This window comes from Henckelia pumila, chromosome 2 (assembly GCF_033568475.1).
Source record: "Henckelia pumila isolate YLH828 chromosome 2, ASM3356847v2, whole genome shotgun sequence".
Lineage (NCBI taxonomy): Eukaryota > Viridiplantae > Streptophyta > Magnoliopsida > Lamiales > Gesneriaceae > Henckelia > Henckelia pumila.
The window spans coordinates 149,595,901-149,667,989 of NC_133121.1; the positions used below are offsets into that span (position 1 = coordinate 149,595,901).

Sequence of the window (72,089 nt, forward strand, 5' to 3'; positions counted from 1 at the left end):
CAATAGCATAACAATCAAGGAATCATCAGTCAATAGTTCAGCAACTCCGGAATCCAAAAACAATAGCAAATCACTTCAAATCAAGAGTTCGACGGCATATCGGTATTACTTCGGCGATTCCGAACATATCAATAACAATTCTCACATATATATCAGCTGTTGAAGCTTCAAAACCAACATATCAGCAGGTATAAAGATCAAATCAAAGCTGGAACATCACAAGAATATGATATATCAACCAATCCTCAACCCAACTTTGAGAAAACATAAGATAGAAGCTTAACAACCACACTTTCATATCAAAATCTGATCTCTGTCAAATTCAAATTCTCAAACCTTGATGAACAAAGAATAAACTTACATCAAATCGAAGTTCGTCTCGCGAGGATTCCAGAACATCTTTCGGAATCGAAAACGGATCACCGTAGCAAAAGATATCGCAATTGAAAGATGAAGAAAAGCTTGGAAGAATTCTCTGTTCTTGCCTCACGGTTTCTTCCTTTTCCAATTCTGATAAATCTGATAAAAATATGGATTGTACACGTGAGGAAACAAAACAATAACAAGTGTCCTGCCAAATTTCAGGATTTTGCACTTTGGCCCCTCAACTATGCAATAATTGCAATTCAGTCCTCAAATTCTCAATTTATTCAATTTCAATCCTAAATAATTTAAGAATATTAGAATTTAAATCAAAACTCTAAATATTCCCAAATTAAATATTCTCGGATCAAAATTAAATAATTCTGGGCGTTACAGTTTGAAAATCAAAATCGATATAATCTTTCGGTGCTCGGTTTATTTTTTAACATTTAAAGAACGAGCTATTGTAGCTCCAAAATATTTTTAAGTGTGTAGTCAACCCTTTTGTACACACGTTTTTTGATCCTAACAATTATAATGTCTAATATAAATATGGAAGCTACGAGAGTTGTAAAGATGGGGAAAAACTACTCTCTCTAATAATTCAAATATTCTATTTGAATATATTTGAGTCGGATCATCTATCATAGAAAACCCATTTAACTCATTTTATATTATTTCTTACTCCTACCCAATAAAATGGCGAACAAATTGGGCTTGATTTGTCTGCTTTATGTTGGACTATAGTGTTTAATATTGTGTTTTTTCCATTAATGAATGAAAATTGAGCTTGTCATATGTGTTGGACTATATTGTTTGATATTATGTTTTTTCCATGAATGAATGAAAATTGAACTTGTCACATGTGAGGCACGCGTGAGTGTCCCACATTGAAAATAAAAGAGAAAAAAGATGAACTTATATTGTGTTATACTTTATGAAAGTGTAAGAATGTTTGTTCAAGAGGCTTTCTCTTGTGTGCCCTTGCGCAAGGGTGCAAATCAAAAGGGCCCGATTTTAACTAAAAAGGCCAGACTTGTATACGAGTGTGACCTAAGGGCGTTGGATTCCGAATGTTGGACTGATCAAGGCATATATTTTTTTTTTAATTTTCGGATGAGAAATGACCTTCCACATGCCCTGGCAGAAGTACCAAGAGATTCAAGCCAAGGATAGTGGCAAAGGGGTTCACACAACTTGAGGGAATTGATTTTAATGAATTTTACTCCCCGGTTGTTAAAAATAGTTCGATTAGACCAATGTTAGCTGATAAGTGCAATTTATTTCATTTTGCGTTCACATATTTTATCATCAATTTTGTTGTTACTCGAGCGATATTATGTGTTTTGTGGTTGTTTTTGCTGATTGTATGGAGCGAGGCAATCAGGAGATTTTTATAGCTTTTATGGAGTGGAAATAGCCCAAAATGGTGTAGAAAAAGGAAAGCTAAAGAACCAAAACAAAAAATACAGCACACCCGCTCCATTTTCCAGTGCCCCAACGCTGCACAATAGAGATACTTGACTTGAGTATTTCGGAAGGTCCGAACATGAACCATAGGGAGATCGGAAGGTCCGAAGAGTTCGGATCGATGCAGTTCGGAAGCTGAGGGTGTAGATCGGAACCACCAAACGTGAGATCAAAGCTTCCGAAGAGTTAGGCCATGTGCACTAGTGACGTGTCAGAATTCGCAATCACATGCATGATATCGTAACTCCCAAAGATGGGATTGGAGCTTCCAATAAGGGTAGTTCGGAACGTGGCAATCATGCAGAGATTGGAGCTTCCGAACCAGGGATCAGAGCTTTAGATCGAGGTCTAGAAATAAGGACAGAAATCCTCACAATTTGTGTGTGGTTGGAGGTTTTTGAGAGTGTATCAGTATATATTCTTAGGGTTTTAGCCTTATACTCGAGGGTCGGCCAATAGCATGTTTTGTTTTTATCTAAGGACTACATATCCTTATTCATTGCAGTTAACCATTCAACTTTGTGCTTGCCGTTTATAGCTTCCTTCAATGCTGATGGTTCAGAAAACTCAACCTGTTCTGTTGTTGTGAGGGCAAAGGCTATCATATCATCTTGTGCATAGCTTTCTGGTGGTATTATGTCCCTTTTTTTCTCTGTCCCTTGTTAACTTGTATTGTCATTCAGAGGCTGAGATATTGTTTCCCCAATATATCGATCACCAGGTCCAGTGTATTTTGATTCAAGAGTTGCTTCCTCAATATCTCTTGTGTTCTCCACCTCAACGTGTGAGTCTGTTTGAGAATGATCAATATATGGTTACCAACTTTGACCAATTGGTATCCCATCTTGGATTTATCAAAGGTGACATCTCTCGAGTTAAAACATCTTGGACCATTTCGCTCGAGGTTCCATACCTTATACACATTTACCTCAGTTGAATAGCCTCTGAAGATACACTTGAGAGCCCTGGCTTCTAGCTTGTCTTGTTTATAATGAGCATATTTCATACATTCAAACACCTTCAAGTTTAAATAATATGCAGGTTTTCCGCTACAAATTTCTATGGGTGTTTTCAAATTTATTGCACTTGAAGGACATCTGTTTATCAAATAACAAGTTGTGTTTACAGCTTATCCCCAAAGAGACTTTGGAAGTCCAACACTCGGTATCATAGCTCTCACCCTTTACAATATGGTCATATAAACATGTTATGCTAATCCATTTTGTTGTGGGTTCCTAGGGCAAGTTTTATGTCTCACAATGCCTTTTAGTTTGCAGAACTCATTGAATTTTTCTGAAAAATACTCAAGACCATTGTCTATCCTAAGGTGTTTTAGATTTCTTTCTAGCTGGTTCTTGGTCAACAATACCCATTCTTTAAACCTAATGAAAGATTCATCCTTGGTTTCCAAAACATACAACCAAAGTCTCCTAGAAAAGTCATATACAATGGTCATAAAGTGTAACGCCCCGATTTTATCTTAATTGACTTTATTTGAGATAATCGGAGATTACAGAGTTCAAGAGCCGACTTGATTTTGATCAGGATTCTTTTTAAAAATTTCGGATTTTTCAGGGACTAAAACGCAATTTTGGATTTAAATAAATATTTAAGCATGGTTGACTTCTTCTCCTCCATTCTTCATCCCTTCCAACGTCTCCCTCCTCCATTGAAGATGCCCCAAACCCCTTCCAAGCTTTGGGATTTCAGTCCGAGCTCGATCCGTCCGTTAGAAATTATTTCTGAAGGCAGATTAGCGATCACGGCTGCGAGAGCTTCGTTCTATAGTAAGTTTTCCTTTGATCGGACACCTTCTATTTTTCGGATGTTGTTAGAATCAATTAAGTTACGAGTATATTGTTCTTGGCAGAGTTCTTATCGTTTATTCTCTGTCGGTTTTGAAATAGAGCGTCGTTCGAAATTGTTATGATTTTTGGAATGATTTTCAAAAAAGTGAGTTTTGTGATTTGTTGGAATCTTATTGTTATGGTTGAAAGTTGGTTGATTTGAGTTTATTGGATTGATATTATGCTGTCTGCGATTTCGCATTGATCAGAATATAGCCGTTATGCCTCCGGTTTGAGTTTTGGGAATTTTGATTCGTTTGATTGTTGAATCGTTATCAGTTGAGTTTGTTTGTTAATTCCGAGCCTTTATTACTTGTTTCTAGATTTGGTGAAGGCCGTGGAGTTTGGAGTTGACATAATTCGCATCTTTGAAGATCGTTGCCGGTTTGGAGCATCGACATTTGAGAAGAGATATAAGACGACTTAGACTGGAATAGAACGAGTGACTCGAATCCGACTTGATTCGAGTGTTCCGGAAAAATCACATACTTGCATGTTAATTGATTTACTTGAATTTATTGAATGAGTTATGATTTGTATTGCATTCATATTGAGCCAATGGATTTTATTTCATCTTGAGTTAGACGTTCTGAGAACTATAGTAGGGGGCATTGACAGGCGATTTACTGCAATGACCGACTTAACTCTATATATTGCTTCAGAGTCTAGAGGATTGGAATATGCACTATCCACCTCGAGGGGAGAGTCGGTGTGATTTGTGTGATATTTCATCCTCGGGATCCCAATAGAGGAAAAGAGCAGAGAACATTTACCTTGTGATTATCCAGACTTGATAATCCCAGATTTTAAAGACATACATTGCAGTTTATGCATTTGAATTGAGTTTAGACATGATTTTGTAATTTCTTGTTTTGTATATATATATATCATGTTTTGATATATTAATTGATATGCATGTTTTGTCTCTTTTACTGGGAATGTTATTCTCACCGGATTATCCAGCTGTTTCTTTGTTTTGGTATGTGTACTTGGCAACATGTGGGGCAGGATCAAGTCAGAAGAGGCTTGGTTAGCTTCGGGATCAAGGGATAGAAGTGAGACTCGGTTTAGAAGTCGAATCAGCATGTAAATCTAGTTTATATTTGAAGCATGTTTAGAATTCGAACTTCTTATGCTTTGTATTCGGATTGTAATAGCTAGAACCGATACATGTTCTATCCTTTTGAGCAGTTGTTTCAACTCTAAAACTTCATGTATTATTTGGAGAGATTGTTATTTTAATGCATGACTATGTTTTGATTGGATTTGTATTGGAGAATGGATTTTTGGAGAGCAGCCCAGAATGTTTGGATCAGAGTGTTGCTCGCTCGAGCGAGTGGTCATTCTCGCTCGAGCGAGTGCTTTTCAGGGTGCCGGGCAAAACCTTGCTCGCTCGAGCGGGCTTGTCTTGCCGCTCGAGCGAGGCACTGTTCACAGGAATAAATATTTTTTTTATCATTGCTTTTAGTCTTGAATCTTGTATGCTTAATTAATTGTTAAGATCCGAGGTCTCACATAAAGTACCTTTCTCCACCATGAGTTTTAGTCTTGAGGTCCTCATAAATCTGAATGAACATACTCAAAGGTCCTTGTAGTGGTGTGCTTCCCAGCTTTAAACTTAACTCTTCTTGCTTTGCCAAGTATGCAAGATTCACAAGTTTCCAGTTCCTGTAGCTTATCATTACACAGCAGCCCTTATTTAGATAACTCTTGCTGACCTTTCTCACTTACATTAGCCGAGTCTAAGATTCCAAAGATTAGACTTATTTAATCAGCTTTCAATGTTGGAAGTTCCTCCTAACAGTGTGCTTCCAGTAAGAATGTATAGTGAGTTTCTTCTGATGGCTTTCAGCACTACCAATGACCCTTTTCATAGATCCATTTTCATATTTGAATGAATATCCATTTGATTCCAGTGTGACTAAGGAAATTAGATTGCATTTAAGTTTTGAAACACTTTTGTCACGCCTCGCTCCCGGGTTCGGGTGACATCGGCGTTTCTTTCAAATAAAATTCGAAAACAACCAGCCTCTTAGTATAAAATTTAACTAAAACCAGTCTATTTCATTAATAAATTCCACAATAAATATTTTGTACAACTCAAAATTCCCAAATAAAGAATAAACTTTGCGGAAACGTCTTACAACTTAAAAATCAGTATAATAACTATAAAATCTAAAAAAAAGACTATCTTCATCACCATTTCCAAAGCATATCTTGTTCTTGGTTCTCTAACTCATCTTCTGTATCATCTGGGTGGAAAATTAAGGGGTGAACATTTTGGGAAACACTTAGCAAGTGGGGGCCGCTCGAGACATGTAACAAATATATGCATAACCATAGAAACACAACACATCATGAACATAAACATAAACATAACTTAATACTTGGGCCATCATGGCCGAAACATCATCATGAAACATAGACTTTCGACAGATATACATAAGCACTTAAATTCATCTCATTTCCATAATTTACTGTCTCCTATATGTTAATCCTCTAAGGAGCGAGGCCATGTCCAATATGTTAATTCTCTATAGAGTGAGGCCGTACAACGGTTCCATCCCACCGTATAAGGGTCATATCATTATCATATTCATTCGAATCATAACAGTGCTCGACAACATGCATGACACAACATGACACGATCAAAAAACACATGCTCGAACGAATTTCAAAAACAAATACCATGACTCATCAATGAATATTTTTAAAACAACATCAAGGAATATACATACAAAAGCCCACTTACAGTATATGTTCGCGTGAGAATTAAATACTTGAATTGGTGAAGCTTTGGTTCGAGAATTCAAAAGAAAAACTCAAAAATTCAGACTTGAGTTTCTCGAATAAAATAGGCAGATTGTTAGGACTTTTCCTTGAGCACTATTCTTCCCAATTCCTAGGCCAATTTCTCGAAAGGTTGAAGGCAAAGGCTGAAAAAATTTCAAAATCCACTTTGCTGCTCTATTCCACGTGAGAAATGGAGAGAAAGTGATAAAATCTTTGACTTTAATTGCTAGAAGGTTTCGAACATGGAGAGAAAAATAAAAATATTTTTGCATGATTTTTCATAAGTTTTGCTCCTCTATTTATAGGCACCAAAAAGAAATTTAAGATTGATTAAGATACTGATAATCAAAGTTTGAATGGAAATTATATCTCTCGAGATTTTACTCCATTTATATCTTGATTACTTATCTTATTTTTGTAAACTAAATATCCCACAAAATTAATAAATAAATGGATGAAAAGATTCTCACCAAATCTTAGAAAATTAAGATTTTTATATCTTTTAGTCTTTCAAAAATACGGGTTTTCACATACCTTACATGTTGTAGTAATCTGTCATTCCCATCATGCATCCTCAATATGATGTTGCTGATTTCTTTTACTCTACATGACTTGTTATTGCCTAACACAACCAATCCCAAATCAGATTCTTGTAGAGTCTCAAACCATGACCTTGAGGTACACATGTGGAATGTACATCCAGAATCCATAATCCATTCATTCAACATTTCTTGATCTGTCACATTCAATACTTCAGCAGACTCATAACCATCTGATGCAACAGATGCTTCAACATCATCCCTTGGTTTGTTCTAGCCATTGTTCACTTGCCCCTTGTTCTTTGTGTCAAGGCAATCATGTTTAAAATGACCTTGTGGCATATAAAACATCCGAATTTGATACGACTCTTTGATCGTGATCGATTTCTAGGGCCTTTGCATTGTCTTTTTTCAAGTCGAACCATGGTGTTAAACTCTTTGTAACGCCCCAGATTCGACTAATGTTCCCACTGTATCAAGACGGGTCTTTCCAGCGTGCTTATGTCATCACTCACACGCATCCTATAATTGCCCCAAGTCAAGCACGCTTAACTTCGGAGTTCTTATGTGATGAGCTCCCGAAAAGAAAATGCATGATAACTGCATTTTGTGTGCATATTTTGGTGTCATTTTTTTTATTTATTTTGCATACATTCATATTGTTTTATAAGTTGTATTTATGATTTATTGCATTTGTGTGCATTTGGTAGTCTAGTTTTTATTTCATTATATGTTGTGTTGTGTTGCATTATTGTAATCGTTTAGTTTGCTTGCATAGAGTTCTTGTCGTGTTTGTTGTGTCTTGTTGGTTTTATAATTGTTTGCATGTTTGTTAAGTAGGATGATGAATGAAAGTCGATGATGATGTGAAGTTTTGAATTTTGTGAAAATTTTTTTACCTTGACTTGACATGAGAAACCTTAGGTTGAACCGTGAATTTTTTTTAAGCACTTATGTTAGACGAGTAAATTGTAGCGAAAAATTTTATGAAATTTCTGTCTGTTTGACCATTGCACGATAATAATGTTCTGTGGATCTTAAATGTGTTTTGTGAATTTTGATGAGTCTCTAACATGATCAATATGATTTTGGGCGCACTTAATTTTGAAAAATAATAATAATAATGTACTAAATTATTATTATTATTGTTATTATTTTAAATTTGCTGAAAATAAAACTAGAGCTTTATACGAAACATAACTGGTAGTTATACAATGGTTGTCTGCAGTTGAAATGAGGCTGTGAATGCGCAAAAATTTCCCTCAACAAAGAATTAATTCTTCACAAACAATCCGTCGAACAACTTGCGTCCTATGAATCTGTACGGTATCAATTACTCACTCTTCGACCTTGGCTTCATCGATCCCGCTTTGATCGAATCCATTTCAACCCCTCATCAGACCACCAGTGATGGGGAAAACCAGCAAAAGGAAGGAGAATTTTTAATTGGGAAAAACAAGATTACCCTTTCTCTGCACCGGCACGATGGCACTTCGCCGCTGCCACTTGGGATGGATTGGAGCCCTCCTCCCCGTTTGTGGGTTAGATTCTCCCTGGGTTTTTTTTTTTTCTGGAAAAAATCGAAAATTTATTTTATCCATTTGTGATTCCGTGCTCAGACCTGAGGAGTTTGGAGTTTGGTTTAATTTCACGATTGTTTGTGGACTTCTGTTGTCTTATTGCGATGTAGTTTTGATTGCATGGGCTATTGAGAAATCCAGGCAACTCTAGTAACTTATGGTTTTAGAACATTAAAGTGTAAATTTTGAAACGATTCCATTTGACTTAATATCTTCCTGTTATTGACTTAATAACTAATTTCCTGTGTGACCACTGATAACCACAACTGTCATTTGACTTAATATATTCCTGATATACGTTGTTGTGAAGTTTTAAGATGTGTTTGTTTATGCTTGTGTAACTTTGTAGATTATTTCGTGCACTTTTCCATTGCAGGATGGGCCAAATACAGTCTGGCCGCTTGATTTTCACACTGGCTGGAGTTATTGTGTTACTGTTCCTTCTTGGACTGTCTTATCTGAACCAGGAGGTTCAGAGCCTGTTGTGGTATTGACTTTGTTAATTTTTTCCACATTCCTTTTTTCTGGCTTTTTTTTTATTGCCTGAAACTAATCCATTAGGTATGATTCCATGTTTTAGAGGATGTATATATATAGTTCTAAAAGGTGCTTAAATAAAGATATTCTCTCTAGTTTCAGTTCGGGTTTCTCTTGCATTTTTCTCATAATCTTAGGCTTTTACTTCCCCAGTCATGCAACCTCCACTCCATAAACCTCAAAAATAAAAATATAATTTAATTAATTAAAGATTAAAAATAAAAAAAACCCAAAACAATGGAAAATGGTACAACCAACCAAAACAAGTAGTAGCACAGAAACTAGTGTGATGCAATTGTATGTTGCTTGAATCAGGATATGTTTCGGGCAGAATAATTTATTTGTGTAAGGTGGATGGGATGTTAGTGACTTTAAGATAGATCATATTGCAGAATGAATCCCTCGGACGGGCTGAAATTATGAGAAAAAATCTTTGAAATATAAGAAGAAGATCATGCATGTACTACGGCTTAAAATTTGAGATCCATTGTTTTAACATCCTTTTGTGACAGTTTTACAGGGTTCAAGTAGGTTTGCAGTCACCGGAAGGGGTTACCACCACACGAGGAGTGCAAAGAAGATTCAGGGATTTCTTGAAGCTTGGCTCTGCTGTAATTTAGCATCTTCTATAAGACTATTTACTATCTCCTATCATATCTGGATATGGAATTCTTTTATGATTTGCTATCTTCTATAATATTGATAGTAGTGGTGGGTGAAGTTTTTGTTTCTGTGATTTGTCAATTAAAATGCTTCATACTATAACACTAGTCATGTTTCTATTTTGCAGCTCAAAAGGTCTTTTCACAATAAAAAATTGCCCACGGCTCCTTCAAAGAGGCTCTTGAAAATTAAAGGCAGGGAAATTTTGGAGGAAGTTAGTACATTCTTCTTTTTTAACCCTTTCTTCGCTCGTATACTGTTATAGTTTATCTCTTGCTTGCCAAAGTTTTAGAGTATTGCTTGCCGTTTCATAGAGGAATGCTCTTATTGCCGTTTTACATATCCAAACAAACTTGCAAGTGCGTAAAACTCTCGAATGCATGTGCTAGTCTAGTTATTATTGTATGTACAAATAAATTTTTACTTCCTTGATTGTTTTCTATGTATACATTGTAAATTTGTTACATCAAGCTATGTACCTTTGTTTTTGGAAGTGTTCTTCACTGAGTTCTAAGAAAATGATTATCTAGCCCTTTGAGGAGCTACTGGGGGCCCATAATGAGAGATATCCTTTCATTAGTTAAAAATGCCGTTGGACAAAAATTTGACATCAAGTTTCATAGATGTAGGAACTTCATTTATCTCAATTTTCCTCCCTGTAAAGTTCAGTTTCATTATTGTAGTAGTGAGAAATGAACTCATAAATTTATAATGCATCAGAGTGTTCAACCTATTTATGTTGAGTCTGTAAGGTGCAAGATTTCGTATTTTGATCTAAAGGATCCGAGATTATGAACAGGAATACAGAAGCGAAACTGCTTGATATCTGTTTGTCTTTCATTTAGCATCTTAAATCATTGACCTTCTTGGGTGGGTATTTGAGAAATAATATCATGTAATTTCTATCAGAGAACTTTGGCATGTGGACATTTTTTCCTTGATTCCTTAATCTTATGGTCATCTTATGCCAAACTTTTGCATCCAATCATCGTGGAAAGAAGTTGGGATGATTTGATTATCTATTGTGGTGTTGTCATTTTCTTTGGGGTGATAGCTCCCACAGCACAAATACTTGGTTGTGGGTTTTTTGTGGTGTTACTCATCTCACAGTGTGGTTGTAAACGATTTATTATTGTTCAATTGAAACTCGTGGTTTATAATGCGGCCTAAATTTGTTGGCTGTGAGTTCAATTAGGAATAATGATATTGTGATAAGGGAAATCTAAAAGCACGAGTCATAGATATTTACCAAGACATCTATTCTATCCATTCTATATTATTAAAGTTGAGGCATGAATAGTAACCACTTTTGGTATCTATCATACCAGTTTTTTTCCTTCAAAATAGCCTTAACTCGTAACTACCATTATTTTTAAAAATAAAACAAAGAGTAATAAATTAGTTATTAAAAAACATAAAATTAAATAGAAATTACTCTAATCTTATTATATTTCATATATAAATTCATTATGTACAAATTAAGCTATATTTTAGATAAAAATTGAGTTTATGTGCTCTCATCGTGTGCATATGTTGACTAGTTGTGCTAATTTTATTTGCTATTCTATATTATTAAGGTTGAGGCATGAATAGTAACCACTTTTGGTATGTCTATCATACCAGTTTTTTTCCTCCAAAATAGCCTTAACTCATAACTATCATTATTTTTAAAAATAAAACAAAGAGTAATAAATTAGTGATTAAAAAAACATAACATTAAATAGAAATTACTCTAATCTTATTATATTTCATATATAAATTTATTATGTGCAAATTAAGCTATATTTTAGATAAAAATTGAGTTTATGTGCTCTCATCGTGTGCATATGTTTACTAGTTGTGCTAATTTTATTTGCTAACAAGGCAAGTATATGTTTTCTTCATAAGATCTTGTAACTGGATTTAACTGTTTGTATACCCATTACTGTTTCTACGTTAATGATGCCTCATATTGTTTTTATAATGGAAAAGGAATCTGTACTTATTAATGTCAATATTTTTTATACAATACCATCATTAAGCTAGCAAGATTCACAGCGTAGGTGCTCTTTGGAGGAATGGATGACAAAGGTACTCTCTGATATTGATATCTCAAGAAGCGCTCCTTCAGCATGCTTTCTTGAGTTAGAAGCGGCTGCAAGGTCAGGTATGCATCTGCCTTGCCAGATAATAGGATGTCTCATTGTTCAAATGACATACATATTTATTCTTTTGGTGAACTTGCATGCTGCTAAACGTAAAATTCACATCTGCAAGCTCATTTTCCTCAAACTTGCTTTTCAGCGTTCAGTGAGTCAAGTCATCAGGTGCTGGACATGAAGTCGAGTTGCATTATTGGCACTTCATCAGATCCATCAGATGCTTCAGTGATTGCAGTCAACTCACAACTGACATCAAATTTTGGTGATGATTCTATTAATGAGACACCTGAGGCTCTGTCGCCCAGGTATGTGAAGGCTAACTAATTTGGTTTCAACTAGGAATATCCAATTTCTAATTATGATTTGTCCAGACTGACAGAAACAACTGTAAATGAATCCTTGTGGTCACGCGAAGGTAATCAGAGAATTAATAATGCCGTAGCAATGGATGAGATTTGTCTAGGTGATTCACCAAGTGATGTTTCAAGTTTGTGGGATATCCACCGGCAGTGTAGTTCTTCATCTCAAATTTCTGGAAGCTCTGAACCAACAGAATTCAGGAACACACTTTCCATATCAGGTTCACAATTGTCACACGATACGCTGGTAATTCTTCCAGCAGAAGAGCAGCAGAAGATGAACAAACTTCTAGTTGCCATGCAACAGCGGTTAGTCACATCAAAAACAGATATGGAAGATCTCATAGCTAGATTAAATCAAGAAATTGCTGTAAGACAGTATCTAATTACAAAGGTAAGTTTCCAATCCTCATCCACTTTTTTCTGTTTTCTTAAAACAAGTACTGCTTCAAAGCTCACATGCCTGTTTTACGTTTTTGTTGCATATTACGTTGCATGGAAGAAATATGATTTAATTTAGTATCCTTCAAATTTCTATTGGAACTACTTGAATGAGTAACAACCTCTAACAAACCTTTGCTAATTTACTAAAGCAGAGAGGGAAATGAAGGCATACTTGTCAGCCACCACCACCCTAGACCTGAACCATTAGGTGGAACACCCTAGACCTGAACCATTAGTTCGCAAATGTAAATCATTTTATGTTTTCAGTTGTGAATTTACATAATTTATAGAACTCAATTTCCAATATATGAAATAAAAATTCAGGATCAGGCAAGCACAGAACACTGTCGATATCAGATTGGTGTTCCATTATATGTTTTATTATATTGTAGGCCAAAGATTTGGAAATTGAACTTGAGTCTACAAAGAAGAGTGGGAAAGAAAATCTGGAGAAGGCTATAATTGATGAAAGGGAAAGATTTACTCAAGCTCAGTGGGATATGGAGGACATCAGTAGAAAATGCTTGGAGATGGAGTTGAGGTTGAAAGCTGAACAGGTCTTAATTTTGTATTTCGTGGCCATTTCAATTCTCCTTGTTTTGCAACGTGAATAATAATAATGGGGAAATAAATGAAAATGAAGGATGAAAAAATTGTCGCTGAAGCAACAAAGTCTTCAATCGTTCAAGAGAATGAAGAATTACGGAAAGAGTTGGATTCTGCAAGAGAGCAACTAAAGAACTTGAAGAAAAGTCAAGAAGATTCAGACTTGAAATCAAAGTCAGATGTTAAACTTCTTGTAAAAGAGGTTAAGACTCTTCGGAGTTCTCAATCGGAACTGAGGCAGGAGCTTGACAGAATGGTAAAAGAAAAAACAGAATTGGAGGTAATGACTGCTCTTAAATCAACTACACTCGACCATTTATCAAGTTTCATTAAATTCTAACGCATAATGTGTATTGCAGACAAAAGACAGACATTGAGAAAATTTCAAGTTTCATTCTATTCATAGAATCAAGCTCAATGTTCATTTTTTAATTTCGTCTATGGCTACTAGAGCACAGTATATATGAATCCTACATTAGCAGTTAAATGGTTTTTTTCTGCATATTTTTGCGCTTTCAAATTGCACAACACAAGTTAATATTAAATTCTGTGCTCATGCTCTTCACTCTAGAGGAGACTACAAATGGAAAAGCAGAAAACTGAACACACTAAAGCTGCCGATGCAAATTTGCTACATGAGTGCGAAATTCTTCGCGGTCGGCTTGAAGAATGCAGTGTTCATTTTCTCATCGAGGAAGAAAACAAACTAAAGATGGATACTTCATATCCCTCTGATGCTGTCGATATATTGACTACTTCGGACAATCGCATCGGTCTTCTTCTTGCAGAGGTATTTTCACGACAAACTGTAATCTATCAACCTGCATATAGAAAAAAAAAATTTAAATTACCACTAAACAAATACAGAGGAAAGTGTTTTTGGTTGAAAAGATCATCCGACTATATATGAGTCCAGAGAGTTCACATTTTTTTTAATAACGGCGTAAAGTTATCTGGCTTGCATATTTATTTGAGACGTGATTGACTCCATATATGTACCCAAAAATTTCAATAATGGGAGCGCTGACTTAAGCTAACCCCTGCAGGATCCACCGTGAATTACCACTTTGTTCTCATGATTAATATATTTCAATCTTTGTTCTTAATTCTGTTTGCGTGTGTAGTGTTGCCAATGTTGTCATTTTGACTTTTCTCCACGAGATGACCTGAATTCATAGTAGTTTATGCTGGTAATTGTCATCTCTCTGTGACAATGTGCAACAGGCACAGCTTCTTGCTCAAGAAGTTGAATCGTCATCCGTAACAAGTCGCGAAGGTGGAAGTTCAAGTGACCTTGAGCTGAGGAAGATGCTATGTAGTGTTTTTATGGACAATGCCATTTTAAGGAAACGGGTCAATTCTATAGTCCGGTGCACACTCGGTACAAACAATAATATGTCTGAAGCAGGACAAGAAGAGCCCCCTTCACGTAAAGCTATTCTCGGCAAATTCTTGGAGAAGTAATGTAACAAATAGCAATTTCTTTGAATAATTTGTATCACTTTATGTATGTAACTTCATGTGCCACCTAGTAATTCCAGAAGCAACAACGATTTCGAAAATATATGCCCTAGTCATAACCAAAGTCTCTTTTTTATATAGAAATAGATAATTATTGATTACTAAATCAAGAGAAACGAGGACAAAACCGACAAAATCGTAAATTCATGGCCAAACTGTTGGGAGGACAAAATTCATAACCAAAGTGTCACTTTTATATAATTTTTCAACCTGAATTTACTTTTTGATTACAAATCTTGCTACAATTAAAGCCATCTCAATCAATATACAAGCATAGCCAATGGTCGACCTTTGTATCTGAAAATGATGAGAAAAAGGCTGAAGTATCCAACCATTTCAGCTATGCAACAGAACTATCATCAACTAATCTACAAGAACAACACTCCATTTCCTTCCACTCAACCAACTAAACTCCAAGCTCCTTGATACGAACTGGACCCTTACTCGCTTTCAAAGCGACTTCATGGATCACATCCTGGATTCCGACGAATGCAACGAGGAACTCAGCTGCGTCGGTCTGGCATAAAACCTTCTTAACCAGTAACTCCACTGCTTTTAGCCTGTTAATACGCACATTGCATGCATTAACAAAGATAACAAAGTTCTAAGCATTTGATCAAATAAAAGAATGCAACATGGACCTGAGGCTTTGTGCCTTGGCTACGACTCGATAAATTTTCTTGAACTCAGACTTGACACAAGCCAAATCTGTCCTACTTCCCTTGACTGGGCCGAATGGGAGGTGAAGGACACAAGTGGCTTGAATCTCAGCCATTTCCTCGTCGATCACTGCCTCCTCGATGCGTATCTCATTGATCAGCTGTGACAGGGCGCGTTCTACTCCAACAGGGTTGGATAAGGAGTTGATCAATGACCGTACCAGCTCCAGGACGGTGGACGGCCGCCAGTCGCCGAGCCATGAGACCGCGGCCAGTTCGAGGGCAGGAGACCACTTGGGCATGATAAATTGAGCCATATCTGATAGTTTAGTTGGGCTCATAGCCGTAATGTAATGTGCCTGAAATCGGGTGAGCTGTTCATCAATCAGTTTCTGAATAGTCCATCTTGATTTAAGCTGTTTCTTTAGCCTCGCTGCTCCAGTCCTCTGCTCTTGCCTCCATGCTCCTCCTCCATATTTTTCCAAAGAACACAACTCCTCGTCTGAAACAATACCAAATTTTCAAGAAAATCCAAGATTATTTCGAAGGCAATGATTTGAAAGAATTGCTATAAAATGCTCCTCGGTAATCTATCCTATATTGTTGTTCAATCTTCCCAGAAATTTACCAATCAATCCACAAATTCGTTAGAATGCCAATATCCTCCGACATGTTGGCAAGAAACAGTAACCTTCCGGATAAAAAAAACCAAAATCCATATAAAAGAGTGGGGGAAAAAAAAGTTTTAAAATGTTTACGTGATTTCTTGGATTCTTTCTTGTGTATTGTCATGCAGGAGACTTGCTTGGCGATGGAGTCGATATCTCTCAGCGATTTCCCTTTGTTTAAGCCACTTTGTTCTTCTTCTTCTTCTTCTGCATCTTGCTTTTGAAAATATCTCCTGCATAATAATCGTTTTCAGATTAAGGAAAAACATATCTGCACAAGATTTGCAGAAGCAGGGGTTTATCATGAGAAGGATTTATGAATATTTACAGAAGGGGTTGAGACGCAGCTCTCTTCATTTCTTGATCTTTTGCTTTCCTACCCTTTTGCGCTGTGTGAAAAAAAAAGAGGGAATTGTAGTAGAATTTGCACTATGAATTAATATTTCTCCACATTGTTATCAATTAAATACATGGTATCTATACAACTCAAGAGAAAGTATGGTTAAGCTGATTGTTGAGATGGTCTGTCTATAACCGTATACAGGTGGACTCGATCACATTTAATAATAATTTTTTATATAAAAATAATAATATTTTTCATGATGGGTCGAATTGAAAATGCATCTCATAAAATTCAATTGTGAGACGGTTTCATAATAGATTTGTGTTATTTATTTTATTGATTTATATATTTGTAATATTTTAAATTTATCAAGATATCGAATTCAACAAAATCTGGATCCTAATGAATTATAATTAGAAGTGATATCTAACAAACATTTTGGGAGGAGATAAGGGTAAGAAGTAAAATAAATAGTTAATTATCGTTGACAAATTTAAATTTGGACCTTAATGACCAATTTAAAGTTTTTTTATTTTACGAAGTATTCCTTGAAAGCAAAATGAGAGTTCAGCTCTTGAAAAAAACTTGACAAAAAATGGCCAAAAAAAAAAAACATTAGTAATAATTGGCATATCAATTCAAGAAATCCCACGAATGTCTTAAAAAAGACTCAACAAATGTACAACACGAGCAAAATCATGAAAAGTTTAATCAACAGGCAAACATTGGGCAATACCAACCTCAAACCTCCCACCAATTTAATTTACCATTCCTCCATTTCACTGACATTCAATTCTGTTCTGTAAAAAGAGAACAAGTAACCAAAAAGATAACAATCATCTCTACAAGCAGCAGCTTAATCGACTCTATTTCACACTTTCGATCTCTTGTTTAGGCTCATTCTCGTCTGAGACGAATTCCAAGCTGTCTTCAGCACTCGAATCTACAACTGTAGTGCTCTTGAACATTTCATCATTTTCAAGAGCTGCAAACTTTTCCTTTTCCCCTTTCAGCAGTTCAACCACCTCAAGCATCGTTGGTCTCTTCACGGGTCGACTTTGGGCACATATCAGTCCAACAAAAACGACCCTTTTTAATTCTTCCTCCACGTATTTCCCATCAAGCCTTGAATCTGCAATTTCACTGAACTTTCTTTCACACGCCAAAGGAAGAGCCCAATCTGTGATAGGTCTCTTCATGGTGGAATTCACCTTCTCTAGGGGTTTCTTGCCACTAGCAATCTCGAGCAGAAGAATGCCAAAGCTGTAAACATCACAGCTTTCCGACGCTTTTCCTAACATTGCATATTCAGGGGCTAGATAGCCAAGCGTACCCTTAACTCTGGTTGTTACATGTGTCAAACCATCAGGTATGAACTTTGCAAATCCAAAGTCCGCAACTTTTGCTTTGAAATCTCCATCTAGCAACACATTGCTAGCTTTAACGTCTCTGTGGATTATGTGTGGGTTTGTGCAGTGATGTAGATAGCTGGAACAGATTACATGTTAACTTAATTCTGGTGTAAATTTCCAAGAATAGATGATATATAGTAGTATTTCAGAACTTACGAAATGCCTTCAGCAGCCCCAACAACAATGGTCATTCTCCTATTCCAGTCAAGAAGGCATTCTGCAGAATGTTGCCCATGAAGATGGGAGAGTAAGCTGAGATTCGTCATGTAATCATAGACAATCAAGCGTTCTTGCCCTTCTGCACTATAGCCACGTAAACTCAGCAAATTCTTGTGCTGTACTCGAGCTAGAGTCTCAACCTCAACAGAAAACTCCATCTCTGCTTTGTTACTCCATGACTTTAACCTTTTCACAGCTATCTGTAAAAGTATGTATGAGTGAAACTAGTAGACTTTGAAAAGATCGTGGTACAGAAAAGGTTTAAACTCTCAAATAGGTGAACATCTTTTAGTGATTCCAATTTCCAGCGAAAACCTTAGCTAATAGCTATGGATCTGTTGGCCAAAAGTGTTTCTAATTTGTGAATTTGCAAGAAATAATGCTTTGGGAGATTATTCAGTTAGTGACTCATCCAATGGTTGAATGCGTGAATCAAAAGTATCGGCTAGAAGTTATGCTTTTGCATCTGAACGCAGGAAGTTAGTCTTTGGTTTTTCAATACCTCACTTTTTACAGTCATTAATCAAACTATATTTCCAGAAAAGGCATCCTAAGACAGTTCAAACAATAAAAACATAAAGATTTCTGAGTGTCCATTTCTATAACTCGAGATGACAAAGCGAGTTGAAGGGTTTCAGTCACGAATTAAAGCAACTACAACGAAAAGAAGGCAATAAGAGTCGACTAAATTCTTCATGTTACATCTTTTATGTTATTTATAACCAAGTTCAGGGTCATTTATGCACCAAGGGTATTTTATCATTTCAAATTTCCTGCCATACATGATATGCTATAATATCTTCTATGGATGCTCACCACGTGAACAATTCAATGATTGTGCGAAACATGTCTGTTTAAAGCACAACTGGCGAACATTTATGCAGTGCAGCATATGACGTAGCAGCACCACGTGCAAAAGAAGACGTATAGCGACATTATTAGAATAGGACAATCACATAACGAACGATAATTTAATTCACAACGCACAACCAACATTTTGTAAGCAAAGACGCCAAAAAAACCATTAGACATTAACTCGTAACAACATGAACTCTAATAATGTCGCTATACGAATAGGACAATCAAACAACGAACGGTCATTTTCTTCACAGCACACAACCAACATTTTGTTCGCAACGACACCAAAAAAGACATTAGACATTAACTCGTAACAACATGAACTCCATTTTAGTCTAATATGGACCACTCTACTAAACATAGAATTCCATCACGTGGTTATGATTTATTACACATTTCACTAATGAAATATCTCAAATCGACTAAAAAGCATACAATCAGTTTATATGGCAATGAGAAAAAAAGAAACAAATTGAATTGGATGAAAAGCACCGTATTCTCACCTGAGAACCATCCCTGAGCTGACCCCAATACACACTACCAAATCCACCTTCTCCAAGCTTGTTATCATAATTAAAATTATTAGTAGCCAACTGCAACTCTTTCAGAGCAAAAATCCTCCATGTCGACTCCTTTTTCCCTTGTTTTTTCCTGTCAAATTCAAAATTCCACTTCCAGAAATCGATACAGAAGTAGAGAACTTCAAGAAATAATGACAAATAAAGACTAGTTTCTATAAACTCTCAGTGACTCTAAAACTAAAAAAAGCTCTGCAAACCAATCAAACAGTACATCCTCAGATAACAAACGTGGATCAAAATCATTCCTAATGTAAATTCAAAACATCGAAACAAATGATTTTAAAGAAATTAAAACAACAAAAAGCAACAGAATGAGCAATTTACACAAAACGTTAAACTGAATCACATACAGATCTGAACCCTTTGCGCAACAAAACATCGAGCAAAAATCCATAATCCTCCCAGCAACCAACCCACTGCGCAGAATCGTCCCTTTCTGCAAATTTTCACTTGCACAACTAATTGCAGCGATCAAATCCCATAACTCAGACTAGCAAACCATAAACAAAATCCACAAAAAAAAACCCATCACTCGGAAACCATTTCCCTTCCTTTCCTGTCAAGCCACAAGCTACTGCTTCAAGTAGAAGCCGCAAGGTACCAAATCTTCATGTGCTGTGAGCTGGATTCTGGAAAGAAAATGGGAAACTTTTTTTGGGTTCCAAAAAATAGATCTTTGGGGCACGAATAAATGCTTGCTACACTTTTTAATGTAATAATTAATCGAACAAATGATTGTTGAATGAGTAAAGTTGTTGAAAGACGAAATCACAGAGATGAGAGATGGAAGACGATGGAAGACCAGACGAGTATTATATTACCTGTAGAAAAGAACAAAACTTTTTGGGTTAATTGCAATTCAGTCCTCTAATTTTCTTGTTAATCCGCATAAACCTTTTTGTTTAGATTGAAATTATTTACTCTTAAATATTCCTTATCCACATTGAAATTATTTACTATTAACTATTCCTTATCCACATTTAGCATTTTTTTATTTGAATTTATTGTTGGGACTTGGCTCCAATCCATCCTCAAAAGTACTACCAGCGGTAGCTAAGGAATCCACGAGCACTGCGTTATGATTTGATTTCGAATTTGATATGTCGTTTTGGTTATAAATATTAAATAGGAATCTCGGTCATATTGCTTTAATTTATTAAATATTGATGATTTTTTATATATATATTTATTTTTTTGTAATATGATTATGATTATATAATCACGAAGCATTTTCACTCAAAATATTGGTATTTTTTTTGAAAAAACACAAAAAAATTTTATGATAGTCTCATGAGTCAATTCTGTAAAATAAATCACAGAACTCATCCGACTCATGAAAAATTATTACTTTTATATAAAACTATTAATTTTAAATTCAAATATGAATCAAATCGTCTCAATATCAATCCGTGAAATCATCTAGCAAAAACCTTACGATCCTACAAGTTGAAAATTTGCAATATTATATTTAGTTATGACATGAAGACGTTTTGAAAATTTAAATAGATGAGGCGGGTGATTTCATTTGATTGCCATCGAACAAGGAGGGGTGGGGACACTGAAGGGGAAAAAAGACTATTTATTTTATTGAAAAATAAAATGAGATTGATTGTTGACATGTGAGGGGCACCAATGATCAAACAACAAATTATATCGTTTTAATAGTATTTAATAGTATTTTTAATAAACAGACTTGGCTCTAAATAAATATTTTCGGTTGAGTTTCTTTAAAATATCATCAAATTGGCTCTAAATATTATTCAAACCGCATGTGGGGCTCGTGTTTATTACCTGTTAAATCTCGAACAACTTTAATTTTTTTTAAAAAAAATTGTTTATTACCTGTTAAATCTCGAACAACTTTAATTTTTTTTAAAAAAAAATTTTGGAAAAAGAATTCAATTTTCAACTTCAGATCAAAGATAAAATAACTTGTAAGATTACATATACAAGTAATATACCTAATATAAAATATTATTTCTAATCAAATCGAGTCAAACTCTTAAAGTTTGGATTTGACTCGTTTATAATCGGACCAAGCTCGAATTTTATTTAACGAATATATTAATGATTCACAAACTTATTAGAGCTTTTATTGAGCCTAAATAAATTTAGTAAATATATATTATAAATTTAAATTTTAATTAAATTTATTAAAAACTACTTTTTATATTTAGAAAAAAAATTAAGTTTGTAATTTTATTTTAATACTAGATTTTTATATATTTATCATAATTAAAAGTGTAAAATTTATAAATTAAATATCAAAACTATTATTTTTTCATCTTATACTGACTCACGAACCACCTACTATCGAACATATTCACGAACTAATGAGTCGAATATCGTAAAGCTCGAACTTGGTTTTTTTATATAAACGAATCTCATTAAACGAGCCCAAACGAACTTTTATCAATCGAGATTCGAATGACTCATGAACAAGTTGGTTCATTTACATCCCAATTATATATATTACCATGCACCAATCAAATTATCTACCATGCGGTCAAAAAACTTATAAATCATCTGTTTAACATCAAAATCTCTAAGTCGAGATTTCGAGACTCAATATAGCAAAACTAACCCCATGGATATAATATACTTTCCCCTTTCGAACATTATTCTGTTGAACCTATAAATGACCAACCAAAATCGTGAATGATTTTTTGGGTAATCATGGACAATTGAATTATTGTTGGCAATAATGAATACTGATTATGAAGCAGCATTCGAATAAAGCCTTTCGCAGCTTGAATTGATTTGTTTGTGGAAGTAACATCCATTGTTTTATAAGAGTATATGGTAGTACCATACTTGATCGTGGTTCTTTGATGTAACTACCAGGCGTTTTTTTATCATGCTATCCGATCCTAACTTGTATCGCTATACATACATGATAAAAGCTACTGAATTATTTCCTGAATCGGGATCCCTTGTTCGGCCTGTCATTGTTCCTCCCATCCCATGCAGAAGACCAGAAGAAAAGAGACATCCAGAATAGAACTGCAACAAAGATCTGGACTGTATCCTTGAATCTGCTCAAACTCGCACCTATGCCTGAGACATCATCGGAGACCCCAAATTAGATTAATGCAACATGCTGTGGTGTGTACAGATTACAGAAGATGAAGTTGCTTGCATGTTTAAAGTCAGATGGATGAAGTAAAAGAGCGAATGTCTGTAAAATAATGTGGGTGTGTTTTTCGGTTCAGTAAGTATATATGCTGGCTACAACAGTAGAGTAATGGGAACTGAGTTATGAAAAGGCAGGCTGATCAAAAGGTAAAGTATACAGTGAGATGCGAAAGTTCATGTGCATAAGTTGTTATACAAGGATGATTCGGGTTAGATATGAATATAATCCGGAAAAAAGTCTAAATTTAACAAAATTTGAACAAAATATGCGAGACTTTGAAATTCAAACATGCAAAGTTGTCTCGTAAACTTGAGTTATTTATGGGTAAATCAAGTTTTGATTTTAAACAAGACACATGAAGAAAAGAAATTCATGCGGTCGGACCTCATTTAAGAGTAAGCATCTGACAATAATATCGATGATATAACGAACTTCATACACACAAGAAAAAAGGACCGCAATCGAAAATTTTATTTGCAATATGCATATAGATCAAAAGACACCAGAAATGATCAGATATTACATGTCAGTATAAGAAGTTATCCAGATAACCTAACAAACAATCTGGTGGTAGAGAGACGCAAAATTTTAGAAAATGAGTACTAGGATTCAATTAAATAGAAAACAAGTGAGCCCTAAAAATAGTAAAAATCCAGTATCTCTAATTTGATATGAAAACGAATTAGACACTGAGCGCGACCTGCAAGCAAATATAGATCATGTTTAGCAGGGATAAAGTGGCAGATCAACAACAATCATCATATCAATACAAAATTTAAAATTAATAGCACAAATGCCCATGCTATATCCTTGTGACATCGTATAGATTGCAGGGTGAATATACATCTCATACGTGCACCTTTCATCGATTTAACTAATCTCGGGGAAGAAATCATTTACGACTTTCAAGGAAATCAAAGCTTCAAAATCATAGAGCCAAACAAATAGTAAGAGCTATTTAACTTGTTTAAAAAGGTTTTCAAAGCTTCATCATCTGTTCTAAATTACTAAAACCTCGTTGAAGAGGAAAAAAATTAGAAAAATAATCTGAAAGCAAATCTGCAGAAACGCAAATGGACGAGGTACCATCAAAAAGCACCCAAAAAAATAGATTGTGAATGTTGTAAAAGCAAGTGAAACAGATGTGGCAGTTATAACTCGCAAGTCATGACTAAAATTCCTAATTCTGAGTCCTGACAAATTGATCCACTAATATGAAATGGGATTGAATTTTTATTCAACAAAGATGCATCTTGAAGCAAATACCCAGTGAAAACATGACACAGTCGTTCTGAATAAAAATATTTCGAAAGATCCGTTAATCACCACTTAATCATAATTTAAAACACTACCCACAATAATATATGAAAGAACATAGGAACGAGGACCATACATACATTACAAGTCCTACAGGCATATTCTTGGTACTTTAACCTCTCTACGGGGATTTGTCCTAATGTTTGCTCGAATTTTAGTCAGCTACCTTCGGTTGTTACTGGTTGAGTATTTTCTCAAATATAAAATTCTAAACATTAGGATCACACATAACAAAGAATCGTACAGAATTTTGGAAATTTTGGAAGGATTTTTGGCTATCTGACACTTCAAATGAAATTCTTTAAAAAAAATGTTGATTAGGAAAGGTTGTCGAATTTCGGGTCTAATTAGGTTTCAATATATTCACAGGCGCTTGAAGAGAATCAATTTTAACTAATAACCAGGATCCTCAGCAAAATTAAGCAATCATCATTCTCCCGCACTGACACCATAAATATCAAATTTTCGAAATTTAAAGACAAATTAACGAATGCGAAACTAAATCATAGCAAAGTTGATTAGTTGTTTATTGTGCAAGGACCGAAACAAGAGACGTGAATACCGCACATAAAGAAATTAAAGGCAAGACGGAAAAATGAAAAAGGAAGGAAGAAATTGAGCAAAAGGAGTACCTCTAGATGAGTGTGGAATATCGGTGGAAGGTGGTTCCGACTGCGGCGGCGGCGGCCCAGGACTCGTGGAGCGGCAGCGGGACGACCAAGAGTTGCGTTCCGATGCCAACAATGAATGGCGGAAGAAACTAGTAGACGATGGAAAAAGGTGCATTATTTTGGTGGGTGTGGAGAGGGGATCGGAACCTGGGCGGGGGTTTTGGTGGCGGTGGCGGTGGCTAATGGCGGTGGCCAAAGTCGAGGAACAAGACGCCATTTCAGTTTCTAGCTGTGTCCAGCCCGAACAAAAATGGGTTCAACTACTTTTCAATTTCATTTTCTTTTTCCAAATATTTCATGTTTCAGGGTTGGCCCGCGTGGCTCGTTTTGTCTCCTTAATTTCACGCCGTCTTGTATTGCTCCTCCTTCATTCCACGACATGCCGTTTATATTGTTTATATGTATATCATTATATATAAATATTATGTTCTATTTATATATAATATAAAATTATTTTTTAAAATTATTTAATTAAGTATGATTTTTTTTTTTTTTTTGCAATTGATATTTCCTCGGTCATGTTATGGCACTCACAAGCATTTCTGTCAAAACTATATATATATATATATATATATATATATATATATATATATAATATTCCGAACGTGTAACTTGTTGTTGCTACTTTTAGGTGTGCACCAGCCTTATATGGCGGCTCTTCTGAGAAAATATTGATAGGGAATAGGGGTGCAAACGAACCAAATCGAGCCGAATAATGGTAAAATTTTAAGGCTCGAATTCGGCTCAATAAGAGTATATTCGAATTCGAGCTCGATTCGAAACTCGACAATTTCAAATATTTTGGCTCGATCTTGGCTCGAAATGAAGTTTGAGTTCGAGTTCGGCTCGAAACATTCGAACCTACTCGTGAACTATTTCTCGAATATTATGGTTCGAAAAGGTTCGAAATGTATGTATTTATTATATAATTATATTATATTAATTAAATATTAAGGCTCATGAACTATTCGCGAATTATCGAACATAATAATTTTGGCTCGAGCTCGGCTCGAAAAAAATTTCGAACATGTTCGAATTCGTCTCGAGTTCGATAAGATCGAATACGAATCAAATATTTATCGAGCGGACTCGTAAATCTCACGAACCGGCTCGTTTCGTTTGCACCCCTAATAGGAAGAATCGAACTTATGATCACTAACCAAACGCAAGGACGGAGCTAGGATTTCCTAAGGTTCGAACAAAATTTACACATAACAAGTAGCACCTATTAATTGATGTTAAAATGTCGGAAACATGACGAAGAACAACGCTTAAACAATTCGCAATAAAAAAAATTTTGATAAAAAAATATAAACTCTACATTTGAAAAGATGCATAAATTCAATGCCGATTGCAAAAAGGACACAAAATTTTTAAACAATTGAATGATTAAGTGAGAATTGAAAAAAAAAAAAAAAAAAAAAAAAAAAAAAAAAAAACCACCTAAATTTTGGTGAAATTTTGGATTTTATAAACAATATGAAAGATGAAACTGTAAGGAATATGAATTGAAAGGATTGTTAATCAAAGTGTACAACGTTTGTGACTTGTGAGGAGAAAACTCCATAGGTGAATTTGTACAATTTGAACTTAAAATTTGGGTATAAAAGTTATTAAAATAAAACAACTATTGTTGTTTGGATCCAGACATCTAAGCATGTAACTATAATAGGTAAAAATTTTAAAATTTGGGTAAAAATTATATTTATATATATATATATATATATATTGATAAGAAAAAATCTTCATTTTGGTGATGATAGATGACGTGTATTAAAAGTATTTTACTCGAACAAGCTCAACCATACCATATGTAACGTTGAACAAAACCAAGACTAATATCATAACCGGTCATACAATATTTGATGTAAACAAGACTAAAATGATAAGGAATCTCTTATAAAATTAGTAATTTTATTGGACTAAGTTTTGGCTAAAAAGTGTAGTAACCCATAACCCAATTAAGATAATTAAGGAATAATTAACAAAAGTAAGCAAACTAAGCTAGAACAGATCGTACGGCCAAGAGGAGAACCGGAGGATCCGAAGGCCTTCGGACGATCCGAAGCTAGGATCGGAGGCTCCGAGCGGGATCGGACGCTCCGTCGGCAGGTTCGGACGGTCCGATCAGGACTAGGGCTTACGTCAGCAAGATGACGTCATTTCTTACGTGCGTATGCGACATCGGACGATCCGAAGTCAGGTTCGGGCGGTCCGAACGTGTTCGGAGGCTCCGAAGTGGGGTTCGGACGGTCCGAACTCCGTCTATAAATAGGGGAGCCGAGATTCATTTTCACTCGCACCTCTCCTCTCTTCTCTCTCGATTCTTAGTCCTTCTAACTCAGATCTAAGGAATTCTAGGCGTTCTATGGGAAATCCAAAAGTGGCATAGCGATCCAGGCGTCATAGCGGAGCTGTGGCCTAGTTTTGAGGTAAGCGGCAGCAAAGGGCTGACGACGAACGCAGTATAGCTTTGGCTTCCTAAAAATATTTAGGAGTATGAAATATCTTAGTTAAGACTTTTAGAGCTTATTTAATGATGCATTGGTATTTGGATTGTAGACACCTTAGTGTGGACTGGTAGGCGTGAGATCTAGACTAGTGGTGCTAGGATTTGCCTGCAGTTCTAGAGGTACGTAAGTACTGACCGAGATAGGCGGCATGATATATATGCTTATATGTTGCATGAGTATGTGCTATGTGTTTTACACTGTTTTGCGGCTTTAGCACATGCATGTTTTTAGGGTAGACTGCATCTGGTATGATGTGAGTCAGTGACAATTTCCATCGATGAGGGGTTACTCTTTATGGATTCGTGTCGGTAGAGGGGAGACTCAGTCCCTGGTTTTGCTATCACTAAGAGCGGCCACGACGGTGGGTTTTGACATTATAGTTGTGATCGAGCAAATACTACCACAGAAAATCAACTCAAATATGTCTATAAATTAAGCTTGAATAAATCTGAATTGCACGAATCAAGTAATAATATAGTGTACATGAGTACGAGTATCGTCCCACAGAGATTGATTTACGGCAAAATTACATGAAGTATGATTCTTTAATTAATTATAACGAGAGATGGAGAAAAAATTAATAAATTAAAATAAAAGGATGAAACAAAAGAGAATAAATAAAATAACTTCAGAAAATAAATAAACGATTGTTAGGATCTCGGTTCACCTACCCCTTTTTCTTCTCTAATGATTGAGTTTTATTTCTCAAGTCATGCTTTTGACGGAATTCTCTAATCTATCAATATACTCTCTCGAGCTTTATTAATCTAATTAACAAATTGTAATAACCAAGTCTTCTTGTATTATTTAAGGACTGCAATTGCATTAACGATTTGTGGAATCCTCTAGCTTTCGACCTGGTGGACTATGACTATCAACATGTATCCAACCTCATATCTCTATGCAAGTTGTAGATCCATGGATTATATTACCCTTTCATGTCATAAAATCTCCTCTCGGTATCAATTATAACACATTAAATCAATAAGAAGTTGATCAAACTCCAAAATTGTAATAAACACAATAATATAATCAAGAATGCTTAAGAACCAAATTCAATCTTCAAGAATAAATCAAAACATAGTTTTGGGGATATGATCCCCTAAATCCCAAAAAATAAAATAAAATAAAAAGAGAAAACTAGTTTATGCGGTTCTTGAGTTCTTCAAGTTTTCTCCCTCTTTTCGTTCTTCTCCTTGGATGGCCGCCTACTCTCTTGCGCTTCTGATGTGTGGAACCCTCAAAACGTCGGGTTTTCTTCTATTTATGTGGCCCAATACTTTTTTCCTTTCAAAACACCCGAGAAATACAATTTTCCAAAATTGAGAGAGCACTCGAGCGGTAAAAAAAGGCCGCCCGAGTGCCATAACATTCTGTCCCAAGGTGAAATTTCTTTGCAGGTGCGCCCGAGCAGTAAAAAATGACCGCTCGGGCGCGCCCCTATTTTTTCGCAGCGCGCAACAATTTTGTAAAATTCATAACTTAAGTTATAACCGTCGGATTGAGCTGAAATTTTGACAGCAGCTTCAAAACATCTTGAAATGCATTGTGAATGGTACAGATTGGATTTTGATATATCTAACATTAAAAATAAATTTTGTATCATGGCTGCTCCGTAATTCATTCTTCCAAAATCCATTTTCCTGCAAAATTAACCCGGAGAGTGAAATACACGCATGCAATAAATCATAAGTAAAACTCATGAAAACACAAATTAAATAATATGAATGAATGCAAATTAGACATAAAATGACACAAAATAATTCACACAAAATGTGCTTATCAACACCCCCATACTTAAATCTTGCTCGCCCTCGAGCAAGACATATGATAAACAAACACAAAACAAACTTAGGAATGATTCATGGCAGGTGACAGCCTCCGAGAAGTTCTATGCCAACTTAAAAACCTGAATGCTCTCAACCTTTCATAATATACCTTCGGTTTAGCGTGAACGTGTGTGTGCGCGATGTCATTCCATTTACATGCAACTTAGACGGAATCAGTGTCAAGACTGCTTAGCGATCAATGACATATCAGTGCAATTTTCACTCTCAAGTGTTTTCTTCCAATGATCTCTTAACAAAACACATCTCCCTTGAGATTATTTTTACGCACCGTCGGATTTTGCACCCGACTTTCTTAAGCCCCAATAATTACCCGCATACTTAGCTATAACTTTGATAGGATTAGAATTTAAATCTTCTCGTCTATAGCCCGGATGGAGCTTCAACCCCATTGAATCCGCATACTTAGCCTTAGACGTGGTAATTAGGATTTCAATTCCTCGTCCATGACCCGGATGGATTTGAGTTTTTCAAAAAAAAAAAAATTCAATTTTTTTTTAAAAAAATTTGGTGCGCCCAAGATCATAAGTGAAAATTTAGATACTCATCAAAATTCACAGAACACAAGTAAGCTCCACAAAACACCTATTGTCGTGCAATGATAAAAAAAGACTGAAACTTCATCAAATATTTCGCTACAATTCACTGGTCTAACATGAGTGCTTAAAAATATTCACGGGTCAACCTACAGTTTCTCATGTTAAGTCAAGAGCAAAAACAAAAAAAATTTCCACAAAAATCATAACTTCATATCATCATTGGCTCCCAGTTATCCTACTTAACACACATGCAAACAATTTACGAAGACAAACAAAATGAAAACAAACTAAAACATGACAGATGCAACACAAACATAACACAAATAAAATATAAACACTAGACTACCCCCCATACTTATCCAAAGCATTGCCCTCAATGCTTCAGAATAATGAACAGAATGCAAAACAAACATAAACCCAATAAAAACAAAAACAACACTCCCCTGGTTACTGGTCATTGTCGTCCTCATCCATCTTCAGCCGTTGGACCACCTTTCTTAGGCTATCAATAGTATCATGTATTCACCTTGCAAATCAAAAATTTTGAAGGATTAAACATGATCAACTCAAAATAAAGCAACAACTAGATAAAAACTAAAACTAAATAAAAAAAATAAAATGAAGTAAAAATCTTGGGTTGCCTCCCAAGTAGCGCCTGATTTTTAGTCTTCGGCTCGACCCTTAGAATCACTCATCAAAGAGCGGTTGACGCCCAAAGTAAGTGTCATATGACACCACCAATGGGTCTTTGTTCCATGTGCCCTCAAGCTTGGCCATATATATGCAGTTTAAGCTTGTCACCTCAACAACACTTCATAGAAGCTGATAAACATGGGAAGATAACATATCTGTAGGTTCTCGGAGAACAAATTCTTGTGAAATTGGTGTTGACGGTGTATCTGCATATATTTTCTCCTTCAGATCTCCTTTCGGTTGAGGTTCAAGGGCAAGAAAAGACTCAAACACCTCAGGATATTCAACATGAATTGACTCGCACTCCAAATCAGAGTTCTCTAAGTCATCATCATCGAACCAAATTTTGGGGATCACTATTTGAGTATCTTTATTCACTTCATGCTCTCGGTGTTCATGAAAAATTGATATTTTGAGATTCTCTATCTGCTCCTCAAAGTGGCATCTAGAATTGATTAGATCTTCTATAGCTCGCTCGGTCACGACCACGTACTTGCTCACCATATCCTCTAGTGAATGTAACAATTGAGAACAACTTACCCCCTCTTCTTGAAGCTCGAATGGTTGGTCTGAAAATTCTGGGTAATGAGCATCTTGTGGGTCTTGATGGCTCCAAATCTGTGGTGTAAGATCTCAATACCGATGGTAGTCAAATTCTGCCATATCCTTTAGTATGTATATCGCACCATCATCATCTTGGCAAAATAGTGGACAACCAGTTTGCAAAGCTCCATTAATTACCCATCTCCTTATCACTGCATCCAAACCATTAAGAAAAAATATAAGAAGAGAATAATTGGATAAATTATGATACCAGAATGTGTTTGCCAAATTATTGAATCTCTCACATGCTGCGTAGAATTGCTCTCCATGTTGCTGGGTAAAACTCGTAAATACTTGTCGATGGAACATCTCAAAGTATTACACTGATGAATTCCTGCCAAAAAAAAAATAGAAAATGGTATGTCACACAGGAATAAAATAGAATAGAGAATAAAAAAATAAAAATTAACTAAAGCTAACAAGAAGTAAAAAATGTCTATTCAATTCCCAGCAACGGCGCCAAAAACTTGATCGATCAAATACTACAACTGTTGTGAAAAATACTCGCAAGCATACGAGTGTCAAGTTTTAATATAGTGATAGAGAGAGTGTCGATCCCACAGGTAGTAAATTAAAAATATTCAATACTTGAAATTAAAATAGTCTTAATTTTATTTAGAAAATTAAACTTTAGAGATTTGCTGACAAAGTAAATAAATAAAAAAATTTGCAAAGCGCGCTCACACACAAATCTTAAGGGATTATCAATCAAAGAGAAATAGTCTAGAGATTTTGATTTCACCTGGTCTCGACAATATTCATTCCTAATTAATCTATCTTCATGAGTTCATTTCAGTTAATAACCAAGAACACATAGATTATACTATTTCCCTCTCCCGAGTATCAAATAGAGTGTATCAACTACCGATCAATTCTAATATCCCTATTGAGAATTTACGTGTAGTGATATGTGTAAAACAATGTTTTTTCTAAGCTCTATTAAAGTTATAAGCTCTCCCGAGTCATATAAACAATTAATAGTGTGAATTCTATCGATCATATTCTAAATCCCCTCTCCCGAGTGCCGGATTCTAAATAAATATGACAAATCAATTTATGCCCAGTAAATTGAAAAGACTATCAAAACTAGAATCAAAATTAATTTAGAGAAACTCAATTCAATAAAATTAACAATTCATAAACATGTCTTGACCAGACTACATCAACCTCTAGACATAAAAAGTTTAGTTCATAACAAAATTCAAAATAACTCAAATCATGTTCAATATTTCAAACATAATTCAATAACTAATATAAAATAATAAAGAAGAAATAACAAAGCCGAAGTCTTTCTTCCGTGTCCGTTTGAAATTCTCCGTCTTCGTTCCAAGTCTTCTTCAATCTCAAGCTTGTCCAAATTCTCACAAAGTTTTTCTCTCCAAGTAATTGTATTGTGCGGTGGATAGATAGATCTCAATTAGGTCTGAAAAACTCCCTAAGAATCGTTCAAAATCAACCCAAAGATATCTCAAAGTTTCAAAAGTTACAGAAACACTTCGTCAGAAAATCGGAGACGCGCGGGCGCGCATAAAGCTCTGGATCTGAACTTCAAAATTCTCGAACACGCGCGGGCGTGCATAATGTCTGACGCGGGCGCGCATGACTCTCTGCCTCAACACTCTAAAAACACTCCAGAAGGCGCGGGTACGGGTGATGGCTGGCGCGGGCGCGCATGAGTCTCGGTCCTTCTTCATTTTTCCTTCGAAATCTTGGACCATCTTCACTCGTTTTGCCTCTTCCTTGACTCCTTTGACTCTATCCATCAAAAATTCGGTATTTGCTTCATGATCTCCTAACATCCAACACAAACAACAGCAAATTCCACGTAATTTCGCTCAAAACCAAACAATTATCCAATAATATCAACACAAATTAAGTGCACAAAATGCACTTATCAAATTCCCCCAAACTTAAATGTTTGCTAGTCCCGAGCAAAACCAATTAAGACTCAAAATCAAAGCACAAAATACTCACTCATACAAATCAAGACCAACCAAGAAATAATATGAATCAATGGCCTTAGCAAAATATTCAGAAAAACATTTTTCATCCAATCATATCGAACTATCAATTTTTATCTTCAAACAGCAAGTGCTAGTGAACCTCAAAAACTTACAAATCCCGCAACTCACGTTCAAAATACTCTTATCCAAATCAATTCACACATTCATAGATCATGAGGACTTTATAAGGTAAAAAGATCAAACAATAGGATAAATTGCAGTTGAAACACGCAAAAATCAGGTTCTTTCACAAAAGAAAAGTGTGTGCGTGTTTCGGTCAAAAATTCATATTCATTAAAAGTGTCAATCAATCATCCATATGCTAGATTCTCGCAACCCTTCACCATTAGTATATTGGGCAACTGTGAATCGGTCAATAGGACTTAATTGGCTTGTAACGTAAGGCGTGGCTCATGGCTACAAACGAAAGAATAAGAATTCAAAATAAGGAGTAATTTATGTTTAAACTCTAATTTCGACTCCTTTTCATTCACATTTTCACTTTTATTTTTCACTTCATCGATTTTTCATCTTTTTCAACTTTCTTTCACAACTTTTTTTCTTTTTTTTTTCTTCACTACTACCTTATTCTTTTCAATTCGTCCACCACACCATTCCATATTCACAAATATCAACTAGGAGCATATAACATTTTAGCATTCAAATTACTCCCTTAAAGATAGGAATTGGTGTTTAGGCTATTCATAGGTAGTCAATGTAGGACCTTGAAACAATGACGAATGGGGATTTTATCACACGTTTACACGTATGCCATTCGATTTTCAATAAGGCTCAAACAAGGTACTAGAGGTAAAATTAAATCAGTGGGTAGCTTGAAAAGCTCAAACAATTTCAGAAAAATTGTCTAAATCATTCCTAATCACAGTTATGCCCATATTGCACCTCAAAGGGTGTCTAAACTAGTTCTAGACAATCTCAATTCATAAGTAAATCACATGAATTTTAACCAGTTCAGAAAAGAAATAATCATCAGCAGTAAACGATGATATTCAACAAAATTCAGAACATGTACCTAAAGTACTCATGTATATCTCGTGAAGGCTCAAAGGGCAACTAGGATAAGTTCCAATGAAAATTAGGTCCAAGTATCCCAAAGCAATTGCCTCATTCATTTCTATATTTGTATGTTTTAACTCAAACTTAAGCACAATCACAGAATATATAGGGATTCATTCATCTAATTAGTTCACCAACAAAAATTCTTTTAAGTACGATCATGGATGTGAAATAAAAGCAAACATTTGCATCATTGGCCCATTGCTTTTCATTTCTTTCATGCTTTCTTGAACTTAACTCACATCCACACAAAAATTCTCAATTTACCAACCTCATACACTATTCTTTTTAAAAAATTCATCCCACCACCAACACAGCTCAGAAAACTAACAAAAATAACCAAAAACACTAAAAGAAAACACATAAAAACAAGAATAAAACTCAGCAACAAATTCTAACATAATGAAATCAAGAGCCCCCCCAAACTAGGTACAATCATTGTCCTCAATGAATTAAACAAGAAAGAGTAAGGACAAGTACCTAAAACGACGACCGTCAGTGGTCGCCGCCCTCATCACCATCAATACCATGGTCAAGGTCCGAACCACCAAAGGTAGGTGGCCACTGCAGATAAGGAGAAAAAGATGATCCGAGCTCGCAGCGTGAGGAAACTGATGGCTCAAAGCATTAGTGAAACTCAGCATATAGTCCGTAAACATGTTATTCCTCTGCTGAAATTGCTGAAATTCCTGTCGGTGTTGTCGCATATCCACCTTAAGAGAAGTAACACGTGCATCCAAAGAATGAGGTGGAACATGTGGTGGTTCAGAAACTCGACTGGTTGCTGCTCGAACATTGTATGATCTTCTGGCCACACGTTCTCTCAATTCACTTTCAGATGGGAGACGAGAAGACGACCCATAGGGTATGAGAGTTGTGGACTTCAAAAGTTCTATAGTGGGGTTCCAATCAACTCCAACAGCTTCATAAAAATCAGTAATAATAGAAGGCAACGCAAGCCCTCCTCTCGAACGACCAATAAAAACATTCTGAATAGTGTTTTGGCATATTCGACCGATATCTACAACTTTTCCCTCAATAATGCAGTACAAAAAAATCGCCCTTTCTCTGGTGACCTCATGATCGTGATCAGTGGGCTTAAGTCTAGCGCAAACAAGATTGTACCACCTCTTGGTATCACTAGTTAAGTCAATTTTCCACAGCTTCGATGGTTTGTGATCACTTTCCATCCTCCATTCGGCTCCCGCAACACAGATGGTTTGAATAATTTCATTATAATCAATCTCCCCAGTCCTATACGCATCATATTCATCAAATTCCACTGGTGGAATTTGAAACAAGGTATTAATCGACACGGAGTCAAAAGGCACCATTTTTCCCCTCACCAATACCTTGAACTCGACGTGTTTGACTTTCAAATTCGCATAAAATTCCCTGACCAAGGACACCACTGCTTCTTGTGGCTGTTTAACAAATTGAAGCTATTGACGCTCTAGGACTTCATCACCGACATTGCTCCTAATAATCCCATTCGGCTCAAATCCAATTGACGTATCAAACCCCCGCTCCGGTAGAATATTCTTAGATAAAAGTGTGCGATAATTCTCTGCAGCTTTCTCATCCCAGAAACGATGAGTATCAAAAGTAGGGGCCGAAGAAGAGGATTCACCCAACTTCATTTTCTTCTTTGGAGCCATATGACAAACACTTAGAGGCCGAAATAACAAACCAAAATTCAAGAGGAATAAACCCTGGTCGTGACTCCCCCAAACTAAGCAACTCAAGCCACAAACATACTCGTCACGCGAAACAACACATGAGCACCAACAATAAAACCCAACTCACACATCAACAATACTAACACAATTTTGCACCACCACCGTTCTATCTCAGTCAACCAAGAAGATAAGAATTGGCAACCCCGAAATCAGAGAAACTTACCAAGAATCTTGAGAATATCACAGCAATATCTCCCCACTAGAACTTCCTGACCTGGAGATCGATGGGCGCCCGCGGTGTAGAAGAAAAGTGGACGATGGATAGAGAGAAGGAAAAAATGAAACTAGATGGAAGAGGGATGAGGAGTGGAAGATGGAATTAGAGATGAATCGGCGATTTGGGAAAGAAATTGAGAAGGTTTTGGAAAGATAGGGGAAATCGGGATGAAAAATGGGAGAGAATGGAAAGAAATCGGGGTATAAAATTAGATGAAGCGACCGCACATAAGTTGGAGAGGCGGGCGTGCATAAGGGTCTGGCCCGATTTATTTTCCTACACAAGGGATGCGCGGGCGCGCATAGAATGGAAGCGGCCGCGCATAAGTCTTTGTTTTGCTCATGGTTTGCAGAAATTTTCACGCGCGGGCGCGCATGAGGGTCCGTGTCATTCCTCCGATTTAAATTTTCATGGGGCGCGGGCACGCCAAAGGGGCAAGAGGGCGCGCATAGGCTTCTGGAATTTCGTTCCTGAAAAACAAAAATTAAGCAAAACGAATCAAAACGAGAAAAACAGCTAAACGCAAAAACGAAAGAAAATTAAGAAAAGACAAAAAAGAAAATGGGTTGCCTCCCAAATAGCGCTTGGTTTATAGTCCTCAGCCGGACTTGCACCAGATTTAGGCCGGGTCTATGAGAAAAGTACTCTTAGTACTTCGAACTTCGTTATCAAAATAGTATTTAACCCTTTGCCTGTTCACCTTGAATACCCTTCCATCTGTACATCGAAGCTCAATTGCACTGTGCGGATACACGGTCTCCACCGTAAATGGTCCAGACCATCGGGACTTTAATTTTCCTGGAAACAGTTTCAGACGGGAGTTAAACAACAATACTTTCTGACCTGTTTTGAATTCTCGAGGTACAATGTTTTTATCATGCCACTTCTTGGTTTGCTCTTTGTAGATCTTGGCATTCTCATAAGATTCACTTCGAAACTCGTCCAGTTCATTCAACTGTAATTTACGCAACTCCCCGGATACTTTGAGATCCATGTTCAGCTTCTTGACAGCCCAAAATGCCTTGTGCTCCAATTCCAAAGGCAAATGACACGCCTTACCAAAAACTAACCTATAGGGAGACATCCCAATAGGTGTTTTGAATGCAGTGCGGTAAGACCATAGAGCGTCATCCAGCTTTATTGCCCAATCTTTACGATTCATCTTAACCATTTTCTCCAATATTTTCTTGATTTCTCGGTTAGAGATCTCTGCCTGACCATTGGTTTGATGATGGTATGCACACGCCACCTTATGCCTGACACCATACTTAGTTAGCAATGTATTAAAAATTTTATTACAAAAATGCGTACCTTCGTCACTAATTATTGCTCGTGGTGTTCCAAACCTTGTAAAAATGTTCTTCTGCAGAAACTTTACTACTACACGATCATCATTAGTAGAGGTGGCAATGACTTCAACCCATTTCGAAACATAATCGACTGCTAATAGAATATAAGTGTACCCAAAAGAAAGGGGAAATGGACCCATAAAATCAATACCCCACACATCAAACAATTCCACTTCTAAAATATTTGTGAGGGGTAATTCATGCCTTCTAGATATATTTTCCGTTCTTTGACACTTATCACATGATTTGACTAAGGTATAACTATCTTTAAACAATGTAGGCCAATAAAAATCATATTGTAATACCTTAGCGGCAGTCCGAGTTGCTCCAAAGTGTCCTCCATATGGCGTTGAATGACATTGTTCTAAAATTTCAAGTGCGTCTTGTCCCGCCACACATCTCTGAATCACTTGATCAGCACAACTTTTGAAAACATAGGGATCATCCCATAAGTAGAACTTAACGTCATGGAAAAACTTCTTTTTCTGATGTCGGTTCAACTCTGGAGGCATAGCACCACAAGACAAAAAATTAGCAATATCAACAAACCATAGAATAGAGGAACTTACCTGAAAGATGTGTTCATCCGAAGATAATTCTTTTCTGCTTTCCTCCTCCTTAACATTTTCTAGCTCCAATCTCGACAAGTGATCAGCAACCTGATTTTTGCTACCCTTCTTATCTTTAATTTCAAAATCAAATTCTTGTAGAAGCAGAATCCATCTTATCAAACGTGGCTTGGCATCCTTCTTGGCAAATAAATAGCGAATCGCTGCATGGTCAGTGTAAACAACTACTTTAGTGCCAATTAAATATGGACGAAATTTATCAAAATCAAAAACTACTGCAAGCATCTCTTTTTCTGTAGTAGTGTAGTTTTGCTGTGCAGCATCCATGGTGCGACTGGCATAATAGATTGCTTTAAAAATCTTATCTCTCCTCTGGCCCAAAACCGCCTCTACTGCATAATCACTAGCATCACACATCAACTCAAAAGGTTCATTCCAATCCGGTACAACCATGATGGGTGTTGTGATCCACGCCGTCTTGATCTTCTCAAATGCCTGAAAACAATCATCATCAAATATGAATGTAGAGTCTTTTTCAAGCAAATTACATAGGGGTTTTGTGATTTTTGAAAAATCTTTGATGAAACGCCTATAGAAACCCGCATGACCTAAGAAACTTCTGATGCCCTTGATATTCTTTTGTGATGGAAGTTTCTCAATGGCAACCACTTTGGCTTGATCTACCTTTAAACCATTCGATGACACTTTATGGCCATGGAAAATGCCCTTTTGAACCATAAAATGACATTTCTCCCAATTAAGAACTAAATTCTTTTCTTGGAACCTTTGCAAAACAAGGAACAAATTATGCAAGCAATGATCAAAAGAGGAACCAAATACTGAAAAATCATCCATAAAAATCTCCATCACGTCTTCCACCATATCTGCAAAAATCGCCATCATACACCGCTGAAAAGTCGTCGGTGCATTACACAGGCCAAACGGCATCCTCCTGAAAGCAAACGTGCCATATGGACACGTAAAAGTAGTCTTCACCTAATCCTCCGGTGCGATAGCAATTTGATTATATCATGAATAACCATCTAAGAAACAGTAATAGCAATAACCAGCAAGTCTATCAAGCATTTGATCAATGAAAGGAAGTGGAAAATGATCTTTACGAGTTGCTTTATTCAACTTCCTATAATTTATACATACTCGCCAGCCAGTTACTGTACGTGTGGAGATTAACTCATTATTTTCATTTTTAACCACAGTAATCCCACCTTTCTTAGACACCACTTGCACAGGAGACACCCAACTACTGTCAGAAATAGCATAAATCACACCCGCATTCAACAACTTTAAAACTTCTTTCTTAACTACCTCTTTCATGGCGGGATTCAACCGCCTCTGATGATCAACATAAGGAGTATAAGACTCTTCCATCAAAATTTTATTCATGCAAATTGTTGGACTAATACCCTTAATGTCAGAAATTGACCATCCTAAAGCAGTTTTGAAATTTCTCAATACTCTCAACAACTTATCCTTTTCTACCACAAACAGATGAGCAGAAATAATGACAGGGCAAGTAGAATTCTAACCAAGAAATGCATAACATAAATGTGCAGGCAATTCTTTAAGAACACGAGTTTCAGAAGATACCTCAGGTGAACTATTTTTCAATGCTTTGGATTCCTTAGTACTCACCATTTTTTCTTTCGGAGCTCCCTCTAGGAATGCTTTTTATTCGTGCAGCTCCCAATCTTCTTCCTCATCCAATACCTCATCCGCCACCAAACATCTTTCTAGTGGATTAGTGATTCCTGCACATGAAAAAGAATTATGAGAATCAATAATTTCAATACTTTTACATGTACTTACCTCGTTTGGTCCCCTCATGGTGTGATAAATATTGAAAATCACAGCTTCACCACCAACTCGAAGTGTGAGCTCTCCCTTGTGGACGTCGATCATTGCACGTGCAGTAGCTAGAAAAGGTCTCCCAAAAATCAAGGGAGTTTCTTCATCTTCATCCATGTCCAAAATCACGAAGTCAGCTGGAAATATGAACTTGTCGACCTTCACCAAAACATCATCCACAATACCCCGTGGATATGTGATACTTCGATCAACCAGCTGTAATGTGATGGTGTCCAAAGTCCTGTAGACAGAAAAAGTCATCAAATTGATACTTGCTCCTAAATCACATAAAGCTCAATTTAGTTTAGAACCACCAATAAAACAAGGGATAGTAAAACTCCCTGGATTCTTAAGCTTTTGTGGCAAATTTTTCTGCAGGATTGCACTGCACTCTTCTGTCAGATTCACCACTTCATTGTCTTGCAATCTCCTCTTTTAGACAACACATCTTTGATGAACTTGGCATAATTGAGCATTTGTTCCAAGGCATATGCAAACGGAATATTTATGTGTATCTTCTTGAAGATGTCTAGGAACTTGGAAAATTGCTCATCAAGTGCTTTCTTCTTAAACCGTTGTGGGTATGGAAGTTGTGGCTTGTACATCGATTTTGAAACTGCTTCATTCTTGGGCTCTTCAATAATGATTTCTTCAACCAGTGATTCTTCCACTTCTTTTGCTTTTCTCTGATCCTTAGCTTCTAACTTATTACCACTTCTTAACTCCACTGCTTTGCACTGCTATTTTGGATTCACTTCAGTATTGCTGGGAAACTGTCCTCGGTTTTGATCCTTCAAAGCATTTGCAAGCTGTCCAATCTGTGTTTCCATGGATTTCATCATAGCCCCCAAACTGCACATATGTGTCTCCATGCTGTCCATTTGAGTTTCAGTCCTCGCCATCCTCTTGTTAGACTCAGTGACATATGTAGCAACAACATCCTCCAATGATGCCTTTCCTTCTCCCTTGTTTGTATTGAATCTCAGAGGGGGACTCAACACATTTTTGTTGTTGGCATAGGAAAAATTCTCATGGTTACGTAAACTAGGATGATAAGTATTGGGCGGAGGGTTACCTTGATAATTTCCATAGCCTCTGGGATTTATATATTGAGCTTCCTCAGGTAGATGAGATTCTTCTATGGCAACCAACACACCTGCAGGTTCTGCTATATTCAACTTGTTCAGAGCAGGAACTTGTGTACTCAACGCAGATAGCTGTGTAGTGATGGACGTAAGAGGATCAACACTGTACACTCCCTTCTTGACTCACATACGTTCCAATGGCCATTGATAACTATTGATAGTAATTTGTTCCAGCATCTCATAGGCCTGAATGGGGTCCTTGGCAAATATGGTACCCCCAGCAGCAGAGTCCACGGAAATTCTTGTAGGCATGTTCAACCCATTGTAGAAAATCTCTATTTCTTCCCAATCTGCAAAATTGTGATTAGGACAACGCCTTAACAAATTTTTGTACCTTTCCCATGCCTCATATAGCTGTTCTGAATCATGTTGTTGAAAGGTACTGATCTCAATCTTCAGTTGGGTGGACTTAGCCGGTGGAAAATACTTTGCTAGAAATTTCAAGGCCATGTCCTCCCAAGTTGTTATGCTTCCTAGCAGCAATGACTGCAACCAGCTCCGTGCCTTGTCCCTGAGAGAAAAAGGAAACAAGCGTAAATGTATTATATCCTCAGAAACACAATTCAATTTTACCGTATCAGTAATCTCTAGGAAGGTGCGCAAGTGTAAGTGAGGATCAGCTGTGGCGCTTCCATTGAATTGGTTCTGCTGAACCATGTTGATTAATGCCGGCTTCAACTTAAATTTGTTGGCATTTATTGTCCCTCGAGCAATTCCAGAATAGTGAGTCTGGATCGTCGGCCTGAAATGATCTCTGATTGGCACCAAGGGCAATTCATTGACATTGTCTTCAGCCATGTTCTGTTGTTCTTCTCTTCTTGCTTTTCTCAAAGCACGTGGGTTCGTTCGATCTCTGGATCAAAGAGTAAAGAATTCACACTTTGAGATCTTTGCATAAACTGCAGTCCAGACAACAGAAGTCAATTAGTAACTTAAAAATAAAATAAATAAAAGCTCTAAATTAAAACTTAGACTAATTGGTAACAAGATTAAACAAAATAAAAAATTACTCCCCGAAAACGGCGCCAAAAACTTGTTGTGAAAAATACTCGCAAGCGTACGAGTTTCAAGTTTTAATATAGTGATAGAGAGAGTGTCGATCCCACAGGGAGTAAATTGAAAATATTCAATACTTGAAATTAAAATAGTCTTAATTTTATTTAGAAAATTAAACTTTAGAGATTTGCTGACAAATTAAATAAATAAAGCAATTTGCAAAACGCGCTCACACACAAATCTTAAGGGATTATCAATCAAAGAGAAATAGTCTAGAGGTTTTGATTTCACCTGGTCTCGACAATATTCATTCCTAATTAATCTATCTTCATGAGTTCATTTCAATTAATAACCAAGAACACATAGATTATATTATTTCCCTCTTCCGAGTATCAAATAGAGTGTATCAACTACCGATCAATTCTAATATCCCTATTGAGAATTTACGTGTAGTGATATGTGTAAAACAATGTTCTTTCTAAGCTCTATTAAAGTTATAAGCTCTCCCGAGTCATATAAACAATTAATAGTGTGAATTCTATCGATCCTATTCTAAATCCCCTCTCCCGAGTGCCGGATTCTAAATAAATATGACAAATCAATTTATGGCCAGTAAATTGAAAAGTCTATCAAAACTAGAATCACAATTAATTTAGAGAAACTCAATTCAATAAAATTAACAATTCATAAATATGTCTTGACCAGGCTACGTCAACCTCTAGATATAAAAAGTTTAGTTCATAGCAAAATTCAAAATAACCCAAATTATGTTCAATATTTCAAACATAATTCAATAACTAAGAGAAAACAATAAAGAAAAAATAACAAAGCCGAAGTCTTTCTTCCGTGTTCGGTTGAAATTCTCCGTCTTCGTTCCAAGTCTTCTTCAATCTCAAGCTTGTCCAAATTCTCACAAAGTTTTTCTCTCCAAGTAATTGTATTGTGCGGCGGCTAGATAGATCTTCATTAGGTCTGAAAAACTCCTTTAAAAACTCCCTAAGAATCGTCCAAAATCAACCCAAAGATATCTCAAAGTTTCCAAAATTACAGAAACACTTCGTCAGAAAATCGGCGACGCGCGGGCGCGCATAAAGCTCTGGATCTCAACTTCAAAATTCTCGAACACGCGCGGGCGCACGTAATTTCTGTTGTGGGCGTGCATGACTCTCTGCCTCAACACTCTAAAAACACTCCAGAAGGCGCGGGCGCGCATGAGTCTCGGGTCCTTCTTCATTTTTCCTTCGAAATCTTGGATAATCTTCACTCTTTTTGCCTCTTCCTTGACTTTTTTGACTCTATCCATCAAAAATTTGGTATTTGCTTCATCTCCTAACATCCAACACAAACAACATCAAATTCCACGTAATTTCGCTCGAAACCAAACAATTATCCAATAATATCAACACAAATTAAGTGCACAAAGTGCACTTATCAACCACAGAAAATCAACTCAAATATGTCTATAAATTAAGCTCGAATAAATCGCAAGTGTACGAGTCAAGTAATAATATAGTGTACATGAGTACGAGTATCGTCCCACAGAGATTGATTTACAACAAAATTACCTCAAGTATGATTCTTTAATTAATTATAACGAGAAATGGAGAATAAATTAATAAATTAAAATAAAAGGATGAAACAAAAGAGAATAAATAAAATAACTTTAAAAAATAAATAAACGATTGTTAGGATCTCGGTTCACCTACCTCTTTTCTTCTCTAATGATTGAATTTTATTTCTCAAGTTATGCTTTTGACAGAATTCCCTAATCTATCACTATACTCTCTCGAGCTTTATTAATCTAATTAACAAATTGTAATAAGCAAGTCTCCTTGTGTTATTTAAGGACTGCAATTGCATTAACAATTTGTGGAATCCTCTAGCTTTCGACCTGGTGGACTATGACTATCAACATGTATCCAACCTCATATCTCTATGCAAGTTGTAGATCCATTGATTATATTACCCTTTCATGTCATAAAATCTCCTCTTGGTATCAATTATAACACATAAAATCAATAAGAATTTGATCAAACTCCAAAATTGTAATAAACACAATAATATAATCAAGAATGCTTAAGAACCAAATTCAATCTTCAAGAATAAATCAAAACATAGTTTTGGGGGTAAGATCCCCTAAATCCCAAAAAATAAAATAAAAGGAAAAGAGAAAACTAGTTTGTGCGGTTCTTGAGTTCTTCAAGTTTTCTCCCTCTTTTCGTTCTTCTTCTTGGATGGCCGCCTCCTCTCTTGTATTTATGATGTGTGGAACCCTCAAAACGTCAATCTTTATTCTATTTATGTGGCCCAAGCTTCTTTCCTTTCAAAACACCCGAGAAATACAATTTTCCAAAATCGAGAGAGCGCTCGGGAGGTAAAAAATGGCCGCCCGAGCGCCATAACATTCTGTCCCAGGGTGAAATTTCTTTGCAGGTGCGCCCGAGCGGTAAAAAATGGCCGCTCGGGCGCGCCCCTATTTTTTCGCATCGCACAACAATTTTGTAAAATTCATAACTTGAGTTCTAACCGTCGGATTGAGCTGAAATTTTGATAGCAGCTTCAAAAAATCTTGAGCTTCATTGTGAACGGTGAATATTGGATTTTGATATATCTAAAATTAAAAATGAATTTTGTATCATGGCTGCCCCGTAATTTATTCTTCCAAAATCCATTTTCCTGTAAAATTAACCCGGAGAGTGAAATACACACGCATGCAATAAATCATAAGTAAAACTCATGAAAACACAAATTAAATAATATGAATGAATGCAAATTATACATAAAATGACACAAAATAATTTACACAAAATGTACTTATCAAGTTGATAGAAGAATATATGAGTACCCCGCGAAGTCGCTCTCTTAGCACGGTATTGTATATTCATGGCGCCCTGAGTAGACTGTTTTAACCAGTATTTTAAAGTAATTTGTTTGTTGCATATTAGTCTATATATCATTGCATTTGTATTGAGCGTTGTCGCTCACGCCCCTGTGTTGGTTTCTTTTTGGGATTCCTTGTGGCGGGGCAAGTTTGAGGCTAGACGGTCCAGGTGATTCCCAGCAGGGTTGAGGTGGTTACCTGTTGCAGCGAGGCTTTAGTGGTAGGGTTGTTACCCTAAGACTTTCAGTTTGGTTGTATAAGAGTATTTATACACTTTATTGTCGTCGGTTGTATTCTGCCGATTGGATTTGTTGTATTTTAAATATTTCGCTCTTTATGCTTTAATTATTTATTGCATGCGCTTATTAAACTCTAATTAGGTAGTGGATCTGGGTAGGGTCGCTACAAAAAAAACTAGTCTGGTCTTCTCGGATCAATCTTCATTGCCAGACCAGTTCAGACTTCTAGACCAGCTCGGCCAATCCAGACCAGATTAATTATGTCTTCCGAACATCATTCAAGTTTAAATTCAAGATCGATCTAAGTTGTTGGAGAAAAAGACGACAAAGAGAACAAAGATGTTATTCCCATATCTAGCTACATTCCAGTTACCCTGTATACTATATTTGGAAAGATGATAAAGATATGTAGTGCATTCTTCTTAATTTTGCTTATTTTTGGAACATATCTCCACCAGCTAGATTTTATAACGTTGGATATTCTCTCCCATAAATACTCGAAGATGTACGCGGTTGCAGGATCCTGAATTTTTTGAATCATCAAGCAAGCAAAGAACCAAATCAAACACTCCGAGCTGCTATCACACGCTTATTGTTATATCAGATCAATATCAGTGATCAACCTGTGATACTGATCAGTCAAGCTTCAAAGAGCATATTGTTTTCAATCTTCTTTTTCTCCATCTCTAAATACTTGTCTCTACAAGCCTCACAAAAAATTAAGGGATTCTGACCAAAACCAAAAGGAGGAATTTTGCTATCCATCCTTTGTCTTAGCTTCTAGCCTTCGAAGTTTTATGATTTTTGTGATGTTTAAGAGATTTTTATAGATACAATAAGTCGCTAATAAGAGGGAAATATATGTACTTTTTCCCGCGCCCAGTGTACTATTTTTTTCAATTTTTTTTTTGCCACGTTGGAAAACTTATCGCTTTAACTTATTTATGCATATCTTTATGTTCATTATATCAGTTTACCTCTTCCAAACCCTAAAGACTATTTTCTTGATCTAATATCTTCACTATCTTTACAGAATTGACTGCAAATGGCAACCTCGTCAGGTGTATATATTCTAAATGCTCTTCTCGTCGATTTTGAATCGCTCTATGGAATGAATAACGAAGGAATCACTATAGTCTGTCAAGAAATTGAGTACTCTGGTCTTCGTTCATTTCTTGAATCCAAATCTCTGCAATATTATCAAAAGGATCTCGTCTCCTTGTACCACAAGTGTATTTTAGCCGATGATGAAAAACTACTACTCTCCGTGGGAGTACACCTGGTAGCAATAGATGAAGCATATTTTGCACAAGAGTTCAGTTTACCGAATTCCGGAATTATTGATTTCAATACTGTTCCTGCGAATGATCTTACCAAAATGCAAACTATATTTTCAAATTCCGATTCACTCTTTGCATTCAAAAGAGACTTGAAGCTGGAATTCCAACTTCTTGCTGATATCGTCGCAAAAAGTCTTCTAACGAAAGGATGATCTTTTGCCAAACTGACAATCGAGAAGTTCAAGGTAATGACATCAATTGTCAAGGGTATCAAAATCAATTGGAGCAATATTCTATTCAAAATATTCACCCAAATGATGATTGAATCCAAGCAATCATCGAGTTATGTTTCTCAAATCAACAGACTACTTGAAAGTCCGGGAGTCACACTTCAAGAAACCTCACTTCTACACAAGTTGAGAGTGATGAACACTGAGTAATTGACCAACTTTCACTCAAAGGAGTCTACCGATCCTACCATTCCTAAAAAATCAAAGATCAAAGCCAAGAAAAACATCAAAAAGAAGAGGAACCTCATCATTTATGATAACGAGGAAACTGTCAGTAAGGAGACTTTCAATCCTCCATCGAAAAATTCAATAACTCTACAGGCCAAGCCTACAAAATCTCCTACCAAACTGATCATTTACCTGGCTCCTAAATCATTAGGTATTTCTACATCAGAAGCTCTCGGTTCATCAGATGAAGCACTCAAGAAACAATGCACTCAAGCACAATCTAATCCCAAGGGAAAACAAACAATGGTTGTGGAACCAATTCAAAGTGTAAAACCTCTACAGGAATCTCAAACAGATGAAGATTCTGAAACCATTGTCAAAGTTCAACATGCACAATTCCAAGCAATTTCGGCTCCAACAAATCTATCTCCAGCAAGACCATCAGGGGGTTTAACATCAGCACTACTGGTTGAGTATACTCACTATGGTCTTGATCTATAGACATGAAAATCTCAAATTCCAATTGCCTCTTCTTCAGATACAAACATGTCTTTCAATGCCATTCAAGTTCAAATTGACATAATCATGGATGAAGTTCTTGAATATGCTGAATAGAGTACTGAGACACTCTATGATAATTGGCATAAATATAGAACTTCCACATTGGCTCGACATCTCAAGAAAAAGAACGAATTGGACAGATTCGTTAAATATAAGGAAATTGTGCTATGCATAGTCAAAACTGTTGATATTCCAGAAGCCATGGAACAAAGGCAATACTTCTTTGATCTTATGAGAGTAAAAAAAATTAACTCAAATTCTTGCAAAACTCCAAAAGAATTATGATCCTGCCTCTAGAACCGCATATGAGGATAGATCAGTCTTCACTCAACTAGACAATGATCTAATTACTCTACAGATGAGAATTAAATTTTGAAAAACTGATAAGGAACTGGTTATCCCAGAGCCCTTCATTGAAAAGAAACACAAGTTTCATTCTAAGCCTCGCTCCAGACACAAAAAAATCAAAAATTCTCGACCATCAACTGAATCCTCTACACATACAGTTGATCAAATTTTCGAGAAACTTCATAAGGAAGCTTCTACAGCTCTAGAAGCAACTGATCCATCATCAATTGAGCAACATATGCATAATTCAGGAACGGAGTTAGCTTTACCTGGACTTCAACTGATAAATGTGGATGAAGCTGTCTTTCAAGTGACCTCTCATATTGAAGCTGAAGAGCAACAAACAACACTTATGGAGGAAATATCTCATCAAACTGATGATCCTATGGATATTTTTGAACCTGTAATTGACACACTTATCCTAGAAGCTGGGTCACTTGAAGCTGACTTCACTAAGAGATAATCTCTGACCATCATTCCATATCATCATAAGTCTCTTCAGCCAGAAAGTGTAAACATTCCGAGATCTTTCTTTCATGAATCTCCTCTACAGCTTGAGTACTGTCAACCACTTGGTCCAACTACAGGATCTTCAGAAAAGTCCCATGGCAGCAGTGTTAGTTCTCAAGTTTATGAAATTATTGAGGTTGATTCACGTCCTTAGCAAATTTCCATTGTTATTCACTCTACAACAACATCTTCTTCACAGCAAAACAAAGGAAAAGAAAAGATTGATGTAGTAACAAATGTTCTTGAGTCTCCTTTCAAAGCTCAAATAACTGAATTTTTGAGCATTTTGCGTCAAGAGAATGCTAAAAATAACAGAGAGAATCTATCTCCAAAATCTGATATGGATGATGATTGTATCACACACTAGCTAAAATGGAAGCATCTTTGATATCCCTTTCAAAAGATCTCACTGCTCTTAAAGAAAATCAGCATCAAACAAGCAGCAACATCATTTTCCTTCGGAACTCTGCATTCTGAATTGGTCAAATTGCAAAAAAAGTTTGCATCATTGGACAAGATGCTACTTAACTCCGGTCAACTGATTGCATCATTGTCTCAACTGCAACAATTTCATCATGCTCTAGAAACCAAAGTTGACAACTTGAATGCACATGTTCAATCTCTTCATACCTCTGTAAATTCCAACTTTCAAGGACTTTCCAGACAAATTGCTTCATTGAAAAATTTTTCTCGGCAAATTCTACACTTTCAGAATCCTGTACATCAATTGGCACCAGGCCATCAGAAACCAACACTTCGTCCATCCTCCTCAATTCGCAGCTCTTCTCTTCCAAGAATTCTGACAGATCGAAGATAGCTTATGTTGCTTCATTATTTTATCTACGATTGTATCTAGATGTTATGATATTAAGCAACGCACTTTTTGTTCTACATCATACTTTGTTGATTTATCAAAAAAGGGGAAGTTCGGTACTTTTAGACATGTTCAGATAATAAGTCAGTTTACCTTTGTACGATGATAAGTCAGTTTATCTCAGTACGATGATAAGTCAGTGTATCTCAGTACTATCTAAGTTTCGATAAACACCAAAAAAGGAAAAAATGTTGAGAATTAAGTTTTGATGTTTATAAGTAAAGTGCTAAACTGATGGAATAAAACTGATACGAGATAAACTGAAAAGAGCTAAAATGAAACTACAAAAAGAAAAGTGTGATCTTATGAGAAAATCTCTCAATCGAATATTCAAATAAAAAGCGACTTTATTAAGAAAAGCGCTAAACCAAAAATCACGTTTTCCTGACTAGCTCAACTGATCCTTCTCAGTTCAACCAAACTAAAGATACTAAACTGAAATATCAAACTATAATGATAAACTGATCTTCTGAATGCATCAGTCTACAATCGCGATTATCAGTCTACCAGCGCGATTTGATTGGATAAAGTTTTCTGTACTCTGACACATTGTGTAGAAGTAGTGCCGTGATCCAAGAGAATGTCGGCTTCAGAATTTTTTCATGAAAGTGACAAAAACAACGGGTATATTTCAAATTCCTTCAGAGATCTTTTTTGAAATTATTACCGTTAGCATCCAAAGATTATAAATAAGAGCCTCAATCTATCTAAGGACAACTTTTGCAAAAATGCTTGCTTATAAGAATATTTGAGCCTTCAAGATTGAAGAAGAAAATTGATCAAGGAACTCAAAGAACAAACACCTAAACTGTTCTTTTGATCATTGAAGGATCATCTTTGTGCAAAGGTTAAACGAGTTGTAAACATCTATATTTTATCAGTCTAGGAATGAAACTGAGTTGTAACTAGGAGTTTTTGTTTAGGCAGTGGATAAGTCCTAAACTGGATCGGGATTTTTCAAACTACTTGTAAAATTCAAAGTCTTCTAGTTATATCCTTTCGAGGAGGAAGAAGGGGTGACGTATGAGTAATTGAAATCTCCGAACATCCATAAACATTTCACTGTGTCTTTCATTAGTTTACATACATTATATCGACTGTGTATACACATTTTCTTCAAGTGTTTAGAATCTGCCTCTTGACATATGTAAGGCCCGAAATTATTTAATTTTAATTCGAGAATATTTAATTTGAGAATATTTAGAGTTTTGATTTAAATTCTAATATTCTTCAATTAATTAGGATTGAAATTGCATGAAATGAAAAGTTGAGGACCCAATTTGCAATTATTGAAGAATTGAGGGGCCAAAGTGCAAATACTTAAAATTTGTTGGACACTTGTTTGTAATATGGGTATTCACGTGTATGCTATCATCTTCCATCAGAAAAATCAGAGAAAGAACCGAGAGTGCAGGAGCAAGAATTCTCAAGCCTATTCTTCATATTCAAGTTATGATATTTTGAGTTTTGGTTATCCGATTTCGATTTCGAAAAGTGTTTTAAAATCCTCGCGACGAGGCCTTCGTTTGAACGTAAGTATTATCTTGTTTTCAGAATATTTAGAAATTGAAATGAGCAAGAACTCAGAATTTGATTGTATATTGGTGTTCTTGAGATTACATGTTTTGTATATTCAAAGGCGGATTGAAGATTGAATGCCGTTTGAAATTAATGTTACTTTTCAGAAAGTGTTCGAAAATTATGCCATCTGATTTGCTGGTTTATTGATGGTATTCTTGCTGGTATATATATTGTTATGAAGTTGTGTTGAATGATTGAGTTGATAGGATTGATTTTTGGATTGCCGACTTTAGCCGTTACGCCGCCGAACTTATGATTTGAGACTGTGTTGTTATCTTATACTTGAGCTGCCTTTTACATGAGTTAAAGCTGATGTTTCCTTGGTAAACATGCTGTGATTTCAGTTCATAAACCAGGGACGTCAACTAGAGAATTCTGAATTCAAATCCGATAGAAGAAAGAACAAGGTTTGTAGCATTTTGCCTTGAAGTTGGGCTGTAACTTGAGCAGAATTTTAATGCAAGATGGTGTGGTTATTTGTACAGATTGGACAGCTAGAAGACACCTTGAAACCTCACAATCGAAAGGTAAAAGTGGACTAATTTTTGAATGAGATTAAAACTCGAGATGGTTTGTATCGAGTTCTCTAAATCACATACTTAATTGATTATTTGCTCTTATGTGAATTATTGAATGTGTCTATGATATTGTTGAATGAATATATGATGTTTTATATTGCATTCATCTTGTGAGACCTATCCTTTGATTTTTTAAATGAACGGAGTCGTTCGATTAGATGATTTGAGGAACTATATATGTATGGCCTGGGTGGTTGTATTAGCTTAGCGTCTGAATTATATGTATGGTGGCTTCAAAGTCTAGAAAAGCAAGATAAGTAGCCTCACCTCGATCGGGAGTATCGGTGGTTTAGTTACGATATCTTCTTCTCGGGATCCCAACCGACAAAATGTGAGATTTCTTGAGAGAAGCCTGTTTTAAAGCATGCATTGTCTTCTATTTTATATCTTGAGCATGATTGATATAATTTGAAATGCATGTTAGTTGCTTTTACTGGGAAATATGTTTCTCACCGGAGTTATCCGGCTGTTGTCGTATTTGTATGTGTGCATGGAAACAGGTGGTTCAGGAACAGGGCAAAGGCGGGCTTGACAAATCGAGACTTGAGAGATTAGAGTGATGATACGGTATAGATGTCGAGTTGCTGTCACTTGTTTGATAAAATCAAGAGTTATAGTTGTATAGTTGTTAGACTTGAATCTTGTCTACTTCACTATATATAAGTTGATCCTATGCTTGGGTTGGAGTTATGAAGTATTAGATTTGATCTTTTGTCTAGAGTTTCTACTCCTTGGATATGTACAACACTTGATTTAGTTGTGTACTTTGGTTATGAGATGTGATTATGAACTTGTCAATGACTTCACTTATCTTGTGTAATGTTTATTGGATCTTGTATGATGTTTATTACACTTGATGGAGCTGATAATTGGATCAAGAACAACCTTGACAGCAGTTGTGTGTGTGTGCAGCTTTTTCTGGCCGCTCGCCCGCGCGCAGGCCAAGCCAAGGGGGTCGCAGCCCCCTTGAACTGCGCACGCGTGACCGCGCGCAGGCCATTTATAAAAAAAAAAAAAAATTTCTTTGTTTGGTTTAGGCTTTTGATACTTAGCCTTGACTATTGAATGTTGTTGTATTAATTGAGATTAAGAATCGAGTTGTCACAACATATTTCCGCACACATATTGTTTGTCAATTTGCATCGGACACCAAAATAAATTTAGAAATCAATCACAAAACTGATAGAATTTGCCTTCAGCTCATTCGAATAATTTTTAATTGTATTCACCATCCCCGCTCTACACTCTAAATCGATCCCAACAGTCTATTTTTAAACGAAAAAATAAAAATAAATTTTAAAAATACACAAAAATATAGTATTTTCCTAAACAAGTAGTCACAAAAACGCAATATATCAATTTTACAAGTGAGTGACATTTTCGTAATAAAAAAATATCAAATGACATAAAGTGAGTATCATTTTGGTAAATAATAAAACATCTAAGTTCTAATAGCTAAAAAAGAGGAAGTCATAAAATTACTAGTTTGCCAAATAATTTTGGTTTTATTAAAAATTAAGTTAAGATATAATGATAATTCTAAATCAAGATTCACAAATTAATTAAAAATTAGTTAATTAAAAAGTCTCTACTATAATAATATAGTAAGATATTTGACCATGAACAATTGACCGTTCATTTCTTACCTCCATCTAATAAGGTCGTACCTGAAACTTCGGAGGCTTGAATCAAATTCAGAAAATCGGGCCCTGCAAATAATAATTCACCGTTTGTTTTTCAAAAGATCATAACATCATTTTTCTTTGGATCATTTTCAATTAAAACCGTCCTAATATTTTTATCAGTTTTTGACTTTTTTTCCCCAATTATGTGGCCGTGAACTTTTAGAGGAAAGCTAATTAACTCTCTTAATTTATATTTTCATGCTAAACGTCGTCAAAAACATTAAAATTATCTTCTTCATTCAATTTTTTCATGATCAAGAGCTTCAAATAACTTTTCATTATCATTGTCATTTATATATAAATCAAATTCTTTAATATATTTTGTTGATTTTCTCGTTTCAATAATAAAATTGCCAATTTTTTTCTTCATTATTTTATTTTTCTCGCTAAAAATTTATCCATATCTCAAATCTGATTCTGAGTTAATTAATTCTATTTTTCATTATTTTCTTTCTCTTTTTGCTACTAAACGTCTTATTGTAATTGATTATTGACTATTTCTAATAAAAACATTAATTCTATTTATTCTAGCCATAAATTATATAATTTTAAAATTATAAAATAAATTTGTAAATTAATATGAATGTTTCACTTGTATAATTTAGTATTCATTTTATTTACTAAACTAGTCAAATTAATAATAGAAGTAATTAATTCATAAATGATTTCTTAAAAATAATAAGGGAATTTCTGCATTTTGTTACGCAATTATTGATTGCCTCATTAAATATAAACAAAACGTGGAAATAAATTAAAATTATCGTTTGTTAGGCATAATCAAGAAAAAAATAAAAACATAATAAAAGTTACTAACAAAAAATATTACTTCTAGATTAATTCTCAAAATCAAATTTTAATAATTAAAGAAAAAGTATAATCCTAAAATTTGATTACCTAAATTACGTACTTATTTTTATGAAGTTTGTTGGGTTGTAAAACACAATCAATCTTGATTTTGATGATAACAAAATTTGTTATTATGTTTGTAACATATTTACTCTAGTGTGAGGTTGTTAAAGTCAAGATGGAAGCCAAAATTGAAATTTAGTCAAATTGAATTTCTGGAGATCTTTAGTATTTCGATGATATCTCACAGCTTCATGATGAAAATGATTAGCTGCCAAGATAACTGAATAGAAAACTCAATTTGGAACATATCTTATTTCACGTTAGTTGGGAAAAATGGAGATTATCTAGAAACTGACGTCTCAAGATCAAAATGAATTGGATAACACGAGCAAGAAAAGAAAAGCAAATGACCTCGAGCAGTTCTAATATTTTGACCCTATCTTGCAGCTCGGTTATCCAAATTGAACGATTCAGCATGCGTTAAAAATTCAAGACAAAGGACTACAACTTTCATGTTCATCATTTTACTCAGATATCAACGGATTATGTCAAGATCAGTCCACTTATCCAAACTGAAGTTTGTTCAACTGCTACAAAAACTGCTACAGTACCCACACTGCTACAGTACTTCAGTTTCAGTTTCACACCAGTTTCTCTCCAAAGTTCAATTGAGCTCAAAGATCAGTTTTGTACCAAAGTTCAGTTGAGCTCCAAGATATATTTCGCTCCAACAGTACAGAAATCTTCGAACGGCTCTATTTCTGTGTCTAACGGCTATATATTTCTTAGAGCCTATAAATACAACATCTTGAAGATCTAACACAAGATTTTGAAGGAGATTCAAAGCATGGACAGATTATACGAGAAGAAAGGTGTCTAAACAAGATTTATCAGTTAGTTGAGAGCTTGCCCTTGGTGTGAAGAACACATCAGAATTCTTGAGCCTTAACAGTCTATTTCTTCACACCCCAACTCACTCACATGTACAAAAGAGATGTATTTCATAGATTAGTTGAGTGAGAGTCTTAACACAAAGACGTTAAAGATTGTATTTATAGTTTTAGCATAAGAGACGTTAAACATTATACGGATTGTGAGTCGAGTGGCTAGAAGTTCTAATATAGGAAGTTGGTAAGTCCTAATCTTGGAGTGAGTTTGTACAAATAAGTTGTATATATCAAAAACTTCTAGTGATATCCTTCTGAGGAGGAACAAGAGGTGATGTAGGAGATTGAGCTCCGAACATCCATTAACAAATTCGTGTCGATTTATTTATCGCATTTACATTACTTTTGCTGTTGTTTTTAAGATGCGTTGTTGAAGAATTTTATGTGTTCTTTGATATAATATTTCAACCAAACTGTTTTCATCATTTTAACTTGCGTCGTTTTCAAATGGTTTACAAAATGTTAAATCAGTTTCTACGAAAGATTATTTTGAATATCTTCGGTTTGGTTTGAAAACCAAACTCGATTTAATTCATTAGTGCTCAATATTTCAAGAATTGAGCTATTATACATCAAAATATTTTTAAACTTGTATATTTTTCCCTCAAACCGATCCTATCAAAGTCACACTAAATAAAATGATGGAAAGAATTCCATTAATATATATATATATATATATATATATATATAAACATCAATATATGCTTAAAAAAATGAATTCTAGCTCATTTTCTTTGAATTGTTGGGCTTATTAGCTTATATAATAGAATTAATATTGTTCTAGGTATGTATTTGATGTAACATCATATATACATACATGCATGCATACACACACATATGATTTTGGGCCCCGGCCCTTATATTATGGGTCCTAAGTCAACCGACACATGAGACACACCTCAAATACGAGCCCAGATCTAATGTTCCACAAATAGTGCAAAAATTCAAAACAATCTTCAAATTTAATTTCCATAACGTGGTTACAATATAAGGTGGTTGAAAATTCAATAAATACCCCCACAATAACAATAAAATGATGATGTCACGAATTCTCTAGTTGATAGAGTAGTTGAACACATAACCAATGATTAAGAGATTGATTTATATATCCAATCCTAACCAATTGTAGTGTTTGTCTAATATGATTTGCAAGTTTTAATTGAGATTTACTACATGAACATCAAAGAAAAAGCGATGTGATTTTCATCGTCATAAAATAAATAACAAAATAATGACACTAAATAGTAAAATAAAAATAAAATAAAAAAAATTAAATAAAGAACACAACGTTCATCTGCTGCGATTAATTTAAAATTTACAGTTATTACTAAAAATTTAAATTGCTTACCTCTGCATAAAATGAATTTGAAATTGAATTCTAAACGAATCAAGTAATTTAAAATACATTCATTCAGACACAACTTACGTACATCATCTCATACCATTCATCGTTCATTGAACATGGTCATTTTCCAATTTCGCACTAGTAATATCTGTCTATGGAACGTTATTTTACTTTAGAGTTAATTGCATGCATCATTTTTGTTAAATTTCGAGATTTTTAAAAATCCTCTATAAAAAAAATAATGATCTATTAACTACCCGTGTTTTCAAATCTTGAGTAGAACATCTTCATGTTTCAAAATTTGAGCATTCACCCCTTGTTCGTACGTATTTTCAGGGGTGTTTGTGCTCAAAATTTGAAAACACAGATAATTAACCGTCAGGGGCGGTCCTGAGATAAACTAGACCCGGGGCGAATAAAAAATTAGTCATTTCATTAACTTGAACAGTGTGATATATATATATATATATATATATAAATTAATAAAATATTATAATAAAAGTAAACCATAATATGTAATTAACGAAATTACACATCACAAACGTTTTATGTTGTTTCTCAAAATAATTTATTTAACAATTATTTAAAATACACTCTTCTCGCATTTTTTGAAGCAAATTCGGTATTTTTTTTTTTCATTTTACGTACGATGAATAATTGTACAAGAATAAAACTATTTTTTTTAACTAAACTTATGTGCAATATAAAATAATAATAATAAATAATGAGCTAAAAAACGAACAAAAATAAATATATATAGATTAATAATAAATTAGCGTAATATGAATTAATAAAATAAACAATCAATTAGTAATTAGTAAATGAAGAAAATAAAAAAAAATTATATTTTTCGTAAAATTACACAATTTCAAATTTGTAATACGAGTAATTGTCATGGTTTAATTGTATAATAAGTAAAAAAAAATTGACGATATGTCTACCTATAAAACAATGGAGGTTTGCGATAAATTTTCGTGCTTAGAATAAATTATTTTCAGGGCCACATAAAAAAAGAAGATGAAATTAAAAAAAAGTTGGTGAGATACGAGAGTTTGTGGTAATTTAACCCAATCGAAGCAAAAGTTTTGCCATAAAACAATAATTTTTTTTGTTTTACACATATTTTTTATTAACTAAAATTATATAATTATTAATATAAATACTAATTTAAAAATAATCAAGGGCCCGTCTGAAGGTGGGCACTGGGCGATAGCCCGGCCCGCCCTATCTCAGGGCCACCTCTGTTAACCGTTATAAAGAGATTTTCAGCAATCTTGTGATTTCATATGGATAATGTATGCAATTAGCCTTTTATTTATTTTATTTTTAAAAAAAATAACGTTTTGTAAATGAAATATATATAGTAATAATAAGGTTTTGATGATGGGCTGCAGTACCTAACAACTTTCAATTCTTATCTAAATCAGCTGTCGAATCAAAATATATAGTTAATTTTGATAGAATAAATTTAAATGATTTCATTTTAAAAATCATTTTTTGAACGTTTTGTAAAATGAAATATATATAGTAATAATAAGGTTTTGATGATGGGCTGCAGTACCTAACAACTTTCAATTCTTATCTAAATCAGCTGTCGAATCAAAATATATAGTTAATTTTGATAGAATAAATTTAAATGATTTCATTTTAAAAATCATTTTTTGCCTCTCAAATTTATGAATCGGTACCGTAGCCAATTAGACTCTCATTATTATCTTTGAACTTAAATTTTAGTACTTTTATTCGGTACATAAATTTTGTGGATCAGAAATGAATGAGTCATATATATATATATTAGAAATTTTCAGCTGTCCAACCAAATTTCCTCACTTGGTCCGTAACAAAAAAACAACTAAATTTCGGTAGTGGCTTTTAGTGATCGGGGACGAATTGGGCAGGAATGGTTAGACAGCTGAAAATTAATCTCTATATATATATATATATATATATATTATAATATGAATGTTTTATGTTATTTTGAAATTACAAAGCCACTATTGCAAATATATTTTTAAATGAGTTGTTTCAATTAAATTATACTTAAGATAATTTTATAATTTCAAAAAGTCATAATTGACATTAGTTGGGAATTCACATCGATCCCACTCAAGATGAAACTTATCATTGTTAATAAACAAAAATAAATATTTCACATCAAATAACTTATGGTCCAGTCTCAACTGGTCCAAGAAAGTAATAATATAATAACAATATACAAGTCAAATTAGTAGGGAAATCCCATTCTTCTTTGAGTGAATGAAACAGACTTTAATGCTAATAAATTTTAGTTATTTTATATTTATATTTAGTATATTTGACCATGAACAACAATGGACCGTTCATTTCTATACATTGAATCTTCAACAAATAGTGCAAATATTCAAAACATTCTTCAAATCTAATTTCCAACAACAAACGGTGGTTGAAGATTCAAGAAATCGCCCACATTTACAATAATAAAATGATTATTTATTTACAATAGTAAAATGATTACGAAACTTATCGGTTTGCCCAATGCGACTTATCCGGACGTGGTTTACAATATCGTCATAAAACAAATCATTTTGATACTAAATAGTTATAAAACAAAGAAGAAAAAAAAAAAGAACACAACGCATGCATTAATTATTCGATGATCCAAGAAATGAAAATGAATCAGTAAGAATACTGCATTGTGTGCCCACGAGCCCTGAGGATCCCACTGTACAAAGCTACATGATTTGCAGGCATTTTTTGAACTGATCCCATCACATTAGTACTATTCTGAATTTCTCCGAATTTTCTGTACAACTCACCCTCGATTATATTCTTGTCCGAATCTTTCACATCTTCTGCAAACCTAACTCTTTTCTTCTTCTTGGTACTTTTTCTGCTCCCTGTTAAGACAAAAAATTCTCTTGATCAACTCAAAAATATCCCCAAGAAAAGATAAAAGCTGGGTTATCTTGATCATGCACATATATATATATATACCTGAATTAGAGACTAAACAAGATTTGAGAGCCTTGATATTGTTTTGATCATGAGGGGAGAAATACTTTTCCTTGAAGAGAATGATGGTCCCTGCAGAAACAGCCATGGCAGTGGCCAGCACCAGACCTTGAGAACTCAACATGTATATAATAATAATAATATCAAAATTTAGTACTCAAAAGGGATATATATATATATGTATATGAAGAATATTAGTTTTGTGAAATGAATATTGGTTTTAATCGGAAGCTAGGGTGGGTGCATGAATTAACACATGTAATTTGGGGAATTCTACTGACTTATTTATCGGCCATTAAATTAATGTAATTGAGAATCTGGGGTTTACTTTTTTGAATGGGATTCTTGGAATTTGATTGGAGTTTTTGTTTGCTTGCACGGCATCTTCCCCATGAGAAGATAGAAAAGAAGGTTTTTTCTTTGTTTTTTGGGTCAGAAGTCAGACTTGGAGTCTTGAGATTCTCCACCGCATTTGGACCCCTCTTTGTCTTATATGATTCATTTCACACTTAAAACCACATTTTATCCAAATTATGCTCAAAATGTCTTACACGTTGCTTCATACATTACATCATATCAAAAAATAACCATCAATTTTCTTATAGTGACAGTGATTGAAGCAAATGTTCACACTATTCATAAGTTAGGTTTTAGAACAGATCTCCTGCAAATTAACTGTTAGCTAGAGATTTTATTGATTCAATTCATATATATTGTTTATAAACAGAGAAAATTTGGTATTCTAGTAGCATACGCCACTTTTAATTTGGAGGGTATCTCATTTTTCCAACAATCGAAAAACTCTCATCTTTAACTCTTACTAACAATCCTATAATTTCCTCTACTTTTGAATAGTGCCGAATTGATCAGTTTTGTCTCTCACACTCCGTTTGAGATACATGTAATACTCTACTATTTCATTTTTAAAGTTCATAGAAGCTATATATGTTCAAAACCGACAATCTCACATCTCCTTGAACTTTCATAATTCAGATCATAACTATTTTATTTAAATACATCAGTTCTATATTAGTTCAAAATTCATTACTATCAATTATAATTTTTGTTAAATGCGCGTTTCTTTTGATGCTAAGCACTATTACATGTTGTTAACGTGCTCAAAATTTTGTGGCTACGACTTTAAATAAAAAGATCGTGATAAATTATTACGTGTAATGTTGGAATAGAGTACCTGTGAGTTTGTAGGCCTTTTGATTAGTCCGACGTTATATACGTGTCATCCTTAAAACTTTCGAAGTAGTTGCCTTTGAATTTTGATGTACTTAAATCCACCAATTATTTATTATTTGTACGGACTCTCGGTTGAGAGTCAAAGGCTTAATTTGTTTGCTTTTGTTTTCAACATTTATTTTTAAAATTTTTTTTTTGCAAACATGAAATATATATACGTGAGATTATATATATATTTAATTATCTTACCGGAACAAAATGTAATGCATGTACCCGTCAAATCATATAAACTTTAATTCGTTGAATTATTTTTAGTATTATTTAGAGTAAGAAAATATTTTCAAAGAACATAAACACAAAAAGCTAAATTTTTACAAACCTTTTATTTGGAGAGGGATTTAGGAGTTTCAACCAGCTACAGGTTCTTTCCATTTTTTGTTGTTGTTGTATGTTAGGATCGGTGGAGTGTTTAGATAGAGGGGGGTTGAATGAACACTTCAAATTTTACTACAAACTTTGCAAGGAGATGGAGTTAGCAGCAAACCAAGTGTGTCATGTCTATCGAAGTAGAAGCAGTAGCCTACTGTATTTGTGCGGAAACGGACTACTGACCATCTACTAAAGCTTAAATATGGCAAAAAGTGTGACACCAAATTTGTTTATGGAAGTTCGAAGGATAAAACCTTCTACGTCTCCCCTTATTCTGTTTCCAGAAGATATCCACTAGATGCTGTGATTCGTACACTCTTTAGTACAAACCCATTTTAGTAGGACTTATCTACTGCCCACTGAAACTCCTAGTATCTCACAAAGTCTATCTTTTGAATCGACTTCGTTCAAAAGTTTACAATTTTCAGAACTAGACACTTACAAGTGTTTACAAGGATTTACGCACAATATTGATCTTAAAGATCTGATATATCGATGAGTATGTGCAAGAGTATCTTTTTAAATGGACACTTGAGTATTTTTCTTGGAAAACAGTAACATGCTTCTTGTAAGTTTTTTTTCTTTTTGTCTCTTTGATTGTTGTCTTTGTTGAAGTGGCCGATCATCTTTTTATAGTTGTTGGTTCCAACGTCCATAAATGACTTTATTTGCTCTTTAATGATTGTCACTGCAACACAAAATATTTGTATCAGATTTATGTGTTCTAAAAGGGATGTGCAATAAATGCTCATTTAATGCATAAGATGCATTAAATGCGACGTCACATCATATCAGAACGACTATTTAATATGCATTGTGCTGATTATTGCTTAATGAATATCGTAAGTCTACTGGTTCTAATATGTTCATATTCTACTGGTTTTGTTCTACTGATTCTGTTCTAGTCTACTGTTTTTAGACTGAGCGTATTTTCTAAAGTTCTGTGACTATCTCTACTGCTTTGTTTTGATCTACTGCTACTGGTGCAACATTCATCACCAAAACTAAAATCCTTATCAAATTCACCCTTTTTTGGTGATGCCAAAATCTAGTAAAGATGTAATAGAAAAATAAAAACGTTAGATAGAACATATAGAACAAATAACATAGTTATAGATAAAATCAAATTGTTTAATCTTGACAAGGAGCATTTATCAGAAATGTCATCTGAATATACACTGGTTCTGGTGAAGGATTTTCTCTCCGATTGTTCCTGATAACAACAGCAGACGTCCTGGTTTCTTTTTTGATCCTAGGATTCTTTCCCCCTTTTTGGCATCAGCATCCACAATAAATTGAAAGAGATCAGCGACTTGAGCAGAGAAATTGTCAACTTTGGTATCTAAATTCTGAATGGATTCTGCTTGAGTATCAACTCGAGATGTAACAGTTTGTACGAAATCGGTTTTCTTGTTGACAGCAGTGCGAATATCAATCTGAATGACGCTGATACTGCCATAAGATGCAGCAGAACTCGTCTTGAAGAATGAGAGCACAAAATAAAATTTGGTGACTTCTTCATGGATCCTCAGAATGCAATCGATCACTCTTTTGCGAAAGCAAGTGGCAGCGTCTCAGTCTTTAAGTTGATCATAGTGAATATCTTTAATCAAAGTCTGAAGGGTGGAACAGAGTCCCTTGATGTTTGCAAGCTCTTGAGATGCAGAGTCTCTTGTTTCAGAAGGAGGACTTCCCACACGTAGCATTCATTGATGGAGATCTTCATGAGTAGAATTTTGCTAGCTTATCAGAGTGAACAACTTGAGGACCAGAGGTAGACGAAATTTTAAAAAGCAGAACTAAAGCAGTTGTCGGATCAAAATTTGATTCCAATTCTGGTGCAACTGGAGGAGACTCAGGCAGAGGAGTAGTATCTCAAACTTCAGCAACAACATATGTTTCCACAATATCAGTAGGAGAAGATATCTCCAATATTGCAGTTGTTGCATCCCTTGCTTCTTGTTGATATGCCGCAGAGAACAACTCAAGATTTGGAAAAACAACTTCTAGTTCTATGGTAACTCCCAAAGGAAATTTTGGTGGAACTTGCGATAGATTAGCTGTCATAGATACTGCTTGAGCAGAAGATGTTGAAACTGGTTCTATAGGAGTTTCTACTAGAGAAGCAGAAGGTCCTTGATCTGTGAAAATGGAGTTCACAACATCTTAAACTGCTAAAAATTCTCCATTAAAAAAAAGGAAACAAATGAGGAAAAAAATTATTATTAAAAGGTTTTTATAAAATAGTGGTCCAAACCTTCCAAATTATTTTTAACTTTAAAATTATTTTTCTAAAATAGTTATATAAACACATTTTTAACTATATAAACATTTTTATCAAATAGTTATCAAACACATATCTATTCTTTAAAAAAAAAAATTTAAGACATTTTTAAAACATTTTTATAAAAAAAATTTACAAGTATACGTCTAAACGGAGCCCAAAAAATCGAATAAAACACAAAGAGTCTGAAAATTTGAAAAGAGCTGATATGTGGGGATTCACGATAAAAATCAGAAGTAATGCAAAGGAGCCACATCAAAAGGCCGCCCCATCATAAACTAAGGTGCTTTCTAGAGTAAGATCCACACTCGTTAACCCATTAGGCTAACAGTCTGCAAGAAGCAATTGTTTGGCCCAAGGCCAAAAGTATGGCTCAAGAAACTCACGAGGCCTGGACAAGGGAAGTGAAAATTAGAATGGCCAACGAAAACAACCCATGAGAAAATGTTGGACCTACGCGCAAAAACTAAAAAGCGTGGAAGAGTGAGCTAAAAAATGTGGAAGAGTGGGAGAAGCGATTGCAAGAAGTTGACAGCAAAGCACGAACGAAGGAAAGGAGGGATTCATTCAGCACTAATCACGAAAATATGCAGAAAAGCTCTAAAATTCATTACATTACCTCACAAACATTTTAGTTTTTATAGTGTCGTATTATCAAATTACCGTAGATACTTTCAATTTCATGTTTTAATTCTAGTTCCTTCAAGTCACCAGTTGTTTATTCTTCATATTTTGGCTTGTAAATTATGTCATATATTGTGTCGCTTTAATAGCAACTATGGTGTTTTGTCATTAATTTGATGGAGATCTTACAAGTTATTACCTTCATAATTGACATGTATATTTCTTTGACGCATGCATAACCGGCGAAACTGAGACTGATGGTAGATCCGAATCTCAAATCGCTCGGCTAGAAGTTAGATTTCTTATTTTTCATTAGCACAAACAGTTTTTGGCTTACCCGCAAGTTGCGCACATGACCATTTTGTATGCAAACACTTACAAACGTGATTATGGTAAAAAGTTAGTATTAAAATAATTTTATTTATCAAACATTATAAGTTTTCATTTTCAAATTTTTAGGAAGTTCTTTATAATCACTTTTTATAAAACAGAAACAGTGGTAAACACGGCTTCTTCGAACCTACCCCCATAGGCACTAACTAGTAAATTAAGATCTGGATGCATGATTTTTTGTTTGACGTGAACTTGAATAATTAGCCTGAAAATTCTTCTTATACATAACCTACTCATGTATTATGATTGTCTATTGTACACAACACAGGGGTTATTGGGGATAAAACTTGTGATTGTGGGAATGCATTCAATTAAACCCGTAACAATTAATTTCTACTGTGGTAAAGAATTTTATTTTCATGTTCTATTTTGATTGGCTTATGTTTTGCTAGAACTTATGTTCTTTTTTTTTTTATCATGCTTACTTTATGGAGTTTTTTAAATATTTATTTTAACGTAGGGGAAAACATGTTTTTGTTGGAGAAAATACCGATTTTTACGCAGAATTGGAAAGAGGCTAGAGCGCAAATTCTTGGATTTAACTGACCTTCCTACAAGGGATATCGCAATAGAGAAGAGACGTTGAGAGTATTTGATAAATTTATGGAGAAAGAGCTCGTTGATGCAACATGTAACTCTGCCGAGAAGAAATGTACAAGCTCAAACTTTACGGCAAGCTCGAGTAGAAAACAAAAACTGAGAAAAAATTGATCAATTATTTAGATGTTCAAGTAAATTTAGCACGCGAACATCACAAAAATGCATTAAAAATTACAGAGTTATCCGAAGAGCTCAAAGTAATATAGAATCATGCATGATAATGATGAGTAGATGTCTGTTTAGTTTTTTGTTTTTGTTTTTGTTTTTTTTAAATCATGAGTAGATACTTGTTTGAATGTACAACTTGAATGCTTATATTAATTATTATTGTTTAATGCATTATTGAGATACTTGAGTCTCGTTTTCCAAATTGGTGCATATAAGTATTTTATGAGGTCTCACCTATCGTGCGATTTATCAATTTTTCTTGTAATCAAGCATTTCTTGAAGTTTGGAAGGTTTTGATAAAGTTCTTATAGTTGAAAGTGGGGTGATGAAACTGCCACTCAAAAATTTTTAATCAAACTGCATCATGTTTTCTGAATTAAATGTGATTTGATAGAGGTTGAAGAATCGTAGGATAATATATTTATATCAGTGACGATTAATTAAAAAGTTATGGACTGAATTCCTTTTTTTAAAAGCTACTATCACTACCATAAAAGATGAAAAATACACGAGAGAATTGAAGACGAGTTTATAACCAGTCAATCACAACCAGATAAAGAACGACCTGAGAAATGATATATATTTGATAACTTTGTTTTGGTATATATTGACCAAACAACAATAAATTGCAAGAGAATATAATGGTAATCATGTTATATAATGGTTAAAGATCAACATAAACCCAATACTCCAACATCGCTGATGGAGATCGTTCAAAAAATATCGGCTAAATTATTTTCCAGATCAATCTTCCATTCTTCCTTCAATTATCATGATTATGTCCCTTACAATATAAAAAATATAATGATAAATCAATTGGTAAACAAGTTTAGTTTTGTTTGACAAAATTTCTTACCTGGATGACTGAGGACCTCCAAATTGATACGAGAATGAATTCATCCGACCATTTAAATAGAGTCTTGCATTGTCTTCTGGCATTTAAAATAAAAATATATAAATATAAGATAAAATACACTTTTTTCATAGTGAAAATTTGAAAATATTCAATTGCCATTTGATTTAAATACTGAGAAAAATGTTGATTGAACCCAAATGGATATGGAAATTGAGTAAATGTAAACAGATGTTGCGATAGTGTGAAATTTGAACTGTTGTGAATGTATATAGTTCATTTTCCGTGTGTTGGAAGCATCTTATGAACTTTATCCCTTTCTTTTGGCTCCTTTTGCACCTAGAAATTCCAAAATAGTTGCAAACATAGAGGTAGATTAATTGTATAACGATTATATGAATAAAATTTTAAATAAATTTAAACTTGATTTTTCAGTTTTTCTCTTTCCCTTTTCTTTTCCTTTGTTTGGTAACCTAGAGCCGTGTAATATTTGCATTTGTAACTCTTTTTGCTTTAGCTATAAGTGGGTTTCGTATGCTCACTTTCTCTATGTGACCATCACTTGTAATATTATCACACTTTGTCTCATCATTCACATTGAAATTCTGGACAAGGTTGGAGATTTCATATTATTTAGTGTCGACCAATATATATAATATATTTCTCGCATCCTCGTTAGGTTTTCTTAATTGAGTTAAATCGTATATCGTTCTCATTATTTGGTTGACAAACACCATCTCAGATACATGACCACCACCACCATTGACACTTTATTGAAAATCAGAGTTAACTCTATTTCTTACATTTTTCATCCATATCTTCAAAATATAATAGTTGGGTAAAACGGTGAGATCCATACTATTAAACACCAAAACATGCTTGCACAAAATTCTCATAGTCTCAAACTTATGAAAACTGCACTTTATTTCATAATGTTTCTTATTGAGCATCACATGTCTAATCCTTGAATTTTCATCGTGAGATTTTTATTTGATCTCAATCAAATTCCAATAATTACCAAAACAAGATGGTTTTTCAAAAGTTTTGCAATTCAAAGAATTAATCAATTCAACCTCAAATAAATGGTATATGGAAATCGTATAAACATTAGCAGCATGAATCAACAATGGATGAATAAAATGAACTAAAAGCATAATCATAGCTTCTAGAGTAGTAGATCATGTTTCCTTATGTTTGTACATTTCATTCAACTATTTACGACCATCCAAATTATATGTATCGGTCACATATTTTCATGTGGTCTCAAATTCATCTTCAGTTTTCCAATAACTCATGCATTTATACCCCAATCTCTTAAAACACTAGTAGAAAAATTACAATATACTTCGCCAGTTTTTACTTCGGCAATCAATATTGCCGAGTAATACATATCTATTTACTGCGATAATAAAATTAATGAAGTAATATGAAGTTTAGACTTCATCAATCAAAAAACACGGGCTTCACTTTAATTTTTAAGTCACATTTTACTTCGGTTCACGTATTTAATGAAGTAAAAAAGGACAAAATTAAGTATTTAATTTCTAATTGGTGAAGTAATAAATCGATTTCACTCTCGCTCAATCGAGAACCCCATTCTCTTTGTATCTTCATTCTCTCCTTAGGGCTTTCTCTGATCTCCATTCTCGATCTTCACTTCTTCTTGCTGCCATCAATTCCACTTTGAGATCTGTTCACTTCCACTTTGAGATTTGTGGAACCAATCTTCGAGAACACATTTGTTAGGAAGTTTTCTGTAAGCCCTGATTCCATCTCCTCTTCGTCAACCCCACGGCGTTGGAATCTCTGTCAAGAATCTCAAAATTCATCGAGTAATTTTCCGATTTAAAGGTCTTCAATTTATTTCCTCTCGTTTATCCCTACAATATCGGTTTCAAAAATCATTGGCGGAGTCGATCTGCGACTTCGAGGTTACTTTTCCTTAGTTAGGTTATACTTGTTCACATAGAAACGGTGTTGTTTGTTTTTTTGTTTGAATTTTGGTCTAGTATTTCTATTCGGGTGTTTTGTGATGAGTTCGAGAGCGAGATATCCGCCACCGGGAATGGGCGGTGGCAGAGGAGGTGGAATGAATTATAATGCTGGAGTAAACCCGAGATTTCAACCCTGAAACCCGAATCAACAATACGCACAGAGGAATCGGTTCCTATTAATCTTATTTATTTGATTTGTTAGTGTTATTGTGTGATGTTTTCTGCAATATTTGTAGTTATTTTATTGTTGTTCCTTTATGTTGGAAAGTATGCACTGTTGGTTTTAGCTGCTACTGTTCTATATTAATGTGGAAATCAGAGGATTACTTTACTTTTGTTGATGATGTTGTCAGACATTTACTTCATCCTCTTCTGTTTTAAACAGAAATTCTCGGCAATTTTTCTTTTGAGGCTTGCGTTTCAGAGCCTGGGAGTGGTGTACAGAGACTTGGGTACACTTGACTGTTTGAGGAGATGGTATTTCTTTGTGATGGTGGTGGTGTTGTGTTTCCCTCATTTTTCACGCTTCTTTCCTCTAAGGTGTGCTTTGATTTTGTTAAAGCTTGATCCTTAGCAAATGGAAGTTTAACCTATTGAATTTGGCAGTTTCTGTAGAAATTTGGAACCACGGGTTTAGGTGTAGCTACAATTACTATCCAGTTATATTATTATTATCTCCTCGTGCCATTGGGATTCTTCCTGTAGTGACCACATATATATAATCGTGTGAATCTTGCTTTTATATTCAAACTGTTTCTGTAACCTATCATCCAAATGATAATTGTGTTTGTTCTTCCTATACCTTTGTTGTATTTGATTTAATTTTGCTTCTTAAGATGGTATTGTCGTTTTTTCTGCCTTTATCAAGTTGTTAATTGGTTATGCTCTAAGAAGTTGTGAAAATAGAAGAATAATGGAATGGAGAAGTAGGTGACTGATCTAAATCTGACTACACCCACTGGTTGCTAGTAGAAGTTCTTGGTTGACATTGATCATTTCCATTCTTCAAAGGATAACAATGAAGCAAAAAATGAATGCTGATGGTACTTGTACTAGCGGATTCAGATGTGTGCGGTGTGGGTACCCCATTGAATCGCTTTACATTAAGTACTCCCCAGGAAATATTCGGCTCATGAAATGTGTAACAAAAGTTTCCCATTTTTTCTCTTATTTAATGTTTTAACTTCTTCAGTTTGAGCATTTGCTGATTCTTTTCTTTGCGATTACTTTAATTGTTAGGAATTCTGCAAAGCTGCTGCTGATGAGTACATCGAGTGTGAATTCATGGTAAATTAAGTAAAGAAACTGGAATTAACAGCTCAAATATTAAGTTTCAAAATATATTTTTGGTAATTTTCTCTCTTATTTATAACCTAGATCCTCATAATCGATTTGATTCTGCACAAGCCAAAAGCTTATAGACATCTGTTTTACAATAGATTTTCTAAAGAGACTATGAATTTCAATGTTCGTTTCTTTTCTTTGACCTAGTTGTTTGCTTGAAGGACCTTTTAGGCAGATTTCATATTCGAGTAGTTTTGACTAGTGTTGTGTACTAATGTAAGAGCCATTTTAAATTTCCAACTTTTGCAGGGCTTGTTATGGAAATCAATTTTGGCATTCCTTATTCTGGACATCTGTATCCATTGTTTAAATGTTATAAATTATTGTTCGCCTATAATCTATAGATTAAAATAATGTATGACATGCCTTAGCTGTACTAGAATTATTGCTGAAATATTTTTTTATTTCAGCAATACCTTTTTTTTTCTAAACTTATTGCTGAAATATTTTTTTATTTCATTGTAGGGTAATATAAAACAAAGTGGTTCGGTTGAATGCGGATTTTGTGTGATGAAGTATATGAAAGATATAGTTGAATGTGAAAATCTACATTTGGATAAAATGGTGAGTTTCCTTTTCATTTTATGATTTGGTTTACGTGAAAATCTGTTTCCATCCTTTTTTGCTACTTAGTTGCTCATAAATGAATCTGAAGTTGGCATCTGTTTTGAAGTTGGCATTTTTGGCATTCTTCTTTCCAAACTTTCTGTCTTAGCACTGTTAGTGGTGAAAGGGTTTTATAATTATTTTTTAAACAACTCTTTTTCAGAGATATTGACATATTGTACTTGCTCGCTGGTTTATATCATATTTTCTCGTACGAAAAAGGCCATTATTCCATGCTGATAAATGTTGGAATCAAAATTGTCTGAGATTACTTGCGACTGCTCTATGATGTATGGATTATTGTTTCTAGTTTGGATTGGGTCAATGGTATTTTGTGCGACTGTTCTATGTTCTGGGCATTTGATTATGCACTTATTGGCTATTTCTCTATCTCTCACCACCTGTCCATTCGTTCTCGCATTCTCTGCCTCCCTACTTCTGCAAATTTAGCACTCATTTCCAAACCAAAAACGTAATATGAAAAAGGAATAAGATTGCAAGAATTTCAATAATTGGTGCTGCAAATGGTCGAGGCAAGGCTTGTGATGCTATAGACCCACAAATACTTTTATTTAATTTTTCTTTAGATCTATTATATTGAAGCTTCAAGCTTTTCATTAGCTAGCTGTTGGAATTATTTGTGAAATGACAAATATATATGTATCCTTGATAGAGTACTGTGTTTTCAATTTAGTAATGTTTTAATTTAATCATCTGTTGCAATGACAACCTGTTATCAGTACCTGCATATGTCGTTACCCTTATTTGTGAACTGGCAAATATGAATCCTTGATCTTAAATTTTATTCTAATGTATTTTATTTTTTTTTACATTTCAGTATTCAGGATCCATCAGGAACCAATATTACGACCAAGCTCAATTTGACGAAATTAGAAGTGAATGGAGCGAATTCGTCTACTCCTATGTAGGTTCATAAATTGGTCATATGCACGTTGGGATGCATAATACTTTTATTGATGGATATACTTTTGGATGGATAATTTATCAATCTTTTGTAGAAATACTCGTGGATGCATAATTTTTTTATTGATGGATGTACTTTTGGATGGATAATTTATCAATCTAATTAGTGTATTTTACGTTTCAGATATATATATATATATATTAATGGTGTTATTGTATCTAATTAAAATTGTTTAATGTTGATTTAGTGATACATATATTTTTACTTCATCAATCAATGTAAAAGCCGAAGCCATATGTACTTTATTACTTCGTCAATTAATGAAACTGCTGCAGTAAGGGCATGTTTTTACTTCGCCAAGTTACATAACATTTGAAGTTAAATAGAGCATTTACTTCATCACTCAATGTAAATACCGAAGTCATATATGTTCTATTACTTCGTCGTTTAATGAATCAACATAAGTCATATATGTTCTATTACTTCGTCACTTAAGAAAACTACCGAAGTAAAATACGCGCATTTAATTTGTCAGTCAACGTAAATGGCGAAGTTATAGATGTTATATTACTTCGTCACATAATGTAAATGCTGAAGTAAAAGGCATGCTTTTACTTCAGAACCGGTCCAATATTAAGCGAAGTAAAATGGTACCCTATTACTTCGGTAATTTCATGCCTAATACTTCGGTTATTAAGCGAAGTAAAATGGTACCTATTACTTCACGTGCATCTAATTCGGTACTTATCTATCTACGACTTCAGTTAATATGCGAAGTAAAAGGCATAAATTCTACTAGTGAAAGCATAATCACCACTTAAACTCCCAAAGTTTGAAAGAGCATTTTGATTTATGTCATTAACATAAACGATGATGTGAATGTGGAAAAACGGTTTCAATGACATTCATCATGACTTGGCATTGGTTTGAAAAGATAGTTTGAGGTAGATTTTCATTCATAGAATCAAGAAACGTTGTAAACAACCATTCAAAAGAGCTTTCGGTTTCATCTGACATAATGTCCAAGCCAAACATCATATTCTGCATATGGTGATTTATACCAACAAAAAGAGCACATATCAAGTTATACTTATTTGTTTTATAGGTTGTATCAATCGATAGGACGTCACCAAAATATTCATAATCAATTGCACATCTATAGTATCTGAAGAAAAAGTTCATCACCCTATCATCATCATCCAATTGCACATTCCAATAAAAGTAATTCTCCTTTTTCGCCATATATATATATATAATACTGAATAAGAGTAGTGACATCTCCATTTTCAACTTTGGTATATTTTTTAAACTGACTCATATGACCATATGCATCCTTTTGAGTAAAGCCTAAATTTTCCAACTCACTTTCTTCATTTTCCATGAAAGAAACAACACTACAAACAAATATTCCAGCATTTACCATAGCTTCTAGAGTCGAATTTTTTGCATGTGATATATTGTGTGCCGATCTTAACAAGTGTGTTTGATCAGGTGCAAACATACTATGGTTATGCTCCTCCACAAATTTACTCACCCGTCATTCACCCTTTTTTTTCCTTGTAATATTCAATTTAGCTTTAAATTTAGTTCTAGTGATTGAATTATGATAAACTGGAATTCTTTGACTAGAACATTTTTCATATTTTGAACATTCGCATGAACAATTAA

General features: G+C 34.7%; 3 protein-coding genes across 5 annotated transcripts; 1 reads left to right on the top strand and 2 right to left on the bottom strand.

Annotated features, from left to right (window-relative positions):
• Positions 1 to 8,221: 8,221 nt before the first annotated feature.
• Positions 8,222 to 14,909, top strand: LOC140880857 (PX domain-containing protein EREX). 3 transcript variants are annotated; one of them, XM_073285694.1, is made up of 11 exons: positions 8,222 to 8,553; positions 8,969 to 9,079; positions 9,642 to 9,740; positions 9,920 to 10,006; positions 11,830 to 11,938; positions 12,076 to 12,238; positions 12,305 to 12,686; positions 13,129 to 13,293; positions 13,380 to 13,622; positions 13,914 to 14,132; positions 14,567 to 14,909. In XM_073285694.1, the coding sequence occupies exons 1-11, from the start codon at positions 8,326 to 8,328 to the stop codon at positions 14,804 to 14,806; spliced, it is 2,046 nt and encodes a 681-aa protein (XP_073141795.1). In that variant the 5' UTR covers positions 8,222 to 8,325; the 3' UTR covers positions 14,807 to 14,909. The 3 variants fall into 3 exon arrangements, with proteins under 3 accessions (XP_073141795.1, XP_073141796.1, XP_073141797.1); XM_073285695.1 differs by having other exon boundaries at positions 11,830 to 11,933; positions 12,083 to 12,238; XM_073285696.1 differs by lacking the exons at positions 8,222 to 8,553; positions 8,969 to 9,079 and having other exon boundaries at positions 9,713 to 9,840.
• Positions 14,910 to 15,119: 210 nt separating this feature from the next.
• Positions 15,120 to 16,696, bottom strand: LOC140885250 (uncharacterized). The gene is made up of 4 exons (XM_073292196.1): positions 16,519 to 16,696; positions 16,281 to 16,423; positions 15,505 to 16,024; positions 15,120 to 15,423 (listed from the first exon to the last, which is right to left on the bottom strand). The coding sequence occupies exons 1-4, from the start codon at positions 16,545 to 16,547 to the stop codon at positions 15,270 to 15,272; spliced, it is 846 nt and encodes a 281-aa protein (XP_073148297.1). The 5' UTR covers positions 16,548 to 16,696; the 3' UTR covers positions 15,120 to 15,269.
• A 641-nt stretch (positions 16,697 to 17,337) lies between these two features.
• On the bottom strand, positions 17,338 to 20,382 carry LOC140882259 (PTI1-like tyrosine-protein kinase At3g15890). The gene is made up of 4 exons (XM_073288167.1): positions 19,954 to 20,382; positions 19,526 to 19,673; positions 18,102 to 18,364; positions 17,338 to 18,021 (listed from the first exon to the last, which is right to left on the bottom strand). Exons 1-4 carry the CDS (start codon positions 19,995 to 19,997, stop codon positions 17,400 to 17,402), a joined length of 1,077 nt encoding a protein of 358 aa, XP_073144268.1. The 5' UTR covers positions 19,998 to 20,382; the 3' UTR covers positions 17,338 to 17,399.
• Between the last annotated feature and the right edge of the window lie 51,707 nt (positions 20,383 to 72,089).

Coding starts and splice junctions, on each gene's coding strand:
- LOC140885250 (XM_073292196.1), bottom strand. CDS start 16,547: ATGAAGAGAGCTGCGTCTCAACCCCTTCT. Junction 16,424..16,518: donor GCTGCGTCTCAACCCCTTCT/GTAAATATTCAT, acceptor ATTATTATGCAG/GAGATATTTTCAAAAGCAAG. Junction 15,424..15,504: donor GCCAAGGCACAAAGCCTCAG/GTCCATGTTGCA, acceptor GCGTATTAACAG/GCTAAAAGCAGTGGAGTTAC.
- LOC140880857 (XM_073285694.1), top strand. CDS start 8,326: ATGAATCTGTACGGTATCAATTACTCACTCTTCGACCTTGGCTTCATC. Junction 10,007..11,829: donor GCAGGGAAATTTTGGAGGAA/GTTAGTACATTC, acceptor CAAGATTCACAG/CGTAGGTGCTCTTTGGAGGA. Junction 12,687..13,128: donor GACAGTATCTAATTACAAAG/GTAAGTTTCCAA, acceptor ATTATATTGTAG/GCCAAAGATTTGGAAATTGA.
- LOC140882259 (XM_073288167.1), bottom strand. CDS start 19,997: ATGGATTTTTGCTCGATGTTTTGTTGCGCAAAGGGTTCAGATCT. Junction 18,365..19,525: donor AGCTCAGGGATGGTTCTCAG/GTGAGAATACGG, acceptor ATACTTTTACAG/ATAGCTGTGAAAAGGTTAAA. Junction 18,022..18,101: donor GGGGCTGCTGAAGGCATTTC/GTAAGTTCTGAA, acceptor AATCTGTTCCAG/CTATCTACATCACTGCACAA.